Source organism: Atractosteus spatula, assembly GCF_055471065.1.
Source record: "Atractosteus spatula isolate fAtrSpa1 chromosome 17 unlocalized genomic scaffold, fAtrSpa1.hap1 SUPER_17_unloc_4, whole genome shotgun sequence".
Classification (NCBI taxonomy): Eukaryota; Metazoa; Chordata; class Actinopteri; order Semionotiformes; family Lepisosteidae; genus Atractosteus; species Atractosteus spatula.
In genome coordinates, this window is record NW_028296636.1 from 1 (window position 1) to 52,597 (window position 52,597).

The following is a 52,597-nucleotide window of genomic DNA, read 5'->3' on the forward strand; positions in this document are numbered from 1 at the left end:
TCCACCTGTGGAGAGGCACAAATTTTCCCCATCCAATTCTGCACTGCAGTTTTTCTAGAGGTGATCCACCCAGACCAAAAATATTAATAAAGACTTAAAAGGGAATGAAGAAGGGTGATTTGCTATTGGCTGACTGTCTTAACATTGTATGTCTCACCACTTTTGGTGGTGCAAAAAAAGTTTTTGTCCCTGGTTATAGTTTAAAAAAACGATTGAATTTAAATATAATAATTTGATTTAATAACACATTTCAGATACAGCTCCTTTAAAAGCTTGCATCTTAAAACCCTTTTCACTGAACAGAAAAAAAAAAACATTTCTAGGAAAAATATAGCGATGACAATTTTTACAGTAGTATAAATGGAAGAAAGGTGCTGTAAAATTCATAAAAAATGAATCATCTTAGATTTGTCAAACGTGGAGATTAGTGGAGGCGATTTAAAATGAAAAAAGGACCCTCTCAAATTTTAGCTGAATGTTCAAGGAATTACAGTTAACCATGAAGAAATAACAAAGCAGGTGTTTCAGCTGCTTGTCACTTCGCTTAATGTTGCTATACTCCTCATATGCTACTGTGGCAGCTGAAAGTCTTCTACTTTGATTGAAATTCGGCTATTTGCATACACTTCCGGATCATTCGTGACGCTTAGTGTAGCATTTCCGGGTTACGGACGAAGCACCAAGAGACAGAAGAGGGTGAATCGTACTTTATCTCGAACTTGATTTATCTGTCAGCTTCGTTCATACACCGGTGTTGCAGTAAAGTGTAGGCACTGCTGCCGTCCAGCCCGATGAGTTGCCCTTCAACCCTCTTTTTGCTGTGTTTGGGACAGTGGGGTGGGAAATCGGATCTGACAGCCTCTGTAAACATCAAGACATCACGCACCGGCATTTGCGGAAACTCCGGGAAACGAGCAAAAGTTGTCTGGGCTGATAGCAGTAAAACGCCGGAAAAAAAGACGACATGCATCTAGCAAAAAAAAACTCCAAGAAAAAACAGGCTGTTTTTCTCTTTAATTTGCATTTGAGATCCGGGGGAGAAAATGTCTGGGTTTGATCGATTTTATTTTCTAAGTTATTAAAAATGATTGTACAACAACAGGGCATCACTCACTTTCGGTGCCTAGGGCGGCGGATATAAAGCCTATTTGAAAACTAGTTAAATATGGAAAACTTAAATAAAGATAACTAGTCTAGTATATAACTCGTCTCCTACAACGAGATCGCATACGGGCGGCGATTGGTGTAATCTTAGCTTCAGCTTTGTGCAGGTAATTTACAACGAAAATATATTTTTTGAAGAGTATTTTATATCTTCGATTTTCGAACTTTTAGGAATTTTCGTTGAAGTAACGATTATACGCGTTGCTGTCTTTGTTCGTTGATGACTTTTATTGCATTAAGAAAATTGCATTGCTGACACGTTTCCAGAGTGCTGCCACTATCCAGAGATGAAACCCTTATCAACACTGATGTGCGGAGGAAAGGCGTTCAGAGATCAGTGCGGGCAGCTTTCCTTCACTGATTTATGAAAAATATGACGCAGCAGGTTAATTTGTGAAATTCAAAGTACTTGTAAGAGAGTGACGTTCATCTTTAACCTGCTAGAATCTGGTGATTAAACGAATCCGGGATTTATTGGCAAGTAGGCCTACACCAAGGTGGAGTTTGAGTCGCTTTAGTTTTTTTTTTCTAAAACTCATCGCTTTTCCTGTAATAAATATTTTTTCATAATTTTTTTTATTAAACTTATAAAGAATTTACAAATACAAGTACAACCAGAGGATCAAAAACAGGTACAATAGAAAAAAACCCAAACAGAAAAAAAAACATTCAACCGCCAGAGGTAATGAAGTAAATTGTGTGATCAAATTGTATTTTTTACATATATCATATGTTTTCCTTGCTTTATTATTTCTCAAATTTTGTATAGAATTTAAATAGTGTTTCAGCTCCACCTCAAAAGTACTAAAAAGGGGATTATTAGACCATTTTGATTTATGGATGTGAAATGACTAATAAATTGACTATAAATAAATGCTCTTTTTCCAAATTTTCTATTAAACAGTACAATAAAATATCAAAATCCTTAAATCTAAAAAACACCTTTAACTGCCTGCAAACAAAACTCTGGAAGTCCGTCCAAAACAACTTCACAAACACACACCTTACAAATAAGTGCACAAAAGATTCCCTTTCAGCCCGACAAAAAACACACAGATCATCCTGCTCAGGTTTAAATTTAGAGAGCACTAATTTAACTGAATAAAACTTATGAACAATTTTAAACGATATCTCTAACTTTATTTGTAATACCTATCAAATAAATATCCCAATATCTATCAGGAGTTGTCCAAACTAACTTCCAGTTTATATTTTGAAATATTGCATTCCAAAAAGATAAACCAGAAGGGATAAGATGGGGTTTACAAAGATTCCTTATATGAGTATTGTTACATTTCTTGTCCTCTCTTCCTGTAAATCTGAGGCATCTAGCGAGCAAGGCATGACTTCAGGCTGTCCCGTGACGCAGGAATGCTCTAGGTATTGCCCTACTTATAGTACACTGTACGCTCAACATTTAAGCTTCCCATGTGTTACTTAACCCATAACCTGGTGTTTTTGTTCTGGATTTTAGTTTTGATTCAATTCAGTTTATTTATCTGAGGACAAAGCTTGCCACTTGTGAAACTACAGTTCGCTGTGACATTAACAAGCCGTGACCCCTGTTTCCAGGCCAGGAGGAATGTGGGCGGAACCCAGGGGAATTCACGTGGACCAGTCGGAGCTGCTGTGCAAAGATGGCTGTGGTTACTATGGCAACCCCGCGTGGCAGGGCTGCTGCTCCAAGTGCTGGCGAGAGAGGTCTCGCAGGGCGCAGGCCTGCAGGCAGCACAGCAGGTAGGGCCCACGGCGGACCGCACTGCCTGAGTACACGTCCCGGGGCCGTGTCCCCGAGCCCTGCCTTTAATAACTGCGTCGCACGACTCAAAAAGAGTCGTTTTCAGGAAGCTTTCAGTGGTGTATCACCGTCCTTCTTGCATGTTTCTGTGTTCTTGTGAAAACATTCTAAAGCTCGTGATCAAAAAAAATGCTGCTTTTCTTCAGCTGTGATGCTGTTGACCACCTGCAGCTGCTCCCAAATTCTTGGCACAATATGTGCACACGATGTGGACTAACTGAATTGTGCAGATGGTATTTGGTGGGATCTGTTCATTCTTCAGGGCTTGGCGATTGTTTTGAATGTACAAATGTTGGTTAAATACCGAGCTTAAGTGTTTCCTATGGAATTGCATCTCACATTCACTTAAAAAAAAAAGAAAAATAGGTCAATCGCAGTGAACTTGTAGATTTGTTACAGAGCTGCGTACTAAGTTGAGTATTACTGGTATGGTACAGTCTCGGCACCATCCCCAGCTGCACACTCAAGTGCAGCAAAAAAACCTGTGGAACAAGGTTGGAGACCAGCTGATCCCGTTCTTAGTACAGCATGAAGAAATAGAGAATAGTTGAATTATTCAGTCCAGTGAACTATTACGTGGGTCATCGTTAAGATATATTTATTACGGCCTCTCCCATATATAGCTGGACGGTCTTGGATATTTGATATTATCCCTGCTCCCCTCTAGGTTTTTAGTAAAGAAATGTACGCGTTTGTACGCTGAAATCCTCCAGATGAGAGCATGCAGCTACCTTTGCAATTTTTTATCAGTTTCATGGAGCCATGAAACCAGTACAGCAGCTCTGGGTTTAAATGTGATCATGTACTTTGCCACACTGGCTTACATTTTCATTTCTAAATGATATGGAAACACCTAAGGCACAGGAGAGAACACAGGGATATTTTTTTTGCGATAAGCTACATTTATGTGTAAGCAGTTCTTACTTGTCCTCTCCTAATTTTCCACCTGTGTTGACCCTACTTATCCCCAGAACAAGATTTTTGTGTTGACCTTTTCAAGTGTTTTTCAAGCACGTCTGTTAGCTTGTATATATCTTGAATGTACGTTTGGACGGCAGGGTGGTGCAGTGGTCAGCGTTGCTGCCTCGCAGAGCTGGGGCCCTGGGTTCGATTCAAGGAGAGTTTCTTTGTGGAGTTTGCCCTGCCTGCGTTCTTGTGGGTTTCCTCCAGCTGCTCCGGTTTCCTCCCACAGTCCAAAGACCTGCTGCTAGGACAAGCTGCTAGGCTTCTGGGAAAACGGGCCCTGGTGTGAGTGCGTGTTTGTGTCTGTGTGGTGGACTGGCGACCTGACTTGCATTTGTTGCTTGACAGGATAGGCTCCGGCTCCCCCTCAACCCTGTATTGGAGAAAGATGACATAATTCTGTATCCCTCCAGTGCCGTGTTCTTATAAGGAGTGTATTTATCTCTTGTGCATTAGAGAGATTGGGGTTCACGTGTGCACTAATTGATTGTGTGTACATGTGAGCTTCAGTGCGCAGCCTGTGTACATTTGAAGAAAGCATGTGCTTTTGGTACAAGGTGACAAGTGAAAAGAGACCATTGGGCTCATCATTTGTTTGGTTGCTAGTACAGCATTGAACATCATCTCATTCAACCCTTTTTTAAAAGATCCCAGGGAATCTGTTTCATGTATATGGCTAGGTTCTCTGTTCCAAATACCTTCCACCCTTTCTTCTTGTTCTCCGATACTTATTTTGCTGGTTTGGTTTGCCCTGAATTAGTTTCCTGCCTAGATCTTGCCAGTACTTTACAGGATGCGCTCGTTGCTTTCTGACTTCCCGTGGCCGGTGTGCCCTGGGGTGTGTAGATCTTCGCTCTGCGATGGCTAAGCGTGTGTGGGGTTGCTGTTTTGTGTCCACAGCCCTAGCCCCGGTGTGGAAGGGGGCTCAGCCATCACCTTCTCCAAGTTCGAGGAGAAGAAGAGCACAGAAAAGGGGCGACGAGTCAACACCATGAAGAGGCTTTTCTGGGGCCCTTCTTCCTCTCCAAAGAAACCCAACGGTGAGATGGTCCTCTACATAGCTCAAAACACAAAGGCGTCATTTTCTCAAAATGAGCCACAGGCTTTTAAATTCACCCATCACCTGACTAGTAAACTAAGGACAGTGTTTGTTTCACAGATTTCCTGTGAAATCTAGTTTGGCTCTGAAGTGAGTGTCAGTTGTGCTGTTCTGTTTTTATCAATGGGCGGCTCTCTGAGCCTGGGCTTTACCAGTCAAGCTCCTTCATCCCCTTGCAGGGTTTTTGGTTTTACTAATATCTGTCTCCTCTCTGTCCCCAGAGCCCACAGAGAGCCAGTCTGCTGCCCTAAAGGCGTTTCAGAGCCTCCAGCCTGGAGACTTTACTAATTTCCTCAAGCTGCTGTGCAAGCCGTTCTCCCAGAGCCTGTAGTCGCGCTGCACGGCCTTTGTCAACACCATGGAGGCCTACCATGTAATAGCCCCTCTCACCGACTACCTGTCTCTGTCCACGTCTCTGCCAGTCTCCCATCTGTATTTCTGCTCCCAGACTGCCTGTCACTCACAGCCTGTCTCCTGCCACCTCTCACCCTCCCCACTCTCTCCTTCCTCCTCTAGCCCACTGTGCCCCAGGTCTGCTAACGCTTTGTCCAGTGCCCTCTCACACTGCTTCTCTGAGAAGGTGAGGCAGCAGACCTCTTTCTAGTGTCACTGAGATGAAGAGCTTAGAACCTGGAAGAACTTGGCATTGGCTGATCCCCCGTCTGTCTCTTTGTAGGATCTGCTGGTACAGAAACAGTGGGATCTGGTGCAGGATTTTTATCAGAGTATCGCCGGACACTTCAGCAGTGAGTAAAAAGCAGTTGGAGGTGTATAATACAATTTTGTATGAACTTGTGTATCTTATGGTTGGCCCCCATTATTTAACTAAAGAACAACTGAATGGTCTCATGTGCTGTGTGTCTGACGGGACTGAATGGCCTTATGTATAAACTGTCTTGTTTGGTTGATTGTCAGTAGCGTAGTGACACAAGGGCCAGATTTTGCAGCAAATTGGGCTGGATGTGTTGGATCCAGACCTTTGCTGAAACAGTTTGTTACACAGTTTTCGGTACAGTTGAGATCTGGGATTTGTTCTGGTCAAGAAAGGGATAGAAGTCTTTTTCGTGCTGTTCTAGTCTGCCGTGTTGCCTGTACCCATAGAGAGAGACTGACCGATTGAACCCAAAGGTTCTGTGGAGCACAGAACCGATACGTGTGAGAGGAATGCCTGTTGCACGCCTGAAAGAGCGCTTGGCTGTGGCTTGGTTGTGCACATGCAGTGAGCTGGAGGAAGGGTGTGGGATTCCCTCGGGCTCGAGCTGCTGCCCCCCCTCTGTCCTGCAGGCCTCTCCGAGGAGCAGACGGTGCAGATGATGGAGCACATTGAAAAGCTGATCATGACGCGTCTGCACAAGTGGGTGTTCTGCCACGACAGCTCTGACGATGAGCAGAAAGACCTGGCCCTGCAGAGGAGGATCCGGTGAGACTCGGACCACAGACCTGGAAGCCCGCTGAGTACAGCTCAGTAACAGTCATCCTTTTATAGGCTGTTGTTCATAACAGATGCTGAAAATCCCAGAATACATCACCAAGCGGACAGCTAATCCTCTGGAGGAAATTTACACAAATAGGCTGAAATTATTCCTTAAAGTCAAAATCTCATTCAGGCTTACAGGGTGTAGGAAGGCAAGATATCATTCCTTAAGCCATGTGGGTTAAAACAAAATTTGTATCTCAGATTGCATACCTGCTAAACCACTGAAGGTTAGGCCCAGAGTCCAGAAAATCACCACATGAGTTTTTCTAATGAAGTGGACTATAATTGGACAGAGGTCTTTCCTTCTGTATTAGGTTTAGGAATGTCTGAAGCAGCCTTTTACTATTACATCTACACTGCCTAACTAGTTACTAAGCTGATCTTTGCCACTGCTATTTCCACAGATCTCTCAGCTGGGTGACCCCTCAGATGCTTCATGTTCCCATTAAAGAGGAGAGGTTAGAGGTCAACAGTGACGCCCTCCTGCCTGCCATCACAGGTGAGTTTTTTTTTAAGAAGGTAACTTTTAATTTCTCACTGATTAATAACAGAATATGGCTCTGTTGTTGTGCACTGAAATGTATGTAGATGCTATGCCTTATGCTGTTCTGTCCTCACCATCTCCGTTCGATATCTTAGGCTTTTTTAATTATTTTGTTCAGCTGGTACGTTCCATTGTGCTATTTTGAATTTATTTTTACAGAACAACAGGGTAAAGTGCACACAAAACCAGACAGCTTTGTATAATAGTCTTTGATAGACGACCACTTGAAGGCCTGCACATTCATGGAACCCAGTGACCCCAGTGGCTCTCTACCAGTGTCAGACAGGATCAGGGCATCATGTCTGGCCAGGCCACTGAGCATGACTTTTCATTGAGCACATAAGCGATCTGTGCTCAAGAGTTCTGATTAAACTCACTTCCTGGAACGCCTTCAAATGTATCTATGCCTTGAATGTGTAATAGTCCTGAACACCAGGATCACCTGTCTTGTCAACACTTTGAGTAGCTGTCACTGTCCTACATGGGGCTGTAGCTAGTTAGCCACTCTTATACTCTACCAATGGTCAGCATTGCTGCGTCACAATGCTGGGGCCCTGGGTTCAATTACAGGCCTGGGGTGCTGTCTGTGTGGAGTGCCTGCCCATGCTCTCTTAGGTTTCCTCTGGGTGCTCCAGTTTCCTTCCACAGTCCAAAGACATACTGGCAGGTTAACGGGCTTCTGGGAATGCTGGCCCAGTTGTGAGTATGTGCGTGTCCGGTCCAGGCTGTATCTTGCCCTGTGCCTGTTCCTTGCTGGAATAGACTCCAGCTCCTCCTGTGACTCGGAATTGGAAGCAGCGATTAGAACATTAGTGGATGAAGAGAGATTCTGAAACTTCCCGAACCCCAGTGGCCGTACGATGAAGGCATTTCGCCCCCTGCTCTCGGCAGCGATAATCGAGATGGACGCCCGGCGAGCGCCGCAGGACAAGCTGGCCTGCGTCTCCAAGTGCAACCAGAGTGTCTTCCGGGTGCTGGCCTCCAGAAGCTCGGAGCCGGCGAGCGCCGACGACTTCTGTCCGGCATGATCCTGGTGGTGCTGAAGGCCAGCCCGCCCCGGCTGCACTCCAACACGCAGTACATCACCCGCTTCGGCCTGCCGCACAGCCTCATGGCCGGGGCGTCCGGCTACTATTTCACCAACCTGGTGAGTCCAGCTGCGGGACCGCGGGCCTCTGCGGCCCAGAGCTTCCCCAGAGCGTCCCCAGACTGGCGCACTCCCGCGACGACCTTCAGGAATCTCTTTTGAACGGGGCGTGGCGTGGCTCTGAGGGTCTGTATGGGTGGGGCTTCACTGGTGACGATGACGATGATGAACAGCTGAGTTTCTTTTACACCGAGCAGGGCTGATGCAAATAAGCCCCGGTTACTTAATCAAGTATTCACACAGACCGCCTTAGTTATGCCTTTTAGTTGAATTGATTGAACTAGGGGGGACTTTTACACACAGGGACACTAGAAGTTGGATGACTGTTCCTGAAATTAATGAAACAAGTACCAAATGTTGGTGTTATTTGTTCACTCAGACTGTCTGTATACATCATTAGGACCCACATGAAGCACTGTCAATATTCCATAGGAAGAAAATGCAGGAAGGGGTGAATGCTTTTCACGAGACTGTATATGCAAGAAGAAACTAAAAATTAATGAACCACATGTGTACTGTAAGCAAGTCCTGTAAAAATTAACCATTTGACGTTCCTTTTATCATCTTGTGTATCATATGTCTATGTCGCGTCCTGTCTGTTCACCCAGAAACTGTTTAAAACTGAAGCCAGGTCTCTGCTCTCCCGGCAGTGCTGCGCTGTGGCCTTCATCGAGAAGCTGGACGGCCCGGCCCTGAACCTGAGCGCTGAGGAGTTCGAGGGGTACATGCAGGGCAAGCGCGCGGCCCCGCGGGACGCGGAGACGGATTGCGAGGGGCTTCGGAGGGCCAGGAAGAACCGGCAGCTCCTGGCGGAGGTGGCGAGCCGGCAGGAGCAGCTGGCGGAGGGGGCGCAGGCCCTGCAGGCAGACCTGGCGCGGTGGGTGCAGGCAGTGCAGACGCAGGTGGAGGAAATCCAGGCCAAGGTCCCCCTGAACTTCACATGCACAGAGCCCCCGAGTCAGAGCTAGCTTCAGGGGCGTGGCCTGCCTGGGCGTCTGGATGTTCGCTTCTGAAACTTCAACCCCAGGTATTACTTTTGGTAAAATGGGTTTACAAATTACTGGGCTGAAGTTCAAGGCTTTGGTGTTTGAGACCTTATTGTAACAGTTCTGTGGAAAACAGGAAACCAAGTAACACGGTTTGATTTCTGGCTTCTGTCTCGAAGTGTTAGGTTTTGGCGACCAGCCCTTCAGCTGGGACTTTTGCAAACACCAGTGTTTTATCTTCAGTCCATTGCCAAGAACACAGCTATACCAGGGTGCAGGGTAACTCAATAGGTTTTCCTCGTGAAGGGCCAGCGCGGGGGGATGCTTCTTGGATCGGGCAGGCACTCTGAAGCAGGCCTGAGGGGTCCTGCTACACTAGGGTAGCACTGTTCAGTAAACTCAGAGAGGTCTCATTGACAAATTTGTTTTCTCAGAGGCTGCATTTACTGCACGTTGAACATGTTTTAGTTAGGAAAGTGTCAGCTGTGAGGTACCAGTAGTTCATTCTACAGTTGTACCTGCCTGCTTGCTTTCTCTGTGACACACCAATAAAGATGAGTATTTTGTTTCCTACTTAGTTATGAATATTTAAGCGCTGGAAGTCTTAAACAATACTTAAGAGTGGTTACTACTCAGGTACCTACATCTTTGCACCTTTTTTCATTTTTCTCTGAATTATCGTCAGTTGAATCCTACGTGATCTTAGCCGCATATTTATTGTTTTTGTTTGTCGACTGTGAAGCACAGGAGTCTTTTGGCTGCTTAACCTAAACCGGCCTTTAAATAATCAGAATTGCTTCATTCCCAGGGCAGAGGGGAAGTAAAACATGCTCTGGGGAAAAAAAGGGTTTGCTTTGTAAACCCAGGTAATTGTACTGGTGCGACGATTCTAGATCTTTTGGAGTTATAGAGACAAGGGGAGTGGGTGTAGAAAAAAAACCCTCTTTCAACAGCAGTCTGATACGTGTAGTGAAGTGCCATATTTATACAACGCAGAGCTTTAACCTGAGTTTGAAGTGCAGTATTCAAGAACTGTTATTTGATTGTAACCAAAAATAACCAATGCTTCCCTCTTGTGGTGGAATGCAAGTATTACAGCACTCAAGTAAAACTAAGAGACAGGTCTGTAATTTAAGGAACAGGTCATCAATTCTGCTAGTCTCATTTCAGCAGCCTCTTTCTTGTACTTTTTAAAATGAATCAGGGTGCTCAATAGAAGAACATGTCTAAATTATTTTGTTTGTAGTGGAGTAGAGAAAGTTTGACATTTCTGATTTTTTTTGTCTTTCCTCAAGCGCCTTTGCGTATAAATAATGAAGTCGGGACCTTCCACCTCGGTGCCTTTTCTTATGAAGCTGGTATTGGTATTAGACTGTGATGTCCTGTTAAAGTCTGTCTCTGAGTGTAAGCTCTGTGTTATTGGTGTTCCTTAACTTTATCCCACGTATGTACTCAAGTTATGTAACTTAACAGGCCCGACCGTGGGTGGGAAAATGATTATTTTATAACAATTTGGTAAGCGATCAGAGGACAATCGCCTACCCCACCTATGGGTCCCAGTCTCCAGGGCCTCAAGAGCCTCTGGAATAAATGTAATGTTCTCGTGAAAACAGCCACTATCTCAACCCAAATTCATGACGATAGAGTGCTTGGCAGCACTGCCTGAAAACATAACTTCAGGCAGCTGGGACTCTAGCAACTATGAAATCTAGAAAGGAAAGCAGTGCATCACAACCCTTGTAACCATAGTGGTACAAGAACAAATAACTATTAACCAACTACTTGTATTTTGGAACAAGTTACAGTGTAAGCATACTAGTGCTTTCTGAATTAATCTCCAGCTGCCGCAGGCTGCTGTGTGCAGTTTCAGCAGGGCTAAAAAATGAGGAGGTATACGGAAGATACTCGTGGAACTTTCTGGGGGAGTGGGGGGTGGGTGAAGTGGGTTCACAATGATTGTGTTCAGTAAACAAAGCCACTAGCACAAGTCCTTGTGTTGTGTACAAGCAGTCTGCGTAGTGCTTGTGATGTTTACTGGTGACATGAAGTTTTGAATAAAGCACATGAAGAACCGATATGAATGTGTATTAACAATAAATTCTTATTCTCTCGTGCCGTGTCTTTTGGAATTGTCACCCTATACTTTAAAATGCTTGCATCAAATAATAGAAATACCTGTGCCTCTGAACTTTTTTTCATGCACATTTGAACTGTTTCACCATATTTATTTTATGTTGTTAAATGTTTTTTTGTTGTCATCCCTTTAATAATCATTCTAAATTGAGTTATGTTCTCAACTTCAGTACATTCCATGTCTGGAACATGTTTGCACATGGATAGAAGCTCCTTTCTGTTCCTTCTACAGTAGTTTTCCATGTGCATTTCATATCCAGAAACAGAATTACTGAAAATGTAAAGACTACCTTGCGCAGGACACATGCCCTCTGCTTTTGTTTTCAGAGCTGTAATTAAGATTTGTAAGATGCATAATCACTTGTAAAACAGAAACAGGTTCCTGCCAACCCTGAAGCTGTCTAAAATACCTCTGGTGCTCTGGCAGTCACCTTTCCTTTCTCATAAAAACTAAAGCCTATTTTTATCCAATAAAATGTCTTCTCAGAATGTACAGAGTTGTCTTTTTAAGGAAAATCATAAAACAATGAACATATTTAATTTTTAAAAGTGAAGCCAGGTGAGCTGTTATACTGAAACACTAAGAAATCACACATGAAACTGATTCTCCCTCCTTAGAGTTTTTAGGTTTAGGGTTTTAACTTTTACAGCTCAGTGTTTCCAATAATCTGTCCATCACAGTATCTCAAAAAAATCAATCCACCATTTTTAATAAACCACTTATTTCTTCTTTAACATTGTTAAAATAATTCTAAAAAAACCAAAACCTGTTGTTTCAGAGAAGGCAGAGGATCAGAAAAAATTGTATACTGAACTGTACGCACATTAGCCTGTTTCTGGGTAATCTGAAATTGAAATGATCCTCCTTCAATGTGTTGAACACAACCATGAGTTGGAATTTGGTGTATTAATCAGATTGGACTGAAATAAAAACATTATACTGATAATCCAGTAAACACTTTGGCTTGAGGGCATCCCTGTGGAGGTAGCCCACACTTTTGGTTGATAAACTGTATTTCTTTTGAAGGTGTTGAACTGTCCTCTCAACATGAACATGGACAGTTAACAGATCCCAGCAGGCAGACTGTTCAGGCTGCAAATCACAGAACCCAAGAAACGTATATGGGTCAATCAGGCTGGATTACAACGGTTAACAGGCTGTAATCAAAACTGAGAACAGGCAACAACAAAGATGGACTGTTAACACTAGTTATACAGTTTACACTTTACAGATAGTATTATTTCCTGACCTATTCATATACATGCTCTAATCTTGTTAAGGGAACAATTGTGGCACTATTTCTTGTGCCTTTAACAGACCCCAAAAGAGCAAAATCTGATCCTGCTGGGCTCAAACGTAGCTAGAAAAACTATAATTTAAAGCTGGGAAACTAACAATGATCCTTTCATCTGCAAGTGGATTTATAGCACAAAACTGTGTAGAAGTTTCCTGTATTAAACCCAGACTTCAATCCACCTGTTCACAGACATTTCCCCATCTAGATCGAAGGCTGCTTTCCGCAGTGAGGAGTAAAAGCTTCTGACAAACGGAAAACAGCAGTCAAAAAACCAGCGGGAAATTGCACCCTGCATTTAGTTAAAAGTTTGGATTTAATTTGGAGAACAGGTGACTGCATCAAGAATAAAAATCAGAGTACAGATGGTATTTCACAAGACGACAGCCTCAAAGAAACCCTGTTATCTTATGCACATCATCACAGTAGACTATGATGGCTAACATCCTTGAAATCAGCTACAGTTGGAAAAAATCCAGAATGATTAGTTCGCAGTTATTACCTGCTCTGTTTTTGTATGGCTATTTAAAAACCCTGTGGTATATACAAAGCAGTCTTACCTTACTTTGAAAATCTGTTTTTTTAACAGCAGATGCAACAATGGGAGTGCGATAGTGACTTTCTGACAATGGTCATTACTGGTTTAGCTTTAGTCTGAGCAAGACCTGACGTGAAGTTGTCACAGACAACAACAAACAGTCCAAAGAAAGCTTACGTTATTTTAGGTAAAATGTAGAAATTTTGAACTGTGATAACTAAAAATTAGGAATTTAAAAACCGTGGGGAAGGTGATGCGCTTTTCATAAACAGTCGTCCAACAGAAATATGTTAACAGACTGGAGCTCAGCTGTAAAAGTCACATTTTCCCTGGGTCCAGGAGAACACCACAGCCATCCAGGCAAGGTATCTTAGTTTCTTTGGAAGCAGAAGACGGTTCTCCCAGCTCAGCTCAATCTCCGTAGGCTACTTTGGTCCACAACCAAACAGCATCCTCCAGCCTCCTCTGCCCTTTCAATTGGCTGTCCTTAAAAGTTGAATGCAGTGTAGTTTTTGTTACCTTGGTACAATTAATGCCATTTAGCGTTATTCCTCCATCCCCGCTTAGCCACAGATTAGCGAAAGCAGATTCGCTTTCAGGCTCGGGGTGGGTTGGTGAGCACTGCCCACACAGGGAGGGTGGTGCCAGCCCTGTTCCCTGCAGGAGAGAGCTTCTGCAAAAAAAAAAGCAGTCTTTCTGCTCCTTTGCTTCCAAAGTGCTGCTGCAACCAGCCACTGACCCACCACTGCGATGCCCCCTTCTCCTGGACCCTCCAGTGCCACTGCCCACAAACGCCTTGGTCTCTAGGAATGCAGAACAATGTAAGAGAAGAACAGACGACTCCAGGAAGTGGAACAGGGTGAACGGGCCCAAGCCAGCTATGCTGTCTGTGATCAGTCCCTTTGGCTGACGTAAGAAGTAGGCGTCTCTTAATCTCCCTTAGTAAGCAGATCTTCAATGTAGGCGTCCAGCTCATCATCCGTGTTGATATCGATGTCCCGCAAGGTAGAGGATTAAATTAAGCCAAAGCTGTGGTGCCTGCTATTCGGCACAATGCAGCCAAAAATTATAGCGGAACTGCTGAAAATCTACATTTGAATTCGTAATGTGAAGTGAAAAGAGTCACTTCCAAACAAAAGTATCGGATCTGACAGTCAAGAGTACAGTCTGGTGCGTCTCGTAAAGGGAGAAAATACCCTTTAGGGATTTCAGAAACGTGTGCTTGCTAACAACATTCGATGAACAAAGAAAATAAAACTATTATTTACTTTAAAAGCAGTAGCATTTGCCCCAGCAAGGTAATTCAGCTGGACAGCCTGAAAGATATATCCAAGGTGCTTCACGCCAACTGAATAGGTCTAAACCTTGGATACAGTGGGTGCCACTTTCCCAGCAGTGGCCTGATAATTCTTACGAGCTGTCCCGTGTCCAGGCAGCGAGTGAACAGCGCGTGGGAGCCCAGCCCTGGCTGCAGCGCTGCTCTCACCTCCTGCACTTTCTGCAGCAGAGCCACGATGTTGGTGCGCAGTTTCTGCAGCTTCTCCTCCGTCTCGCGGAGCCTGGCTTCGGCGCTGTTGCTCTTCTCCACCACGGCCCGGGCCCGCGCGTCTGCGTGGCTCTGGTAGGAATTGCACAGCGTCTGCAGCCCCAGCTCGTACTGCTGGAAATACTCCTTCTGTGGAGGCAGGGCACGGCGCAGGCGTCAGCCCAGCTGCCCCACCCGAGACCGTCGCGTATTAAGATATAATATCTAACTTATGCTTACAATTTCCTCACAAACACAAATATTTATGTGTTAAATTCAACTTTCTAGAGTTTTCATATTTAGAATATGTAAGAAGGTGTAATAACCGCTAGTCAATTATATAACCAACAATGCTGTCTTCCAGTGTTCCCTGGTGAACCCTGGACGTCCCCCCATGCCCTGTTGATGAATGGTTATCTAACGGCAGCCTCGTGTCAGCAGGCTCTCTGCTCAATCCCAGAGTGCTCCCTACCATTGGGAAAGCCACCAGCTCCTCTGCAGTCATGGTGTTGACATCATCCTTAGGGATCTGGAAATCCGGAGGGAAAAAGTACCGTAGCAACATCCTGGAAGGATTAAGGCAAAGGGAAATATGTTACAGAATTGTGTCTGCAACCATAAGAATCTTTAAAGTACAGGAAAGATATTAATATGCTATGGAGAAGACTGAAGGAAAAGTACATAAACACTTGGTTCTCCGAACTTGGAATAATCAGAGCACTTTTCACTTGTCCATTGAAAAAATGTGGATTACCTGAGAACACGAGTCCCCAGTGGTCTCATTTGTAGGTGTATGAAATACCAAGGCTTCACAGAACAGTCTGCAGGGTAACTGTGTTTGAAGAGGCGAACTAACTTTGCAATCGCCCTGTACATCTCTATATATACGGGAGCCAGACACTCCTGCACAGCTGAACCGGTACAGAGAGATGCTCCGAGTGCAGACGATTCAGGCGTCGTGGTGAGGCGGAGAAGAATCTCTCCGCGGATCAGCGCCTCCAGCGATGGGAAGCTGCAAGCCGGCGGTGATGTTAGTCAGGGAGGCAATGTGCACTAGCCCTCTCCCTTAAGGCCCTGTGCCTCGTGCCACAAGGTGGCCCGCTCGAGGGACGAGCGCGTCAGAGGAACAAGCGTGTCCTTCCTCATGGGTCCTGCACAGTGCAGAAATTACTACTGGCACTTCCAAATCGGATGGGGATAAAAGGAATAAAAAACCGCTGAAGGGGCAGCATGGTTATCATTCTTTCAAGTAGGGTGCTACAACAGCATGCTTAGGCTGCAATGGAACAAGTAAAGAATGGAATAAACCTTTACTTGTTCCGTGGTTATCATTAGCATTGCTGCCCCGGTTTAATTCCTACAGTGCTGTCTGCGTGGAGTTTGTATGTTCTCCCAGTGTTTGCATGGTTTTCCTCCCGCAGTCCAGAGACATACTGGTAGGTCAACTGGCCCTGGTGTGAGTGTGTGTCTGTGTGTGTCCTGCGATGGACTGGGTCCAGACTGTACCCTACCTTTTGCCTGCTGCCTGCCAAAATAGGCCCCAGCTGCCCTGTGACCCTGATGATAAAGTGGTTAGAAAAGGGGAGGATGCCACAGAGGTCCGGAAGCCCCGGGATCGGTCGGATACCCTCTCCGCAGCCCGTTACTCAGCCCCTGGCCTACCTCATCCTCACAACCAGGCTCTCGATGACTTCCCGGCTGGCCGTGGGCTGGGTGGTGTCGGGCTCCATTCGGGTGGGGGCTCCTTCCTCCTTCTCCATGTCCTCCAAGGTGTTGGGACTCTGGGACTCGGGCGTTGGAGGACGCATCAGCCGCACATCATCACTGCCCTTCAGCACCCTGCCAGCAAGACCGTGAGAAGGGCAGCAGCATCACGGACAACATCCCTGGGCTCTGGAGGACTGGTAACCACTTCTTTTCTTTGGCTATTTCATACCCCGCTTTGGAAGGCAGGCAGCTCAAGTACATTCAAGACAGTTGTGCTGTTGCTGCCGCCAAGACACGTTCCGTTTTATTGAAAATTGTCTGTCCACCAATTGCACCTTGCCTTAGACAATTCCTAGTGAGCAGGCTCAGGGTTGCCGATCAACGCCTGGCGAGCAGGATCAGCTAGATCAGCGTTGCCTATCCTCAGGATCGTGGTTGCATATCTAGCCTCAACATGGCAGCATGTTTAAATCACTTTTCACGTACAGCTCATCTGTACACCACAGAAAACTAGAATATCAGGTTATTCTAAAACCTTTCCAACTGGATTAGTAATTGTTATGGACATATTACAGAAAGCACTGTGTTGCTTACATTACCCTTGTCAAAAAGACCTTGATTAATGTAACCAGCATGACTATTTTATAGAAATGGAAAGAATTCAATTATTCAAAGAAGCTCTTGCCCAAATGTGCAAAAAGGTCAAAGAAAGTGTGCCATGAGAATAAACTCCACACCATTGCCTGCTGCTTCTATTTGTGTGAAGTGACAATGCATTGCTTTGTGTGCGTGGCCTCCAAAACGTTCCGCAGCAGGGTTCAAATATTTCAGGGTTAACCTCGGAACAGGTCATTTTTTACCATTTCCCCTACTGTGAACCAGTGCTCTGCAGAAAAACCTTGAAGAAATCCCTGAAATCGGAGATGGCAATCCAACACCGTTATCCGTCTACCTGCTGGTTTACTCCAACCATATTGTAAGGAACTCGGGAAAGCCTTCCCGAAGGGAAAAGGATACTTACCACCTGCTACGAGGGGTGATGGCAGTGGGCACGTAGTCAAACTTCACTTTCCAGAGAACGCCCTGCTTGCCAGCTTGCACAGACGAGACGCGGCCGGTGAACCACTCCTTGTTCACCTTCACTTCCACTAGTAAGCCTCTATCAGCAGACAAAGGGGACACTGTAGGCGGCCTGAAAGAGCGACCCTGCAATGACTCGCGCCCTTCACCTCTGCGAGCACAATCACGCACGGTCCAAACGAGGATGCCGCAGTGGAGGCAGAATTCTTATATTACAGTACACCCTCAGCTCAGTGGGCTAATAAATGAGAAGAGGTGTCTGTTATTGCCAAATGTCTGCTTAATCATGAATGTTTTTTTTTCATTTTTTTCTCAAAATATGCTATGACAAAAAATACATATACAACACGCAACTAACACCCGTGTAAGCAACTGATGTAGAAGGGCTTTTATTTAACTAGGCTCTGTGTGCCCCTTTGCTGTATTCTAATCCCTCATTGTAGCTTGTGTAATTCTGCTTTTCCTCTCATTGTTTTTCTGTAAAGCGCTTTGACAAGCCAATTGTAAGGGAGTGATATAAAATAAAGTTTATTATTGTCATTAGGGCTCCATTGGTATTCCTGAATTTTAAATCTATGTAGTATTTATTTTTACCTTGTTTTATTATGTATGCATCTTACAGATTATTTTTTTACATGGTTAGCATTATTTTAGAATTTACTTTTTAAAACGTACGAGTATTAAAAAAAATTGTTAAAGCATCTGAAACACAAACAAGACCCACCATGAGCAATTTGCCCACCCTTTACCTGCTCCATTGCCATTCATGGCTTTTAAATCTATTTAAAAGTATGCTGTACAAGAACATGTTACACTATCTAATGTTCAGTTAAAGCAAAGGTTTACTGGTCTGAGTCACTCTGGCCAGGCTCTCCCACTGGCTGGGCTGCAGTGTCTTAACATTCCTCCTGTGGATTCCTACAGCTCTCTAGAGCTGCTCACCTTTCTTTGCTGCCTTGAGATCCACTCCTGCTTCTTCTTCCTCTTCATTGCTGTCCGTGATCTGCCAACACAAGAGACAAGCCTGGCATTAAGCACAGCAGGGTCTGGCTCTGGAAATGAAACCACTAGCTGATGTCTCAAACGCCAGAGCAAATCTTTCCCCACCGTAGCCCCAGAGCCTCCAGGTTTCCACTCCAGATGAGCTCTCCAGCTGCTTAACTGAACCCTAAGTGAAGGTAATAATTTGGTTCATCAGATCCTGTCGACTACGAGGAGAGGAGGGCTAAAAAATGCCTTTAAATGCACTCCAAATGGGTACAGGTTTCAAGTTACTTTTGTTTTTGTTCTTACCATCTTCCGACGTTCAAGAACAGAAATGCATCAAAAGCTTCAATTAGTTTAAACTTCAGGTTCAATTAAATAACCAAGAGCTCAGAGCTCGGATAGGACACCGCGTGCTAGAGAAAGCGAAAGCTGGCGTTCTCTCACCAGCACAAAGAATTCATCAAATTCTTTATCTAAATACACCACAATCTGGATACTCAGATGTATGAATACCAAGAACCTTTATCATATCTAGATAATTTATCAGGGCGCCGGATGCATGTGTAGTGCCGGATGTGTAGTATTTGGGATGTTTTGCTCCCCAAAACAATTGCCACAGCCAACTAGATCTTTTCTTTCTGGCTTTATGTTTTTTTTACTGCTGTATAGTACATCATTTTGGCAAAAGGCAGTGGTTCATCATAAGGAGTCATCATCACAAAGGAAAATTTGCGAAGCAAAGCTATAAAATGTCATCACCTCTAGACACGGAAAGTGTCAGGTGCACCAAGCTGTAACAGAAATGTTTTAGCTACCGACATCATTGCCAATCTTGGCTAAAAAACTGCGATAGCGCGTCCACGTTTCCAGTATCGCATGACGTCAGCTTGAGACCCACAGAACTGCAGAATTGCGGGCCTTGCCTGCCAGAGAGAGGGCTGCAGGACGAGCCACACGCCAGGCTCTGCTGCAGCGACTGAGACCAGACACCGCCGCCTGTCTGTGCTGGGGGAAGGAGGCTACCGCCTAGAGGGCTTTTCGGAACCGCGCCCCGTCGGGGGATCAGCGTACCTCCACCACCACACTGCTCTGGGCTCTCCGAGCGCTTGGCTCGGCCGCTGCTCTGAACACCTGGGGCGCAATTGCAGCCGCCAGCCTGTTTTTGCCAGAGCTTGGCCTTTTCTCTTCTTCCTCCTCCTCCTCCTCCTCCGTGCTCTCAGCAGGAGGGAGTGTCCTCCGTCTGGAGCCAGGCATCTGCTTCCCAGCGCTCTGCAGATTCAAGGACAGCACATCGCACGTGACTCCGGAGAAGGGGCAGTCCAGTACAACACCCGCCACCAGAACAGACAGGGGAGCTTAGGGATGTGCAGAAACCTCAGGCCCTCACCTTCCCCACGTTGATATAATATTATCATTATTCAAGGTCCAACTGCGACGCCTTTAACATTTCCATTGGTTAAGCACACCGCGCTGCAGGAAAGTCCATCGTTCAGATGAGATATTAAGCAGACATCCCGACGAGCTGGTCATTAAAGATGCAGAGGCACTGTGCTTAAAAGCAGGGATGCTACCCGTGATGTCCTAGCTAAATTTCACTCTGGCTTTCAACCATTTCCATAAATCCATCAGAATGAACAGTGAAACACACCTCAAAAGACACAGGTGAAAACTAAGCAAAAGTCCAGTTAAAACCAAACAACGACTGGGCTCCTTTGCCCAAAGTCTGTCATCTTGTGTTCTTAATTTAGTCTTTAGTCTTAAAACACCCCCTTAATGCCACAGAAGGGAGTTCTCATATCTCTACCTGATCTGCCGCATAGTGTTGAAAAAGGGCGAGAGGCATCACCCAAGAAGGTGCAGCACTTCAGTGGGTGATAAAGTGGGTTTCCTGGAAACATGTAAATCGCTATATAAATGCAATTATTGCTACTATCCATGCAGTCCTTCTCTCTGTTTGTAAATGTACCCAATTTCCCCAGCCTTTGTGATGCACAGGGTTTATTTTAGTTCAAAGGAATCCTGGGTCGTGGTTGTTTGCCTGTTGGCCACAGGGGGGCGCGTGTCTGCGGAGCAAGGGGGTGTGAGCAGAGTCGGGGAAGAGCGCAGTACACTCCCTCCACCACCACGCTGCCCTCCGCTGTCTGCGCCCTGAGCTCCGTCACTCTCCCACTCTTCTGATTCACCGCAGGTGCCGAGCCGGTCACCTTCGTCTTCTTGGGCTGCGGCTCCTCCTCCTCCTCGCTGTTCTCTGCCTGGGGGGGGCCTCTCTTGCGCTGGCTCCCTGCGGGCGTTGCCTGCTTTGCTGTGCTCTGTGCGGCGGAGGGAGAAGAGGGGAGAAGGGCTCATTCAAGGCTCATACCTCTTTGCTCGGGAGCCGACAGCAGCTGGCCGTCAGCGGGAACGCTCCCCCTCTGCATGAGCAGGCTCGTACTCAGCTTGTACGCCGCAGTGTGTCAGAGCCGTCACAATCACCTACAACACATACTTCTTACACACCCAAGGAGCACAGATCAGACCACATACTCACCTAGAAATAAAGAACCCCAAAATTATATTGGTGTCCTGTGCTGATTATTCTTTGCCAGGCTTCCCTGCTGCATAGTCAACGTCCCGGTGACTATCAACCCTTCACCCCCTTGACTGCCTCCCTAAAAAGGACAGCACTTAAGTTTGCCATCATCTGGGAAAAGACTTCTGGAGTTAAGGAGATCGCATTACAGACAGACTTGGGTTCATGAAAAGGATTAGTGTGCACCCCAGCATTGGCCCTACGACTTCTGCGTGGAACAGGAGTAGGTACATTTACTACACGGTCACAAGGAGAGAAGCTGGTAGTAGGCTCAGCCCTAGAAGGCTCGGTGTCAGCCTCAGTCCTAACCTGCACAGCACCTGTAGATTCAGGAGCAGGTTCAAACCTAAGAGGCTCAGAGAACACTTCTGATTCACTACCACAGAGATCCTCATCACTAGCAACATCTAATGACTCAGGGAACACCTCCCGAGTTAATCTTGGAAGCGAAACCTCCTCCAACACTACAAACTCTGGCGGAGACTCTGAAAGGGTACTAACAGACGTTCCTGTGGGGGACTGGTTTCTAACACACCTGGGGGCTGGGACAGGGCCCACACATGGCCTTAAATTAACCCTGTGTACCCGCTTTATAGGACCACCTTCCAATGGTTCCACTGCGTGTGTCGTACCCTGCACCTCTACCACCCTATACACAGTAGGTCCCCAAGCATCCTGTATCTTATTTCTGCCCAACGGTCTGTGTCTCAGATAAACCAGCTGACCTACACTGACTGGGGGAAAGAACACTTTGTCTTCTTGCAGTGCAACTCTTTCCGCAGCTTTTTGTTCTGCGTACTCTTTAGCTCGGGCATGTGCTTCGTTCAACCGTTCCTGGTGGACCACCAGCCAATCATGTCTTTTATCCAGCACCTCCTCCTGGCCCAGTAACGCATCAACAGGTAAGTGAGGATGCACTCCGTACAGAAGGAAGTAAGGCGAATATCCCGTACTAGCGTGAGGTGTCACATTGTAGGCATAGACTAACTCCGGCAGATGTTCTGGCCAACGGCGCTTCTTCTCAGGAGGCAACGTGCGTAAAAGGTCATGTAGGGTCCTGTTGAACCGTTCACAGTGTGGGTTTCCTTGAGGATGGAAAGGACTGGTGCGTGTTTTCTTCACTCCGTAAAGTTTACACAGCTCTGCAACTACCTGACTCTCAAAGGTTTTTCCCTGGTCACGATGCAACCTTTCAGGGCATACAAATTTCATAAACCATTCTTTCAGGAGGACTTTTGCTGTAGTGTCTGCCTTCTGATCACGAGTCGGGAAAGCCTGTGTAAACTTGGTAAACACGTCAGTAACTACCAACACGTTCTCCCGCCCATCAGAGGCTGGCTCGAGGACCGTGTAGTCGACAGCGACAACCTCTAAAGGCCTAGTAGCTATAAATGGTTTGATGGGTGCCTGGATTTTTGGCTGTGGCATTTTGGTCAGGATACACCATTGACACTTCTTGACCCACTGTTCCACATCATTATACATGCCCACCCAAAAGCATCTCTGTCTCAACAGATTCTGAGTGCGTTCAATTCCTTGATGACCCATCTGGTCATGTACACTTTCCAATATTTGATCTTTCATACAATCAGGCAGGAGGAGTTGGAAACATTCACCAACATGAGGATCTTCGATCACCCTGTACAATAGCCCATCAAGCTCTCGCACCCGGTGCCACTGTTTCAACAAAGACAAGGTAGATTTAGGCAACTTTGATCTCTCCTTATTCCCTGGTTTTCTCTACTTATTCCAGAACATCCGGAAAGCACTGAGAGAGGGATCAGCATCTTGAAACCGACGGAGCTCCTTCTTTGTATACCCTGGGAAAGTTTGGGTGTTACTCTGTGACTTGTTCAAGTTATCACAATCCACTCCCGCTTCCAAAACACGGATCTGTCTTATTTTGCAGCATTTCATACCGGCTGCCACCAAATCTGGCTCCAGGGGTGTGCCTCTGCTGACAACATTACAGATAGCCACACAATCATCATATTCGACATCATCAGGGTCAGGTTCAGGCTCCCCTGCAAATGGCTGCCTAGAGAGGGCATCAGCAGCAGTGTTGCAGCGTCCTGGGCGATAGAGATAAATCCCTAACCCCCTCTATGAACTGATCTCGGATAGCTCGCTTCTCATCCGACACTACATCAGGCGATACCTTTAACACAGCGCCGAGCATGCGAGAGAGAGAATGAGAGTAATTGCAAAGATCTTCCCCCTCCCTTTGCTTACAGCCATAAAAGGCTTGCAACAGTTGGGAAACACTGCGCTTCTCCCTGAAAGCATGTCTGAGGTAACTGAATATATCACTGACCTGTCTAGATTCACCACCCATACGTAAACGTACTTCTTCTAGGGCCGGACCCTTCAACAATGATAACACAAGGTCATACTGCTCAGCAGGAGTCTGTTCCCTGGCTCTGATTACTCGTTCAACTTCTTCGATAAACTCGTCAACGGAGCAACCATCTTTAGTTATATCACCACTAAAAGGCTGTACATTACGTTCTCTAGGTACATACACATATGAACGTTTTGGTTCAGGACCCAGTGCAGCAATAGTGGCCATGGCTTGGTCATATTTTCTAACTAGGTCTTCTACTTGAGACCTCAAGTCATGGAGGTTGTCACCATTACCATTCTCCGTAACTACACGACCATCAACTGCTGCACCATCATCCCTGTCATCACCTGACATTTTGGGAACTGTTCACAAACACAGTCTCTGTGCAAACATCAATCTTGGAATACCACAGTTCAGCAGATGAGTCTGAAGAGACAAGAAGACGTCCTCCACTGGCCGTTGGTGTCGTCTGGTTCCCAGCACACTGGCCACTGGACCTCTGGACCTGGCCTTCTCCGTCCGTTATCAGCCTCCTTGGACAGCTGTCTTCACCACTACCGTATTTTATGCACCACCGCTTTACTGTGAGAGTCAGAACCCCCAGACTATCAGAAACCCCACTCCTGGTACCAAAATTGTGTAGCCTGGCAAAGAATAATCAGCACAGGACACCAATATAATTTTGGGGTTCTTTATTTCTAGGTGAGTATGTGGTCTGATCTGTTCTTAGTTTAAAAAACAAAAATAAAATAACAAAAGAAATGACATATAACAATATTTTTATATACACACAATACGGCAGTGGTTCTTTCACGCAGAGGGGAAAACAAAGAAAACATGTTTAGTTTTACAGTTTTTTACATTCCATCTGACCATTACAGAAACGCATCTACACTGAACAACAAAAAAATAAATAAATTACATCACAGTTGAAGTTCAAACAACTCACCACGCAGCGCGGGCAGAAATAAGCCGCTCCCAGGCTGCGCGGGTCACCTCTCAGCCCTCCCTGAGAACTACATTACGACCATAATTAGTATCATACTTACAATTGCGTACACTTAACAAACGGTGCTAAACATAAATCTCTGTAAAGAACGAAGGAACAGAAAATACAAGGAGCATGTGAAACCCATTACTTACAAATCAATAAACAGATATCCCCAGCCCGAGTAGTTGTCTAAAAACTGGCTACCGCCTCAGTGTACTCCGTTAAAATCTAATATCCATCTCGCTACTCTTGTCTCAATCCTATGAAGTGCCCCTTTATACTCATTTAGGGGGTAAATAGGGCAACAACACCGTATTTACCGTTACAACTCCCTAGTAATTTCGGGGTCTTTTAACGGTAACTCACTGCTTCTGAGTCCCTACTGCCCATGCGCAGAACGCTGAACTCACCTGACAGGAGCCGCCAGCTAAGAGGTAGCGCCATCTAGTGGATTTGGCATAACAGGCCGCTATTCACCGCGGGTCACACACAAAATACCGAATATGTCAAAAACAGCTCTGGATAATCGAAACCGCAAAAGCACATCAGATTTACTGAGTGCTCCTTGGGTGTGTAAGAAGTATGTGTTGTAGGTGATTGTGACGGCTCTGACACACTGCGGCGTACAAGCTGAGTACGAGCCTGCTCATGCAGAGGGGGAGCGTTCCCGCTGACGGCCAGCTGCTGTCGGCTCCCGAGCAAAGAGGTATGAGCCTTGTATGAGCCCTTCTCCCCTCTTCTCCCTCCGCCGCACAGAGCACAGCAAAGCAGGCAACGCCCGCAGGGAGCCAGCGCAAGAGAGCCCCCCCCCCCAGGCAGAGAACAGCGAGGAGGAGGAGGAGGAGGAGCCGCAGCCCAAGAAGACGAAGGTGACCGGCTCGGCACCTGCGGTGAAGCAGAAGAGTGGGAGAGTGACGGAGCTCAGGGCGCAGACAGCGGAGGGCAGCGTGGTGGTGGAGGGAGTGTACTGCGCTCTTCCCCGACTCTGCTCACACCCCCTTGCTCCGCAGACACGCGCCCCCCTGTGGCCAACAGGCAAACAACCACGACCCAGGATTCCTTTGAACTAAAATAAACCCTGTGCATCACAAAGGCTGGGGAAATTGGGTACATTTACAAACAGAGAGAAGGACTGCATGGATAGTAGCAATAATTGCATTTATATAGCGGGTATTTAGGGTGTAAATAGGGCAACAACACCGTATATACCGTTACAACTCCCTAGTAATTTCGGGTTCTTTTAACGGTAACTCACCGCTGGGTCACATGTATAAAGACAACTCAGTCTTTCAATGAACTGACAAAACACAACATTGCAACCGAAAACGAATGCGGCAAACCTCACAAGAGAAATGAGCATGTGGCATGTTTCCACCTATCCCCCCCTTTTCTAACCGATCTATCCAGTACAGGGTCAGAGAGGAGCCGGAGTCTATCCCAGCAAGCAGCGGGTGCAAGACAAGGCACACCCTGGACAGGTCGCCAGTCCATCACAGGACACTCACACACACTCATGCCAAGCGACAATTCTCCCAGAATCCAATGAATCCACCAGCATGTCTTTGGACTGTGGGAGGAAAATGGAGCACCCAGAGGAAACCCACGTGCTATGAGGCATCAATACTAAAAACTGCGTCACTGGGATATCCATGACATATTTGAATATGGAACAAGTAAAGGTTTATTTGCTGACGCAGCTACTTACTTGAACATATTTGTATATGTGCAGATTTTCATACAATTAACATCCATTATGAATGCTGACAGGTAACTGTTTTACACACAAACAGAGGATTAAATCCACAGCAAGGCTTGTACTCACTGGGGTCCATTCCAGTCCCATCGTCAAGGAAACACAGCATGAACCCACCACGCAGCTCCGGCTTCTTCTCTGGAGAGGAGAGGACAGAAAGTGGGCCAGAGAGATAACACCGCCCTGCTCTACAGAGACAGACACTTACTCCTGACAGCATGAGGAGCTTACGGATGAGGCTTACCCACTTTTGACATACACGTACCGAAAATGACCTACGATTCTGGCCTTTTATGTGAACTTGCTTGTTTTAGCCAGTTCAGCTACTCAGAAGGTGAGCACCTAGCAATTTAAAATACGTTACCCACTTTCGAAAACTCGTAAGATAGATGCATTAAGACTTGCAAATTAAATATTTTCATAAAATTAGAGCTATGAACCCTCTGCCTCATTTGGAAACGGGGATGAATCTCTCCAAACGTGATTAACTGGAGCAATATATACAGAACAAAAGTCAACAGGTGACTTCAAAGTCAGTTTAAAATAAAACATAGAAGCACCCCACAATCTGGCCAGAACAATAAAACGATTGGCAAGAGCAAAATTGGATTTAAAATCCATTGAGAGTGAGAGTGAGAGTTTTAATTTGCTAAGGTATGCACAGCAAAAACATAAACCTACCAAATTGCTAAGGTTCAAGACTGTGAGCCGCTGAGCTTTATATTTCTAAATTAACCTGATGAAATGAGGCATGAAGAAGATGGTGACAGCAACAGGCGATTCCACATTACAAACAGATGGAGGCTTATGTCCTGACAACATACTTTCCATTTATTAGTCAGAACCCTTCCTACTGCTTGCTAAGATAAGTGGCCACAAACTTAAAAGAGGCATAGAAGAAACTTTTTTTCGAAATATTTTCGACAAAAAATCTGCAAATACGGTTTTCGCTCTCAGGGCTCCTGTACTTCTGCAGCTGTTCCCTTTGCTGAGAGCTCTTTCATGAACACATCACATTACTCTGCTCTTTCTGCAAGCAGCGGCGGTCCTCATAATAACTACAGCACAGCCAGCGCCTGAGGAAACATAAAAACACCAAAACACCTTCCTCTCGGTTCAGATCACAAGTCAGAGTAACCGCCATACTCAGCTGTCAGACAAACAGACCATACTGTTTGAAGACACAGTACCAGAAACAGATGGTTGAGCGCAGTATGTGAAAACTACCTGTGTAGATGTCTATTCTTTTAGCATCCGCATCCCTGCAAAGACAAAACAACATTAGATATGCTCTGTGGGAAGTGGAAGAGGCAGCAGATAGATATTCTGTGGTTACAAATGACAGTTTCTGCACTACCTCAACTGATTTATGAACGGAACTAAACTTAACTAAGCTTAACATACCAACCTTCCCTTTGAGAACCTTGCGCTAAGCTGAACATCTACACAAACAGCGAGCCAGGATGAAAGGAAGAAAGCAGGCTAGAAAGAGGATTTGTACCTTGCGTTGTTCACAAGCTCAGCTAGGGCTCCAAACAGGAACTCGTGAGTGGTCCTGAAAGAGTGAAAAGAAATGACTGACTCAAATTATGCGACAACGATACTGAGTTTTTTAAAATAATAACTTGTCTTAGATAGATAGATACTTTATTGATCCCGTGAGGGAAATTGCAGTGCAACAGCAGCTTAACACACACAACACAGCCACAGTGTAACGAAATATATAATAATAGTACAATACATACAATACAGTACAAGAGTTACTCACAGTCCGGACGCACAAGAACAAACTAGAACAGAACAGTACACAGAAAATCGTATCACACATATGAATATAAATATAGATGTAACTATAGATATAAATATAAATGTATTGCACAGGTCCCTGGCATATATTGCACAAAAAGTGGTTGTAAACGGGAAAAAGAAAAAGAAAAAGAAAGAGAACAGATGTAGCAGTAGATGTGTAGATGCGTTTAGTCCAGAAACAGGTCACTGTCGATGTTGCCTCTGCCAAGACGCAAGGTGGATGCGTTGTACAGTCTTATGGCAGACGGCAAGAATGAATGTTCCACCAAGACTTGGCGGCAAGAACGGCAAGTCTTGGTGGAACAGCAAACTGCATTAGCCGAACAGGGGGCAGCCAAGGTCCACTGTAACTGCACTGACACTGGGGGCTGTGCAGGAGACATCTTGATAGTCCAGACAACCACATGGTCATTTTCGGGACCGTTTATACCAATACAGGACCACAATGCAGTGTGGTCCTGTAGTGGTATAGATAATGTGTAGATAATGGATGGGATACACATTCACTCAGGCAGAGGACGGACCATTTAGAGTTACCCGGTAGCCTCAGACAACATTCCTACATTCCACTACGGAAGGTAACTGGAGCACCTCACTCACTGACTGTACTGACTGTATTGTATGTATTGTATTATTATTGTATCATTCGTTACACTATGCTGTGTTGACTGCATGAAGCTGCTGTTCCACTGCAATTTCCCTCACGGGATCAATAAAGTATCTATCTATCACCTGGAGCTTCCACATGGCCAAGAGAAAAAAACTGTAAATGCTACACGGAGAGCACGTCAAGACAGAATCAAACTCGAGACACTAGAGTCGAGAAGTGCAGTGTGTTCCAGTCCCAAGTCAGCCAAACAGGAAGCCATTCAGCCTGACTGGATCCACAGCAAATTTCAGGTTTTGCCAAAAACGCATAAAACGTGTGAGTGTATGCACCAACCCCCGACAGCTTTAGGACAGGAATTCAGCCACCCGCTGCTCTTAGAAGGAATTAAGGAGAGCAAGACCTCAAAGCGCCAACCACAGACATCACTGAATGTGCTGAATGACTCACATTGTCCAAAAACTCAGAGGTCACCGTTCTACTGCTTCATCGGCAGCACCGTCACCCGCCACTTCAACAACCTCCGCAAGGAGGACCAGAAGAAGCAGCGGCTGCTCAAGATCATCACCACCCTGGTGGCGGTCTTTGCCCTCTGCTGGACCCCCTTCCACGTGCTGAAGAGCCTGGATGCCTTCATCTACCTGAAGGTGCTTCCCCAGACCTGCGCCCTGCTGAGCGTCCTGCTGCACGCCCACCCGTACACCACCTGCCTGGCCTACGTCAACAGCTGCCTCAACCCCTTCCTCTACGCCTTCTTCGACCTGCGCTTCCGCTCGCAGTGCCTGTGCCTGCTCAACCTGAAGAAGGCCATGCACGGCCAGATGAGCTCGCTGTCGTCCACCCTCAGCACGCAGACCCAGAAGTCCGAGGTGCAGTCGCTGGCCACCAAGGTGTAGGGAGCCCCGCTCCTGGGGGCGACAGACTGTGTGCACGGAGCCGGCGCGCAGAAAAAAGCACGCGGTTCCCGGACTGAGATCACCTTCCCCCCATTGTGGGAGAAAGGGACTTTGAAAAACTGAAAACCCGGTCTGTTCGCTGGGCTGTAACACTTGGAAAACCCAATGTGTGGACTTGTTCTGTTATTGGGGTAAGCCCACGTGCTTATACCTGGGCTATGAGGGGTTCCCCCAACAAACAACGCTGGGGCCAGCTGGCTGTGCCTCCAGCCGCTTGCGTTGTACACATTTTTGAAAGAGGTAAATGTGTTTCAAAGACTTATTTTTTTCTGGCTTGCCTTTTTTTTAAAAAGAGTACATGCTGTAAATTGCCGTAAAGAATTCAACCAGGGCTGAATTCTGGACAGGAGGAGTGAGATGAGAGGGAGGTCATAAGTTGTTGGCAGTGAAGTTTCAGCCTGGTCACACTGGGAAAGAAAAATGTACCGAGTGTTTTCCAGGTTTTTTTGTGCTCTGTTGCTGTCGTATTGTTTCCTTAGCACTTGTTTTAAAGAAGAAAGATTGTGCAGCCCAGTCTCCACTTTTGCTAATCTGTGCTAATGAAGGAAAGGGGCCAGGGGCTGGTGAGTGTGATTAGAAGGAAGGTGTTGCAGTTGAATTAACATGTCGGACGACAGAGGTGGTCGGGCAGGCAGATGGCTGTTGCCAAATGTTTTTCTGGGAGGGGGAGCAGAGGTCTAGGAGATGATGGCTACGAATTGACTTGAATGCACTGTTGTTACATGACTTTGGAGCTGGGGTGACTTATCATCTGTAAGTGGCTTTTGCTGTGAATGTCTCAGAAATTAAGGATTTGTATTATGGATTGTATGTTTTTGCCTATAACTAACTACTGTATCTGGATGCTTTTTAGCATTTCCTATTTGTAAATAAAAAGTGTTTTTAAAATATTCCTCTTAACTTTCTTCAATCCCTGCTGGCCGTGTGAATGTCACCCTGCCTTTAGTGCTGCTGTGTCTCTTCCCACACTTGCTCATTTGTGCAGTTGTTTCAGTTTTTGAAGACGAGAGGAACCGAGCAGCCTGCTGCTTTAAAAAAAAGCACAGGGAAAATAATGACTGCAGTTCTTTTGGGATATTGAGCTTTTCCAGGAAATTCTTTTTCTTGGCTGAGTTAAAGCAAGGGTGTCTCAGCAAGCCCGCCAGGCATGTTGAAAATGCACTATAAAGGAATTAGAAAAAGAAGCAGAGTCTGGTCTCTAACTTTTAAACATCTGCCTGCAGCAATGTGGTCAAGCAGATGTCAATAATTCCCCAGACACGATGTATTTTTTGTGTTGTTTTTTGCCAGAATATGAATAAAGTGACAGGTGGGCTTGAATCTTAAGGTAAAATAGTTCACTTAATACTGGAAAAATGGGGCAGAGTTCACATTACTGTTAGAGTGGAAAGTTATAGGACCCTTTAATAGATATTACATCACTTCATGTGCATCTACTCAAACAAGAAAACTCCCAGGAACTAACCACCATTCACATATAGCATGAATACATCATTCTTGTGCCTTATTAGGATGCTACAGGGAAGCACAAATTCAGAAAATGATGTACTACACAAGCGCTGAGAAAGACTGGTCTTACTATTGAGTTAATTGATTCATACTACAGTCAGAGGTAAAAAAGTCTTTTCACAGCATTTCTATGCAATAAGAGTTTTCATCCCAACCTTACAAAGTATATTAGTTCATAAACACTGCAACAATTTAACACAAATTAAACAATCATATATTATACAACAGACTTCTGTAATTAATAATAATAATAATTAATAATTGCTTACATTTATATAGCGCTTTTTTCTGGACACTCCACTCAAAGCGCTTTACAGGTAATGGGGACTCCCCCTCACCACCACCAGTGTGCAGCCCCACCTGGATGATAATTATGCTGGGTGATATGAAATGTTGTTACTGTAGAATTGTGTACAAAAGCTCTCTGCTCCATTGACTTTATGTAACTTGGTGCCCTTAAAAAAATGAAGCAGTCCACTACAACGTACTGTATGTAAGCTTTCATTCATGTGTCTTTAATCCTGACCATTACTATTAATACTTAACAAGACTTGCAGTTCTATTAGGATTATATGCACTTGTGTATTTTAACAATATTAAGCTTGCGTTCCACAAAAAAAAGTTTGTACATTTGAAAATGCACCCTGAGTGAGTGATGTATTGAGGTGTGTTCTCCTAAGACAAACATAATTTCATGTCAGCAATCCGATAGCAAACTTCAGAATGTGCATACAAGAAAGAATCTTAAATTAAGTGTGTTAATTGCTACATTCCAGAAGAATCCATGGGGCTTTTACCTGCAGTAGTAAGGACCATGTCTAAGTTGAAGAACATGATAGAAACGACCTCTATTGTTAGGGATATGCTGCCTTGGAGTCACCAGAAATTCTGGCTTTACAGACACAAAAAAGCCTGACAAGTGCTGTCAGATCTTAAGTTACAAGATTCATGTCCTAGCAGGTGTGCAGTGAATTTCTTTTGAACTTTAAGGCCACTGTATTACATTTAAGAACTGTCAGCCAGTGGTAAACCACACATGAAATCTCACAGGACATACAAACCACAACACGTTCTACATGACATCAGGACAAAACGAGTGCTGAGTTAAGCCCCTTCATTCTGTATGAATGAAGTAACTTGCAGGCCAACCAGAGTGTTCGGAGACAAGAAAACTGATGATTTGTCATTTGCATTCCCAAGTAACCACTAAAACAATCTGTTGAGCTTGCTAGAGGATTAAGGTATGTGTTTCCCTCAGCCGTCATTATGTATGGCATTTGACTGTGAGCACTTGTTGTAAGACCTGTAGAATATTACCAGATGAATACAGATGATGAAAGATGACTAACATCTTACTAACAGTTGAACTGCACAGGTGATTATTTGGTTATCAGAATGTGTGCTTTATAAGATGTTTAAAAATGGTTGATTCAGGAAGTTGTGAATCGATTCCTCTGGCAGCCAGCTTATTGAGTCAGGCAATCAAGTAAAATTACAACCTGAATTAAAAGCATTTAGGCCTTGGAGAAATATTAGAGACATGTGGCTGAAAACACAAGCAGGTCTGAAGATCTTAATTATTTCCCCCTATTTTCACCTGAACTATTCATTTAATTTCTTCCTGCAAAGTGCTGATCAATTGGTAGTAAAAATCTTACCGTGTAATTGTTCATGCTGTGTAATTGAAGAGCATCCGTTCTTCAATTTGGTGTTAACCTTCCTTCTGGCTTTGTCCTAATTCTGTCTGGATAATCCAGTAATAATGTCTGGCAGCAGTAAGTGACGATTCAGTTTTTTTGAAAACTTGTTTCACTTCCATACTGCTGTTTTTTCCTTCCGTGAGGTTTTATTGAAAAGGAACGCTCAATAAAACCTCAAGAAACTAAACTCAACACTGAATAATGAACTATTATTCAGTCCGTGGTTTTCCTTTAATGAGCTCAGTTGGACACAGTCTCATTTGTAATCCTTTGACAATTGTTGCCAATCAGCTCTGAAAACAGGCCAATGTTTGTGCTGAGTGTTGAGGTGGCTGATAAACTCAAGTCCACTGATGTGTGGGGTGTGGGGTTCAAGATGAACTTTTTGTGGCTCACCTCTTTCTTTTAATCCACATATTCAAATTATTAAATTATTTGTAGTCAAGTATTACATAGTTTAATAATTTTAATAATAATCTTGGCATGAATTCCTGTAGGAAGCTAAGGGCTTAAAAATAGAAATTTGTTTCATGAAGGTGTAAGATTTAAATCCTTTACTGAGGTTCCTTATAGCTAAAACAGAATTTAAAACATTTTCTTCAAATAAGAAATATTGTGATCACTCCTATTAACAGAAATAAATCTAGACTGGAAGTGTTTGATTTTGAAACCTGCAGTCTTTAACCTTAATTCAGAAAAAATCTGAATTTTATTGCATTTTGAAGTGAGGATCAAAAGTGAAAGATGTGTAGAAATGTGTCTTTTCCTTCCTTATCTAACTCTTCTTGGGCTCCATAAAATGTTATTGCAATACTCTCCTCACTGTAGAAAGTGACAGTCAGAATTAGGAACATTTTTTGGCTTTTGTTTTGGCATTGGAGACGTATTCAGAGCTTTAGGCAATCTCTACATGGAGCTGCACAAGACAGAATACAAGTGAACACTATTTTTTTGCCATCTATAGATCTCCTGATCTCCTTTACTCAGATAAAGTGTGACTATCAATGGCTGTTTCTTAGACACTTAGATATTTTCGTCCTCCTACAGTCCAAAAACAAGCAGGTAGGTTAACTGGCTTCTGGGAAAATTGTCCCTGGTGTGCGTATGTGTGTGTGTCTGTCCTACAATGGACTGTTATCCTGTCCAGGGTGTACCCTGTCCTGCACCCTTTGCTTGCTGGGATCGACTCCGGCTCCCCTGTGACCCTGAATTGGAATTGAAGTGGAACAGAAAATGGGCGGATGGTGTTTTATGTGTGTCATTGTTAATCCCATGTAACACATATGTCATTATGATTATGTCTATCTATCTCTCTGTCTGTTGATATATATGAAACACTACTGTCACTTTTCCACAGTACGTGGTGACAGAAGCAAGCTAACTTTGAGCAGTGACACTTTAGGCTGTGTTGTGTTTTAAAAAAGGGCAAAACATTCATACTGCTCTTAAATCAACCATAAACATGAAAGTTGACCCTGGAACAAGATGTATATATGGACATTTTGCAGGTTCAAGTTAGCTGTACCTGGACCAATCCTACCAATCCTATATGAATTAAAGAATCAGCAGAGAGGTGGGCTGGTTTAGCATGCGGTTAACTTGTAAGAATAACTAAAAGAGACAGTGAGATGAGCATAATGTAGAGCATAATGGGTTATAGATTGGATAATGTGCCTCACTTATTGATGTTGTACTGTAATAAAAAAACACAAAGTCAAGTCTGTCCTAAATAACTGAATTCCAGAGAACAGCATGGCCACATTTATTCACATCTCTAAGTATTGCTTTAAATCAAATTCAGCAAAGACACATCTCCAGGAACACTCTGTTCTTTGGAACCGCAGTGGAAGCCCACGAGACTGTATAGACGCCTCTGAAGGCTTCCTGCTTCCCTGGGGTACAAAAGGAGGTAAGACGCAAAAACATTCAGCAGCTGCAGCCTCATGATGGTTAAAGCCAGAGAGCTCTTCACTGCAGACAGATGATCATGGGCTTCCAGATGTTGGGGGATGGCTATAACAGAATCCACAAACAGCTGCATTAACCCCTTTCCACTGTGGTGTCCAGTATTAGACATTTAAGGCTACTGGTATAGTGGTCACCCTGTGTGGAAGAGGACACAAGTGTATCTTGCCACCATGGGCTGTGAAGAGGTTTGGGACAAAGGTAACACCTGGATACCCAATGCACACTGGCTTCTTCAGGATACATAGTGTCGAAAACTACCGTGTGAAGCTGCCAGCATGAATGTAGTATTCACAGCTGGGCTGGAAGAAAGAAGTGAATGACAAAAAGACCATTTGAATGACGATTGAAACAAATGTCTCGTGGTCAGATGAAATGAAACTTGAGCTTTTTGGCTCATCTGCGTTATGTCTGGTGTAAAACTAGACGAAGCTGGTGTAAGAGAAAACACTCTTGACCACTCTTATGTTCTGGGAGTCCTGGAGCCCTAGACAAGACAGGGGAAATGGACTCCAACACAGACCTGGACATACTGGCCTGACACCTGGCTCTTCTGCCAGGAGTACTCTTGTGTGGCCAAAACTGGAGATTCCAGCATGACAGCGATCCAGAGCTCACATCCAGATTGAAAAAGAAAGGTTAATCACACACAGAACAGACACTCTCGCCTGCCCATCCCGATCCCCAGAGCTCAATCCAGCTGAAGCTCTGTGATTCCGATTCAGGATGGCAGCTCAGTGAGGGAAACCAAAGGGTCTGAAGGGGTGTGAGCAAGTCTGCATGAAGGACTGGTCATACGGTGGTCCTGTGAAGTGCCAGGACCTCAGAGCTCACTGTAGGAGGTCTCATCACTAGAATTCCTGCCAGATGAATACTAACAACAAGGGGGTGAAGAAATGTAACCTTTGTCTTTTGAAACTTAAATTATTAATAGCAAATATGAACGTGCTGTGTGCAATGCTGTTACAATTACCGTGTAACTCTTGAGGAATTTTTAATGCAAGAAGCATGATCCAATCTGTAAATCTTTCTGTTATTTGGTGATACAGTGTTATCCGATCCCCTGATGGGATAAGAGCTTATCTGAACAATAAGTCGAAATAAATCTGGATCATTTCAAAGGAACTCTATGTATGTGACTACAGCACAAAATCCCACAACATTGTGACTTTCAATTCATTCTTATTCCTATAATTATAGCCTAAAATCGAATTGAATTTAGTCACAGCAAATCACAATGCCAGCACTGCTCTAAGACAAGAAGAGTTGCAAATGAATTTGGTAGAGGGATGTGAATTTCAGCTCCCGCGTTCTCTCAGTGACCTCGTCCTTTGATATGGCTTCCTCAGCCTGTGGTCTAGTGTGCCACACATGGGGGAGTCAGACAGGTTCCTTTGAGGATCTCAGGACGAAGGCTGGGGAGGGGTGCGAGTGTGCGAGAGGGTTACCTGCCACTGTCCCCTCGCAGCTGTCGCCCCTACTGGGACACAAAAGCACCACCCAAGTGAAAAAACGACCGGCTCACAGGTGGCTCTGCTCTGGCCCGTCTCCCAGCAGACCGAGCAGAGGGGACAGCTCCCCTAGAAAGGACACCTGAAAACACAGACTAACATATCTCACCCAGTCTTTCATCTTGGGACATGCTCCAACCTGTTGTCCCTGTCAGTCCTAGCAGAGAGACACACTGAGGGTATGCAGCTACAACTTGTATTTGCTTACTCTCTGCATAGAACTCCGTAGAGCACAAATGTATTTGATTTGTGTCTCCATACATCAGGCTTAAATACCTTCCAGAATTTATCCATCTTAAGAATATAAATGAGCTTAATTTGACTTTTTTTGAACAGGTGTAATAGCTTTAACCAGAGATCCCACAGATTCTGCTGATCCACCTGGGAATTCAACTTCAGTCACATTTGTTTTTTACAGTGTCACCTGTCTGTTAGTCCGTTCCTGTGACCATTGGTGAGAAAATTCCATCCTGCCAGGGTTCTGTGCGTAGTTTGAAGAAATGTCTTACAACACCCAACGCCGACACCCCCCCGAGAACCCCCACACACCGCCCAACGCCCACAAACCCCACAGACCCCAAAACCCCCACACACCCCGCAGAACCCCCACACACCGCCCAACACCCACACACCCCACAGCCCCCAAAACCCCCACACACTCCCCAGAACCCCCACACACCACCCAACGCCCACAAACCCCACAGCCCCCAAAACCCTGACACACCGCCCAACGCCCACATACCCCCTAGAACCCCCACACACCGCCCAACGCCCACAATCCCCAGAGCCCCCACACACCGCCAAACGCCCACAGTCCCCAGAGCCCCCACACACCGCCCAACGCCCACACACTCCCCAGAACCCCCACACACCCACCACACACCCCCACAGCCCCATCCGCACACACCCCATTCTGGTAAGACCCGGCCCGGACTTGACTGCTGTGGAACTGAAGCCCAGTAGGCCTCGGCGCTGCTCAGAATCTGGTGAAGGAATTTCTTCACGATCGATCAGGAAGAGAGAATCCAACCACATCATGGCAGCACTGAGGCAAAGACAGAGGTGCCAGCCCCCTGCACAGCGCCAGACCAGAGCCCACACCCGCCGGGCCAGACCGAGCCAAGACCCGCCGGGTCAGACCACAGCCCACACCCGCCGGGCCAGACCGGAGCCCAAACCCGCCGGGCCAGACCACAGTCCGAACCCACCGGGGCAGACCACAGCCCAGACCCGCCGGGCCAGACCACAGTCCGAACCAGCCGTGAAAAACCACAGCCTGAAACCGTCCCACCAGGCCAGACCACAGACAGGACCCGCCGGCCCTGGCCAGACCAGAGCCCCATCCGCACACCCCAACTCCCACACACACAACACCACACACCGCCCAACGCCGACACACCCCCCCGAACCCACACACATCGCTCAACGCCCACACACCCCCCAGAACCCCCACACACCGCCCAACGCCCACACACCCCACAGCCCCCACACACCGCCCAACGCCCACACACCCCCCCGAACCCACACACATCGCCCAACGCCCACACACCCACCAGAACCCCCGCACACCGCCCAAACGCCCCCACACCCCCCAGAAACCCCACACACCACCCAACGCCCACACACCCCCCGAACCCCCACACACCGCCCAACGCCCACAGCCCCCAGAACCCCCACACACCGCCCAACGCCCACAGCCCCCAGAACCCCCGCACACCGCCCAAACGCCCACACACCCCCCTGAAACCCCACACACCGCCAACGCCCACACACCCCCGAGAATCCCCACACACCGCCCAACGCCCAGAAACCCCACAACCCCCAAAACCCCCACACGCCGCCCAACGCCCACAAACCCCACAGCCCCCAGAACCCCCACACACCGCCCAACGCCCACACACCCCCGAGAACCCCCACACACCGCCCAAATGCCCACACACCCCCCTGAAACCCCACACACCGCCCAACGCCCACACACCCCCCGAACCCCCACACACCGCCCAACGCCCACAGCCCCCAGAACCCACACACACCATCCAACGCCCACAGGCCCCAGAACCCCCACACACCACCCAAACGCCCACACACCCCCCGAACCCCCACACACCGCCCAACGCCCACAGCCCCCAGAACCCCCACACACCGCCCAACGCCCACACACCCCCCGAACCCCCACACACCGCCCAACGCCCACAGCCCCCAGAACCCCCACACACCGCCCAAACGCCCACACACCCCCCTGAAACCCCACAAACCGCCCAACGCCCACACACTCCCCAGAACCCCCACACACCGCCCAACGCCCACACACCCACCACACACCCCCACAGCCCCATCCGCACACACCCCATTCTGGTAAGACCCGGCCCGGACTTGACTGCTGTGGAACTGAAGCCCAGTAGGCCTCGGCGCTGCTCAGAATCTGGTGAAGGAATTTCTTCACGATCGATCAGGAAGAGAGAATCCAACCACATCATTGCAGCACTGAGGCAAAGACAGAGGTGCCAGCCCCCTGCACAGCGCCAGACCAGAGCCCACACCCGCCGGGCCAGACCGAGCCAAGACCCGCCGGGTCAGACCACAGCCCACACCCGCTGGGCCAGACTGGAGCCCAAACCCGCCGGGCCAGACCGGAGCCCAAACCCGCCGGGCCAGACCACAGTCCGAACCCACCGGGGCAGACCACAGCCCAGACCCGCCGGGCAGACCAGAGCCCAGACCCGCCGGGCCAGACCACAGTCCGAACCAGCCGTGAAAAACCACAGCCTGAAACCGTCCCACCAGGCCAGACCACAGACAGGACCCGCCGGGCCGGGCCAGACCAGAGCCCCATCCGCACACCCCAACTCCCACACACACAACACCACACACCGCCCAACGCCGACACACCCCCAAGAACCCCCGCACACCGCCCAAACGCCCACACACCCCCCAGAAACCCCACACACCACCCAACGCCTACACACCCCCGAACCCCCACACACCGCCCAACGCCCACAGCCCCCAGAACCCCCACACACTGCCCAACGCCCACAGCCCCCAGAACCCCCACACACCACCCAACGCCCACAGGCCCCAGAACCCCCACGTACCGCCCAACGCCCACACACCCCCCAGAACCCCGACACACCGACCAACGCCCACACACCCCTCAGAACCCCCATGTACCGCCCAACGCCCACACACCCCCCAGAACCCCCAAACACCGCCCAATGCCCACACACACCCCAGAACCCCCACAAACCCCACAGCCCCAACACACCGCCCAATGCCCACACACCCAACAGCCCCCAGAACCCCCACACACTACCCAACGCAAACAGCAGCCAGAACTCCCGCGCACCCCACAGCCCCCACAAACCCATCACACACCCCCAAAGCCCACAAACCCCCTCAAACCCATCCGCACACACCCTCACTGCCACACAGCCAACGCACCTCCCACGCCCAGCCACCACTGCGTCACACAGCTGCCGGCACACCTCGCCCTGCCCGGCCACCACTGTGTCACACCCTGCAGCTGCCAGCGCACCTCACTGTGCCCGGCCACAACTGCGTCACACCTCGCCAGGCCCGGCCACCACTGCGTCACACCCTGCAGCTGCCGGCGCACCACACTGCGCCCGGCCACCACTGCGTCACACCCTGCAGCTGCCGGCGCACCTCACCGTGCCCGGCCACAACTGCGTCACATCTCGCTAGGCCCGGCCACCACTGCGTCACACCCTGCAGCTGCCGGCGCACCTCACCGTGCCCGGCCACAACTGCGTCACACCTCACCAGGCCCGGCCACCACTGCGTCACACCCTACAGCTGCCGGCGCACCACACTGCGCCCGGCCACCACTGCGTCACACCCTACAGCTGCCGGCGCACCACACTGCGCCCGGCCACCACTGCGTCACACCCTGCAGCTGCCAGCGCACCTCACCGTGCCCGGCCACAACTGCGTCACACCTGGCCAAGCCCGGCCACCACTGCGTCACACCCTGCAGCTGCCGGCGCACCTCACCGTGCCCGGCCACAACTGCGTCACACCCTGCAGCTGCCAGCGCACCTCACCGTGCCCGGCCACAACTGCGTCACATCTCGCCAGGCCCAGCCACCACTGCGTCACACCCTGCAGCTGCCGGTGCACCTCACCGTGCCCGGCCACAACTGCGTCACATTTCGCTAGGCCCGGCCACCACTGCGTCATAACCCCACAGCCCCCAGAACCCCCAGACACTGCCAACGCTAACACACCCCACAGAATACCCCACACACCGCAAAAGCCCACACACCACAGAACCCCCAAACAAGGCCCAACACCCCCACAGCCCCCAGAACCACCACACACCGCCCAACGCCCACAGCCCCCAGAACCCCCACACAACAACCAACGCCCACAGCCCCCAGAACCCCCACACACCGCCCAACGCCCACACTCCCCAGAACCCCCACACACCGCCCAATGCCCACACATACCACAGCCCCCAGAACCCCCACACACCGCCCAATGCACACACATACCACAGCCCCCAGAACCCCCACACACCGCCCAACGCCCACAGCACCCAGAACCCCCACACACCGCCCAACGCCCACACACCCCCCAGAACCCCCACACACCGCCCAACGCCCACACACCCCCCAAAACCCCCACACACCGCTCAAACGCCCACACACCCCCCAGAACCCTGACACACCACCCAACGCCCACACACCCCCGAGAACCCCCACACACCGCCCAACGCCCACACCCCACAGCCCCCACACACCACACACCGCCCAACGCCCAAACACCCCCGAGAACCCCCACACACCGCCCAACACCCACAAACTCCACACCCCCCAAAACCCCCACACACCGCCCAACGCCCACAGCCCCCAGAACCCCCACACACCGCCCAACTCCCACACACCCCCCAGAACCCCCACACACGCCCTGAGAACCCCCACACACCGCCCAACGCCCACACCCCACAGCCCCCAAAACCCCCACACACCCCCCAGAACTCCCACACACCGCCCAACGCCCACACACCCCCAAGAACCCCCACACACCGCCCAACGCCCACACACCCCCCCGAACCCCCACACACGCCCTGAGAACCCCCACACACCGCCCAACGCCCACAAACCCCAGAGCCCCCAAAACCCCCACACACCGCCCAACGCCCACAAACCCCACAGCCCCCACACACCGCCCAACGCCCACAAACGCCGCAGAACCCCCACACACCGCCCAACGCCCACACACCCCCCAAAACCCCCAAACACCTCCCAACGACCACACACCCCACAGCAACCACACACCGCCCAACGCCCACACACCCCAAAGCACCCCCACACACCGCCCAACGCCCACAGCACCCAGAACCCCCACACACCGCCCAACGCCCACACACCCCCAGAACCCCCACACACCGCCCAACGCCCATACACCCCCCCTAAACCTCACACACCGCCCAGCGCCAACACACCCCCGAGAACCCCCACACACCGCCCAACGCCCACAAACCCCACAGCCCCCAAAACCCCCACACACCGCCCAACGCCCACACACGCCCCAGAACCCCCACACACCGCCCAACGCCCACAAACTCCACAGCCCCAAAAACCCCCACACACCCCCCAAAACCCCCACACACCGCCCAACGCCCACACACCCCCAAGAACCCCCACACACCGCCCAACGCCTATACACCCCCCAGAACCCCCACACACCACCCAACGCCCACACAACCCCGAGAACCCCCACACACCGCCCAACGCCCACAAACCCCACAGCCCCCAAAACCCCCACACACCGCCCAACACCCACAAACCCCACAGCCCCCAAAACCCCCAAGCACCGCCCAACGCCCACACACCCCCCAGAACCCCCACACACCACCCAACGCCCACACACCCCCAAGAACCCCCACACACCGCCCAACGCCCACACACCCCCCTGAACCCCCACACACCGCCCAACGCCCACACACCCCCGAGAACCCCCACACACCGCCCAACGCCCACAAACCCCACAGCCCCCAAAACCCCCACACACCGCCCAACGCCCACACACCCCCCAGAATCCCCACACACCGCCCAGCGCCCACAAACCCCCGAGAACCCCCACACACCACCCAACACCCACACATCCCCGAGAACCCCTACACACCGCCCAACGCCCACAAACCCCACAGCCCCCAAAACCCCCACACACCGCCCAATGCATACAAACCCCACACCCCCAAAACCCCCACACACCCCCCAACGCCCACACACCCCCCAGAACCCCCACACACCACCCAACGCCCACAAACCCCCAAGAACCCCCACACACCGCCAAACGCCCACACACCCCCGAGAACCCCCACACACCGCCCAACACCCACACACCCCCAAGAACCCCCACACACCGCCCAGCGCCCACACACCCCCCAAAACCCCCACACACCGCCCAACGCCCACACCCCACAGCCCCCAAAACCCCCACACACCGCCCAGCGCCCACACACCCCCGAGAACCCCCACACACCGCCCAACGCCCACACCCCACAGCCCCCAAAACCCCCACACACCGCCCAACGCCCACAGCCCCTAGAACCCCCACAGACCGCCCAATGCCCACACACCCCCCAGAACCCCCACACACCGCCCAACGCCCAGAAACCCCACAGCCCCCAAAACCCCCACACACCGCCCAACGCCCACAAACCCCACAGCCCCCGAGAACCCCCACACACCTCCCAACGCCCACACACCCCCGAGAACCCCCACACACCGCCCACCGCCCACAAACCCCCAAGAACCCCCACACACCGCCCAGCGCCCACACACCCCCCAGAAACCCCACACACCGCCCAGCGCCCACACACCCCCGAAAAACCCCACACACCGCCCAACGCCCACACCCCACAGACCCCTAAACCCCCACACACCGCCCAACGCCCACACACCCCCGAGAACCCCCACACACCGCCCAACGCCCACACACCCCCCAGAACCCCCACACACCCCCGAGAACCCCCACACACCCCCCGGCGCCCACACACCCCCGAAAACCCCCACACACCGCCCAGCGCCCACAATCCCCACAGCCCCCAAAACCCCCACACACCGCCCAACGCCCACACACCCCCGAGAACCCCCACACACCCCCCAACGCCCACACACCCCCCAAAACCCCCACACACCGCCCAACGCCCACACACCCCCGAGAACCCCCACACACCGCCCAACGCCCACACACCCCCCAGAATCCCCACACACCGCCCAGCGCCCACACACCCCCGAGAACCCCCACACACCGCCCAACGCCCACACCCCGCAGCCCCCTAAACCCCCACACACCGCCCAACGCCCACAAACCCCACAGCCCCCAAAACCCCCACACACCGCCCAACGCCCACAAACCCCACAGCCCCCAAAACCCCCACACACCGCCCAACGCCCACAAACCCCACAGCCCCCGAGAACCCCCACACACCTCCCAACGCCCACACACCCCCGAGAACACCCACACACCGCCCACCGCCCACAAACCCCCAAGAACCCCCACACACCGCCCAGCGCCCACACACCCCCCAGAAACCCCACACACCGCCCAGCGCCCACACACCCCCGAGAAACCCCACACACCGCCCAACGCCCACACCCCACAGACCCCTAAACCCCCACACACCGCCCAACGCCCACACACACCCGAGAACCCCCACACACCGCCCAACGCCCACACACCCCCCAGAACCCCCACACACCCCCGAGAACCCCCACACACCCCCCGGCGCCCACACACCCCCGAAAACCCCCACACACCGCCCAGCGCCCACAATCCCCACAGCCCCCAAAACCCCCACACACCGCCCAACGCCCACACACCCCCGAGAACCCCCAAACACCCCCCAACGCCCACACACCCCCCAAAACCCCCACACACCGCCCAACGCCCACACACCCCCGAGAACCCCCACACACCGCCCAGCGCCCACACACCCCCGAGAACCCCCACACACCGCCCAACGCCCACACCCCGCAGCCCCCTAAACCCCCACACACCGCCCAACGCCCACAAACCCCACAGCCCCTAAAACCCCCACACACCGCCCAACGCCCACAAACCCCACAGCCCCCAAAACCCCAACACACCGCCCAACGCATACAAACCCCACACCCCCAAAACCCCCACACACCGCCCAACGCCCACACCCCCCCCAAAACCCCAATACACCGCCCAACGCCCACACCCCACAGCCCCCAAAATCCCCACACACCGCCCAACGCCCACACACCCCCCCGAACCCACACACACCGCCCAACGCCCACACACCCCCCAGAACCCCCACACACCACCCAACGCCCACACACCCCCAAGAACCCCCACACACCGCCCAACGCCCACACACCCCCCTGAACCCCCACACACCGCCCAACGCCCACACACCCCCGAGAACCCCCACACACCGCCCAACGCCAACACACCCCCGAGAACCCCCACACACCGCCCAACGCCCACAAACCCCACAGCCCCCAAAACCCCCACACACTGCCCAACGCCCACACACCCCCCAGAACCCCCACACACCGCCCAACGCCCACACAACCCCCAGAACCCCCATACACCGCCCAGCGCCCACACACCCCCCAGAACCCCCACACACCGCCCAACGCCCACACACCCCCCAGAACCCCCACACACCGCCCGGCGCCCACACACCCCCGAGAACCCCCACACACCGCCCGGCGCCCACGCACCCCCGAGAACCCCCACACACCGCCCAACGCCCACAAACCCCACAGCCCCCAAAACCCCCACACACCGCCCAACGCCCACACCCCACAGCCCCCAAAACCCCCACACACCGCCCAACGCCCACAGCTCCCAGAACCCCCACAGACCGCCCAATGCCCACACACCCCCCAGAACCCCCACACACCGCCCAATGCCCACAAACCCCACAGCCCCCAAAACCCCCACACACCGCCCAACGCCCACAAACCCCACAGCCCCCGAGAACCCCCACACACCTCCCAACGCCCACACACCCCCGAGAACCCCCACACACCGCCCAACGCCCACAAACCCCCAAGAACCCCCACACACCGCCCAGCGACCACACACCCCCGAGAAACCCCACACACCACCCAATGCCCACACCCCACAGCCCCCTACACCCCCACACACCGCCCAACGCTCACACACCCCCGAGAACCCCCACACACCGCCCAACGCCCACACACCCCCCAGAATCCCCACACACCGCCCAGCACCCACACACCCCCGAGAACCCCCACACACCGCCCAACGCCCACACCCCGCAGCCCCCTAAACCCCCACACACCGCCCAACGCCCACAAACCCCACAGCCCCCAAAACCCCCACACACCTCCCAACGCCCACAAACCACACAGCCCCCAAAACCCCAACACACCGCCCAACGCATACAAACCCCACACCCCCAAAACCCCCACACACCGCCCAACGCCCACACACCCCCAAAACCCCAATACACCGCCCAACGCCCACACCCCACAGCCCCCAAAATCCCCACACACCGCCCAACGCCCACACACCCCCCCGAACCCACACACACCGCCCAACGCCCACACACCCCCCAGAACCCCCACACACCACCCAACGCCCACACACCCCCAAGAACCCCCACACACCGCCCAACGTCCACACACCCCCCTGAACCCCCACACACCGCCCAACGCCCACACACCCCCGAGAACCCCCACACACCGCCCAACGCCCACAAACCCCACAGCCCCCAAAACCCCCACACACCGCCCAACGCCCACAAACCCCCCAGAACCCCCACACACCGCCCAACGCCCACACAACCCCCAGAACCCCCATACACCGCCCAGCGCCCACACACCCCCCAGAACCCCCACACACCGCCCAACGCCCACACACCCCCCAGAACCCCCACACACCGCCCGGCGCCCACACACCCCCGAGAACCCCCACACACCGCCCGGCGCCCACACACCCCCCAGAACCCCCACACACCGCCCAACGCCCACAAACCCCACAGCCCCCAAAACCCCCACACACCGCCCAACGCCCACAAACCCCACAGCCCCCGAGAACCCCCACACACCTCCCAACGCCCACACACCCCCGAGAACCCCCACACACCGCCCAACGCCCACAAACCCCCAAGAACCCCCACACACCGCCCAGCGCCCACACACCCCCCAGAACCCCCACACACCGCCCAGCGCCCACACACCCCCGAGAAACCCCACACACCGCCCAATGCCCACACCCCACAGCCCCCTAAACCCCCACACACCGCCCAACGCCCACACACCCCCGAGAACCCCCACACACCGCCCGGCGCCCACACACCCCCGAGAACCCCCACACACCGCCCAGCGCCCACAAACCCCACAGCCCCCAAAACCCCCACACACCGCCCAACGCCCACACACCCCCGAGAACCCCCACACACCGCCCAACGCCCACACACCCCCCAGAACCCCCACACACCGCCCAGAGCCCACACACCCCCGAGAACCCCCACACACCACCCAACGCCCACAAACCCCACAGCCCCCAAAACCCCCACACACCGCCCAACGCCCACACACCCCCGAGAACCCCCACACACCGCCCAACGCCCACACACCCCCCAGAACCCCCACACACCGCCCAGCTTCCACACACCCCCGAGAACCCCCACACACCGCCCAACGCACACAAACCCCACAGCCCCCAAAACCCCCACACACCGCCCAACGCCCACAAACCCCACAGCCCCCAAAACCCCCACACACCGCCCAACGCCCACACACCCCCCAGAACCCCCACACACCGCCCAACAACCACACAACCCCCAGAACCCCCATACACCGCCCAGCGCCCACACACCCCCCAGAACCCCCACACACCGCCCAACGCCCACACACCCCCCAGAACCCCCACACACCGCCCGGCGCCCACACACCCCGAGAACCCCCACACACCGCCCGGCGCCCACACACCCCCGAGAACGCCCACACACCGCCCAACGCCCACAAACCCCACAACCCCCAAAACCCCCACACACCGCCCAACACCCACACCCCACAGCCCACAAAACCCCCACACACCGCCCAACGCCCACAGCCCCCAGAACCCCCACAGACCGCCCAATGCCCACACACCCCCCAGAACCCCCACACACCGCCCAACGCCCACAAACCCCACAGCCCCCAAAACCCCCACACACCGCCCAACGCCCACAAACCCCACAGCCCCCGAGAACCCCCACACACCTCCCAACGCCCACACACCCCCGAGAACCCCCACACACCGCCCAACGCCCACAAACCCCCCAGAACCCCCACACACCGCCCAGCGCCCACACACCCCCGAGAAACCCCACACACCGCCCAATGCCCACACCCCACAGCCCCCTAAACCCCCACACACCGCCCAACGCCCACACACCCCCGAGAACCCCCACACACCGCCCAACGCCCACACACCCCCCAGAACCCCCACACACCGCCCGGCGCCCACACACCCCCGAGAACCCCCACACACCCCCCGGCGCCCACACACCCCCGAGAACCCCCACACACCGCCCAGCGCCAACAAACCCCACAGCCCCCAAAACCCCCACACACCGCCCAACGCCCACACACCCCCGAGAACCCCCACACACCTCCCAACGCCCACACACCCCCGAGAACCCCCACACACCGCCCAACGCCCACAAACCCCCAAGAACCCCCACACACCGCCCAGCGCCCACACACCCCCCAGAACCCCCACACACCGCCCAGCGCCCACACACCCCCGAGAAACCCCACACACCGCCCAACGCCCACAAACCCCAGAGCCCCCAAAACCCCCACACACCGCCCAACGCCCACAAACCCCACAGCCCCCACACACCGCCCAACGCCCACAAACGCCGCAGAACCCCCACACACCGCCCAACGCCCACACACCCCCCAAAACCCCCAAACACCTCCCAACGACCACACACCCCACAGCAACCACACACCGCCCAACGCCCACACACCCCAAAGCACCCCCACACACCGCCCAACGCCCACAGCACCCAGAACCCCCACACACCGCCCAACGCCCACACACCCCCAGAACCCCCACACACCGCCCAACGCCCATACACCCCCCCTAAACCTCACACACCGCCCAGCGCCAACACACCCCCGAGAACCCCCACACACCGCCCAATGCCCACAAACCCCACAGCCCCCAAAACCCCCACACACCGCCCAACGCCCACAAACCCCACAGCCCCCAAAACCCCCACACACCGCCCAACGCCCACACACGCCCCAGAACCCCCACACACCGCCCAACGCCCACAAACTCCACAGCCCCAAAAACCCCCACACACCCCCCAAAACCCCCACACACCGCCCAACGCCCACACACCCCCAAGAACCCCCACACACCGCCCAACGCCTATACACCCCCCAGAACCCCCACACACCACCCAACGCCCACACAACCCCGAGAACCCCCACACACCGCCCAACGCCCACAAACCCCACAGCCCCCAAAACCCCCACACACCGCCCAACACCCACAAACCCCACAGCCCCCAAAACCCCCAAGCACCGCCCAACGCCCACACACCCCCCAGAACCCCCACACACCACCCAACGCCCACACACCCCCAAGAACCCCCACACACCGCCCAACGCCCACACACCCCCCTGAACCCCCACACACCGCCCAACGCCCACACACCCCCGAGAACCCCCACACACCGCCCAACGCCCACAAACCCCACAGCCCCCAAAACCCCCACACACCGCCCAACGCCCACACACCCCCCAGAATCCCCACACACCGCCCAGCGCCCACAAACCCCCGAGAACCCCCACACACCACCCAACACCCACACATCCCCGAGAACCCCTACACACCGCCCAACGCCCACAAACCCCACAGCCCCCAAAACCCCCACACACCGCCCAATGCATACAAACCCCACACCCCCAAAACCCCCACACACCCCCCAACGCCCACACACCCCCCAGAACCCCCACACACCACCCAACGCCCACAAACCCCCAAGAACCCCCACACACCGCCCAACGCCCACACACCCCCGAGAACCCCCACACACCGCCCAACACCCACACACCCCCAAGAACCCCCACACACCGCCCAGCGCCCACACACCCCCCAAAACCCCCACACACCGCCCAACGCCCACACCCCACAGCCCCCAAAACCCCCACACACCGCCCAGCGCCCACACACCCCCGAGAACCCCCACACACCGCCCAACGCCCACACCCCACAGCCCCCAAAACCCCCACACACCGCCCAACGCCCACAGCCCCCAGAACCCCCACAGACCGCCCAATGCCCACACACCCCCCAGAACCCCCACACACCGCCCAACGCCCAGAAACCCCACAGCCCCCAAAACCCCCACACACCGCCCAACGCCCACAAACCCCACAGCCCCCGAGAACCCCCACACACCTCCCAACGCCCACACACCCCCGAGAACCCCCACACACCGCCCACCGCCCACAAACCCCCAAGAACCCCCACACACCGCCCAGCGCCCACACACCCCCCAGAAACCCCACACACCGCCCAGCGCCCACACACCCCCGAGAAACCCCACACACCGCCCAACGCCCACACCCCACAGACCCCTAAACCCCCACACACCGCCCAACGCCCACACACCCCCGAGAACCCCCACACACCGCCCAACGCCCACACACCCCCCAGAACCCCCACACACCCCCGAGAACCCCCACACACCCCCCGGCGCCCACACACCCCCGAAAACCCCCACACACCGCCCAGCGCCCACAATCCCCACAGCCCCCAAAACCCCCACACACCGCCCAACGCCCACACACCCCCGAGAACCCCCACACACCCCCCAACGCCCACACACCCCCCAAAACCCCCACACACCGCCCAACGCCCACACACCCCCGAGAACCCCCACACACCGCCCAACGCCCACACACCCCCCAGAATCCCCACACACCGCCCAGCGCCCACACACCCCCGAGAACCCCCACACACCGCCCAACGCCCACACCCCGCAGCCCCCTAAACCCCCACACACCGCCCAACGCCCACAAACCCCACAGCCCCCAAAACCCCCACACACCGCCCAACGCCCACAAACCCCACAGCCCCCAAAACCCCCACACACCGCCCAACGCCCACAAACCCCACAGCCCCCGAGAACCCCCACACACCTCCCAACGCCCACACACCCCCGAGAACACCCACACACCGCCCACCGCCCACAAACCCCCAAGAACCCCCACACACCGCCCAGCGCCCACACACCCCCCAGAAACCCCACACACCGCCCAGCGCCCACACACCCCCGAGAAACCCCACACACCGCCCAACGCCCACACCCCACAGACCCCTAAACCCCCACACACCGCCCAACGCCCACACACACCCGAGAACCCCCACACACCGCCCAACGCCCACACACCCCCCAGAACCCCCACACACCCCCGAGAACCCCCACACACCCCCCGGCGCCCACACACCCCCGAAAACCCCCACACACCGCCCAGCGCCCACAATCCCCACAGCCCCCAAAACCCCCACACACCGCCCAACGCCCACACACCCCCGAGAACCCCCACACACCCCCCAACGCCCACACACCCCCCAAAACCCCCACACACCGCCCAACGCCCACACACCCCCGAGAACCCCCACACACCGCCCAGCGCCCACACACCCCCGAGAACCCCCACACACCGCCCAACGCCCACACCCCGCAGCCCCCTAAACCCCCACACACCGCCCAACGCCCACAAACCCCACAGCCCCTAAAACCCCCACACACCGCCCAACGCCCACAAACCCCACAGCCCCCAAAACCCCAACACACCGCCCAACGCATACAAACCCCACACCCCCAAAACCCCCACACACCGCCCAACGCCCACACCCCCCCCAAAACCCCAATACACCGCCCAACGCCCACACCCCACAGCCCCCAAAATCCCCACACACCGCCCAACGCCCACACACCCCCCCGAACCCACACACACCGCCCAACGCCCACACACCCCCCAGAACCCCCACACACCACCCAACGCCCACACACCCCCAAGAACCCCCACACACCGCCCAACGCCCACACACCCCCCTGAACCCCCACACACCGCCCAACGCCCACACACCCCCGAGAACCCCCACACACCGCCCAACGCCAACACACCCCCGAGAACCCCCACACACCGCCCAACGCCCACAAACCCCACAGCCCCCAAAACCCCCACACACTGCCCAACGCCCACACACCCCCCAGAACCCCCACACACCGCCCAACGCCCACACAACCCCCAGAACCCCCATACACCGCCCAGCGCCCACACACCCCCCAGAACCCCCACACACCGCCCAACGCCCACACACCCCCCAGAACCCCCACACACCGCCCGGCGCCCACACACCCCCGAGAACCCCCACACACCGCCCGGCGCCCACGCACCCCCGAGAACCCCCACACACCGCCCAACGCCCACAAACCCCACAGCCCCCAAAACCCCCACACACCGCCCAACGCCCACACCCCACAGCCCCCAAAACCCCCACACACCGCCCAACGCCCACAGCTCCCAGAACCCCCACAGACCGCCCAATGCCCACACACCCCCCAGAACCCCCACACACCGCCCAATGCCCACAAACCCCACAGCCCCCAAAACCCCCACACACCGCCCAACGCCCACAAACCCCACAGCCCCCGAGAACCCCCACACACCTCCCAACGCCCACACACCCCCGAGAACCCCCACACACCGCCCAACGCCCACAAACCCCCAAGAACCCCCACACACCGCCCAGCGACCACACACCCCCGAGAAACCCCACACACCGCCCAATGCCCACACCCCACAGCCCCCTACACCCCCACACACCGCCCAACGCTCACACACCCCCGAGAACCCCCACACACCGCCCAACGCCCACACACCCCCCAGAATCCCCACACACCGCCCAGCACCCACACACCCCCGAGAACCCCCACACACCGCCCAACGCCCACACCCCGCAGCCCCCTAAACCCCCACACACCGCCCAACGCCCACAAACCCCACAGCCCCCAAAACCCCCACACACCTCCCAACGCCCACAAACCACACAGCCCCCAAAACCCCAACACACCGCCCAACGCATACAAACCCCACACCCCCAAAACCCCCACACACCGCCCAACGCCCACACACCCCCAAAACCCCAATACACCGCCCAACGCCCACACCCCACAGCCCCCAAAATCCCCACACACCGCCCAACGCCCACACACCCCCCCGAACCCACACACACCGCCCAACGCCCACACACCCCCCAGAACCCCCACACACCACCCAACGCCCACACACCCCCAAGAACCCCCACACACCGCCCAACGTCCACACACCCCCCTGAACCCCCACACACCGCCCAACGCCCACACACCCCCGAGAACCCCCACACACCGCC

General features: G+C 52.0%; 2 protein-coding genes, 1 long non-coding RNA gene and 1 pseudogene across 14 annotated transcripts; 2 read left to right on the plus strand and 2 right to left on the minus strand.

Annotated features, from left to right (window-relative positions):
• Positions 1-647: 647 nt before the first annotated feature.
• Positions 648-11,800, plus strand: LOC148810805 (rab5 GDP/GTP exchange factor-like; annotated as a pseudogene). Its single transcript, XR_016086583.1, has 9 exons — positions 648-1,271; positions 2,737-2,901; positions 4,826-4,965; positions 5,246-5,397; positions 5,701-5,770; positions 6,309-6,444; positions 6,906-7,000; positions 7,937-8,192; positions 8,843-11,800. The product of XR_016086583.1 is annotated as a rab5 GDP/GTP exchange factor-like (transcript).
• Positions 11,801-12,903: 1,103 nt separating this feature from the next.
• On the minus strand, positions 12,904-24,746 carry LOC148810806 (ATPase MORC2A-like). 11 transcript variants are annotated; one of them, XM_088908873.1, is made up of 8 exons: positions 24,500-24,746; positions 24,306-24,372; positions 19,831-20,752; positions 18,399-18,459; positions 17,398-17,535; positions 16,332-16,508; positions 15,142-15,235; positions 12,904-14,819 (listed from the first exon to the last, which is right to left on the minus strand). In XM_088908873.1, exons 6-8 carry the CDS (start codon positions 16,475-16,477, stop codon positions 14,484-14,486), a joined length of 576 nt encoding a protein of 191 aa, XP_088764999.1. In that variant the 5' UTR covers positions 16,478-16,508; positions 17,398-17,535; positions 18,399-18,459; positions 19,831-20,752; positions 24,306-24,372; positions 24,500-24,746; the 3' UTR covers positions 12,904-14,483. The 11 variants fall into 11 exon arrangements, with proteins under 11 accessions (XP_088764999.1, XP_088765001.1, XP_088765000.1 ...); XM_088908875.1 differs by lacking the exon at positions 24,306-24,372 and having other exon boundaries at positions 20,648-20,752; XM_088908874.1 differs by lacking the exon at positions 24,306-24,372.
• Positions 24,747-26,217: 1,471 nt separating this feature from the next.
• On the minus strand, positions 26,218-27,648 carry LOC148810807 (uncharacterized). The gene is made up of 3 exons (XR_016086587.1): positions 27,602-27,648; positions 27,328-27,362; positions 26,218-26,238 (listed from the first exon to the last, which is right to left on the minus strand). It is a non-coding gene; the product is annotated as an uncharacterized LOC148810807 (long non-coding RNA).
• Positions 27,649-28,162: 514 nt separating this feature from the next.
• On the plus strand, positions 28,163-29,412 carry LOC148810808 (apelin receptor A-like). Its single transcript, XM_088908845.1, has 2 exons — positions 28,163-28,196; positions 28,862-29,412. The coding sequence occupies exons 1-2, from the start codon at positions 28,163-28,165 to the stop codon at positions 29,410-29,412; spliced, it is 585 nt and encodes a 194-aa protein (XP_088764971.1).
• The last annotated feature ends 23,185 nt before the right edge of the window (positions 29,413-52,597 follow it).

Excerpts from the sequence above, each read along its gene's own strand:
- LOC148810806 (XM_088908875.1), bottom strand. The coding sequence starts at position 16,477 with ATGCGTCCTCCAACGCCCGAGTCCCAGAGTCCCAACACCTTGGAGGAC. Across the intron at positions 15,236-16,331 it reads AGCCTGGTTGTGAGGATGAG|GATGTTGCTACGGTACTTTT; the intron begins GTAGGCCAGGGG and ends TAATCCTTCCAG. Across the intron at positions 14,820-15,141 it reads AGCTGGTGGCTTTCCCAATG|AAGGAGTATTTCCAGCAGTA; the intron begins GTAGGGAGCACT and ends CTGCCTCCACAG.
- LOC148810808 (XM_088908845.1), top strand. The coding sequence starts at position 28,163 with ATGAATGTTCCACCAAGACTTGGCGGCAAGAACG. Across the intron at positions 28,197-28,861 it reads AAGACTTGGCGGCAAGAACG|CTTTAGGACAGGAATTCAGC; the intron begins GCAAGTCTTGGT and ends AACCCCCGACAG.